The sequence below is a fragment of the Mus caroli genome, unplaced genomic scaffold (genome assembly GCF_978045245.1).
Source record: "Mus caroli unplaced genomic scaffold, Mus_caroli_1 scaffold_11, whole genome shotgun sequence".
NCBI classification, from domain to species: domain Eukaryota; kingdom Metazoa; phylum Chordata; class Mammalia; order Rodentia; family Muridae; genus Mus; species Mus caroli.
In genome coordinates this window covers 42961837-43032280 of record NW_028227266.1, presented here as the reverse complement: position 1 = coordinate 43032280, position 70444 = coordinate 42961837, and the positions used below count along the sequence as shown (strand labels likewise).

At 48.4% G+C, this 70444-nt stretch overlaps 3 protein-coding genes across 4 annotated transcripts in view; all 3 read right to left on the bottom strand.

Moving 5' to 3' along the window:
* The window catches only part of Scn4b (sodium voltage-gated channel beta subunit 4), a 16175-nt gene extending 6769 nt beyond the window's left edge, over nt 1–9406 (bottom strand). The window contains exons 1-2 of the mRNA XM_021173126.3: nt 8676–9406; nt 499–671 (exon numbers count right to left, since the gene is read on the bottom strand). Of these exons, the coding sequence (XP_021028785.1) occupies nt 499–671; nt 8676–8736 (234 nt within the window). The 5' untranslated portion in view covers nt 8737–9406. The remainder of the gene's footprint in view (nt 1–498; nt 672–8675) is intronic.
* Nucleotides 9407–20688: 11282 nt separating this feature from the next.
* Scn2b (sodium voltage-gated channel beta subunit 2) lies at nt 20689–30172 on the bottom strand. Of its 2 annotated transcripts, none has more exons than XM_021172702.3 (4): nt 29927–30172; nt 22911–23077; nt 22365–22575; nt 20689–21905 (listed from the first exon to the last, which is right to left on the bottom strand). In XM_021172702.3, the coding sequence occupies exons 1-4, from the start codon at nt 29994–29996 to the stop codon at nt 21706–21708; spliced, it is 648 nt and encodes a 215-aa protein (XP_021028361.1). In that variant the 5' UTR covers nt 29997–30172; the 3' UTR covers nt 20689–21705. The 2 variants fall into 2 exon arrangements, with proteins under 2 accessions (XP_021028361.1, XP_029337899.1); XM_029482039.2 differs by lacking the exon at nt 29927–30172 and adding an exon at nt 29726–29807.
* A 10680-nt stretch (nt 30173–40852) lies between these two features.
* On the bottom strand, nt 40853–69788 carry Jaml (junction adhesion molecule like). Its single transcript, XM_085828260.1, has 11 exons — nt 69703–69788; nt 66248–66345; nt 64884–64946; nt 61549–61712; nt 59891–60116; nt 54919–55031; nt 50549–50780; nt 47317–47467; nt 45329–45389; nt 44157–44240; nt 40853–40992 (listed from the first exon to the last, which is right to left on the bottom strand). The coding sequence occupies exons 3-11, from the start codon at nt 64924–64926 to the stop codon at nt 40927–40929; spliced, it is 1140 nt and encodes a 379-aa protein (XP_085684386.1). The 5' UTR covers nt 64927–64946; nt 66248–66345; nt 69703–69788; the 3' UTR covers nt 40853–40926.
* Between the last annotated feature and the right edge of the window lie 656 nt (nt 69789–70444).

Below are 70444 nucleotides of genomic sequence, written 5' to 3'. Positions count from 1 at the left end.
CCACCCAATCCTGCCCTTTAGTCGGCACCTGGATTAATACTATAGCTCTTCAGTATCCTCTAAAGCTAGTGTCTCTTGGGGCTTTCACAGTTACTCTGGGAGAAGAATTCCTGCCAGACAGAACCCCTGCCTCTGTGACCTGCTAACCCCACTGCTCCATTCTTGCCCTCTCTCCTCTCCTCCCATGCATCCCTAGGCCACTGTTTGTTCCCGTTCTCCAGGCCTTTGGACGGATTCTTTCTCATGATTGTTAAGCTATTAATTTTTCTGAAAATATCCAAGTTGCAGGGTTCCCTCAAGAAAAGACAACAGAGTTCAGTCAAAATTTTAACAGACCCTAAATTCTGGCATCACCATCAGAACCATCCTCCTGCCTGAACTCCAGAGAAAGAGTATCAAAAGGTGGGTTCTTGGGATCCTCAGAAGAGACCAAAGCTTGGGCTTGAAGGCACCCATGGGCAAGGGAAAGACAGTGGGAGACATGAGCACCCCACTTACAATCCTGGATGTTTCGCTGTTATTGTAGGACCATTTGAAGTAGAGGTTCTCAAAGCCATAACAGCTGGAGAAGGTGCAGGGCAGCAGGATCGATGAGCCGTTAATAGCGTAGATGGTGGTGGCCTTTCCCACAGATACCTCCAATGACAGGTACATGGGGAGCAGGAAGAGACCTGTACAGGGGACAAGGTCTCCTTTAATAAAATCCCTCGGGAAGCTCTGGAAGGGCACCCTCAGCCAAGGAAGGGGAGCTTTGTCAGATGAAAGGCCTTTGACATCCTCAGGACGGGAAGGTGGTTCTCTAATACAGAATCTACAAGGCCTGGAGCACGCATTTCAATACCCGCTTGGCCTGAATAGAACTGAATTCTGAGCCTTCGTGGCCCATGTGGTACTCAAAATGACCACGAGGGGACACCCTAACCCAAGAAAAGGAAGGACCTAGTAGTTTGTGGGGTGTTTTTTTTTCTTTTCTCCCCTCCTCCTCTCGCACACCCCACTCCTGAACTTGTAACTCCACCCCTCCACCTGGGTAGAGGGCAGCACCTGTAGGGGCCAGGAAGGTAGCAGAACTCCCCCTGTCACCTGCACCCAGGAGACTTTCCTAGGTCGGGGCTCACCCCTGGTGATGTTTGAGGGTTTCAAGTGGGAGTCAGAGCCTTGTCAGGTGGAAAGGCCCGATCGCCGCAGTCCCTATCATGGAGCTAGGGGCCAGAAACACTACAGGGCTGGACAGCGTCCCCGACTACACAAGGGGATCCGGAGGAGAGAAGGATGACTACCCAGCCCTCCAGAATGGAACCGTGACGGCGGCCGCGGGGGACACAGACTGCTAGCAGCGAGGACGCAGGAAAGCAATTGCACCCTATGGCCCAGCGCAGCTCTCTGCAGAGGCCATTTGTATCAAGTGAAGGCACTCTGCAGGATGCGGGACCTAGGGGTGGCCTGAACCCTCCGGATTCGGCGAAGCGCAGCCTTCCCATCACCCTGAATCCACACTCCGCACCCTTGCCTCAGAAATCACAGTGACACCCCCACGGTCGCCTCAGCCCCCTCCACAGGACATCCCTTTGGCCCCCCAGGACATCCCTCTGCCCCCCACACTCCTTCCACAGTACATCCCTCTGCCTCAGGAGGCGTTGCCTTCCTAAGTCCTCCTCCTAAGCGCTCTTAAAGAATCTAACCCTCCTCTTTCCTGCACATTCCTTAGGGAAACTGCATTGCCTCAAGGTCGTTCCACACTGAAGGAGAGCTACACTGAACTCATACCTTTCTTTGCCAGTAGGGGAAATGAGCACTCACCCCCATCTTAATTCTCAGGAAAGTCGTTTGTTGTCTAACTTAATTCCCTCGTGCTGCATCATAAATCAATTTCCTTTTGTTTTGCCCACAAGAGGCAATGACCAAGCTACTGAGTGACAGGAGAGACAGACAAGGCAATCAAAGGAGTGCTGGTGACCCAGCTCCTGTTCTCAAGGTCTCTTCACCTCCCTTGTGTCTCCTCTGCTTCTGGTTGCTACACACACACACACACACACACACACACACACACACACACCAGGTCAGAAATTGCACCCTATGGCCCAGTAACCCAGTCCTGACTCCTGCCATGTCTGTGATGCCAATAGGCAGATATTGATGAGGCATTTACTGTGTGCCTGGCGCCTTCCAGCCTCTGCCTCCCCCATTATATCTAAAATTATAGAACATACTGGAGAGGAAGCTACGCCTATGGAAGTCAGCGACTCCCTTAAGGTCAAAGAGGGAGACAGAAACCCCTCCTCACATGCTAAAATAGGTGCATTGGCTCACTGTGGTTCCAGCTCTTGCTAGATTACCTCAATTTGCAACTCGTGTGTGTGTGTGTGTGTGTGTGTGTGTGTGTGTGTGTGTGATATGTGGTGTGTGTGTGTTATGATGTGTGTGTGTGATATGTGGTGTGTGTGTATGTGTGTGTGTTTGTGTGTGTGTGTGTGTGTGAGAGAGAGAGAGAGAGATGTGGTGTGTGTGTGTGTGTGTGTGTGTGTGTGTGTGTGTGTGTGTGTGTGTAAAACTATTGCAGTGGATTTCCATGCTGAGGACAGGTTTTCAACTGGGAACAGGCATCGGCAAGTGTGGGTTGGCCCTGGAACTCTGTGAGTCTTCAGAACTGGCCTCTCCCTGTAGCTCCCAGGGAATAGTGTGGGTTCAGACCACAACTTAAGAATAACTGTGCTAAAGGGCTCCCACACAATCACCCCCACTTCTAATAGGATACTAAATGGCTGGTGCACTATTTATCCTTTTATAGATGATAAAGTTGAGGCTCAGAGAGGTTAAATGATTTTCCTGCATCCACACAGCAAATAGACCCTTTGGAGCTCAGTACTTACTATATATGATAGCATGGGTATATTTTATAGACTATGCTCATTTCATCTGTACCCCATTAGGTTGTTATTCCTTTTATTCCCAATAAGTGCCTCGAAGAAATAAAGATGTAAAGGCCACACATACCCAAGAAGTAAGGATGCAGCACTCAAAAATAGATCTCCTTTCCCCAAGAGCCATTCTGATGGGGGTCAGAGCTCCCTGGAGTTCCTGGTCCTTCTTTTATCTCTGCTGTCCTCTATCCCAACTCCCCTCTCCTCCTCCCCCACCCCGAGGTCTAGGAACAGGAACAGTCATAAGTGCCCACTGTCCAGCCTCAAGCCAACGGTAGAGAATAGGAGCCTGAAGCTTTGCTTTCATGCCTCCCAACAGTCCCCTAGGCCCAGAACCAGGATGCAGAGCAGAAATCAAGGACACACAGCCGGAACCAGGATGCAGAGAAGACACAAAAGAAAGGCAGCTTCTGGGGTGCAGAGTTGGCTTAATGAGTCACATAGATTGATATGTCAGTGCGAGGATCTGAGTTCAAATTCCCAGCACCCCTGTAAAAGCCAGTATGTAACATAAGGCATCAATAACTTCCAGTGCTAGCATAGAGAGGTGGGTGACAGAGACAGGAGGATTCCTGGAAGCTTGTGAGCTGGCAAGCCTGGTAGATACAACCAGGGAAACAACAGAGAGATACTGCCTCAAATGAGGTGGAAGGCAAGGATCAGGGGTGTACTCTGACCTCCATGGACAAACTGCTGCGTGTCCACATTCACACATGAAAACATAAACACACCTCTACCTTTACAAAGAAAAAGGAGGAGGAGGAGGAGGAGGAGGAGGAGGAGGAGGAGGAGGAGGAGGAGGAGGAGGAGGAGGAGGAGAAGGAGAAGGAGAAGGAGAAGGAGAAGGAGAAGGAGAAGGAGAAGGAGAAGGAGAAGGAGAAGGAGAAGGAGAAGGAGAAGGAGAAGGAGAAGGAGAAGGAGAAGGAGAAGGAGAAGGAGAAGGAGAAGGAGAAGGAGAAGGAGAAGGAGAAGGAGAAGGAGAAGGAGAAGAAGAAGAAGAAGAAGAAGAAGAAGAAGAAGAAGAAGAAGAAGAAGAAGAAGAAGAAGAAGAAGAAGAAGAAGAAGAAGAAGAAGAAGAAGAAAAGAAGAAGCTTTCTAAACTGGGTGTGGTGACTCACACCTGGAATCCCAGAACGCAGCTAGTCGGGAGGATAGCTGCAGCGCTGAGACCAGCTTCTGCTGCAGTGTGAGACTCTGTCTCAAAAAATCAAAGGGAGGGAGGAGGTTGCAAGCTCCCTGGTAATTCCTCTGACCTGGGAGCTAGGGTCCTGGTGAAGATGGGGGAGAGGGGGACTCTCCAAAGGCCAAATTCCTTCTTCCCAAGTCCAGCTTTTCCAGAGCACAGAAGCACTTCATGGGGAAGATGGCGATTTGTTTGCTTTTGAGATAGAGTCATATGGGCCAGACTAGAACCTGCTATGCAAGCAAGGATGACCTTGAATTTCTTGCCTTCCACCTCCACCTCCACCTCCTGGGATGCTGGGATTACAAGCCAGTGTCTCCCGCACCTGGTTTGAGAAAATGCCTTTGATTGCTTTAAATAGATAAAAGTGGAAAAGAGCAGGGGAAAATAAAGTTCAGAAGGAAGAATACTATTTCTTTAAGTTCTGGCTCACCGCACAGTGCGCATTTCTGCTTGATGCGGGTGACTTAACTCTATCTAATACAATGAGGACTCTGAGTGGTGCACTGCCACGTCCTCACTAGCCTGGAGGGGATAAAAGAAACCGCAGCCATGATTTTCACAGAGTCATCCCTGCCCAGGTGGAAACCTGGGAGACAGTAGGCAAGCCTGGATGCTTCTGCAGCACACAAGCCCACCCAGCCAGGCATGCTTGGCGCACAAGTTCCGGTGAGGCTGAGCCTGGGAGGGAGGAGCATGGGTCATGATCCACTAACAGGTCCCTGCAGGGCTACTTCAGCAGGTTGGCCAAAGCTGGAACGGACTGGTCAGCAGGTCCCAGTCTGCCTGCTGACCTTGACAAAGTCAGAGATGCCACATCCTACAGGCTCCTCCCCAGAGCAGTGCAGGGATAGCTATAAACTTTCCTACTTCCCAAGCTTGGTGGGAAGCCAAAACATGAGGCTGTATAAAACACATGAAGGACTTCGGTAAGGGAGCAGCCTTGAGGAGAGGATATTGTTTCAAAGAGGTGAGGGGGACAAGGCTGTCCACATACCAGCATTGGATATAACCAGGGCGCCACTAGTTTTTCTTAAAGACTACTGTGTCAGCCAAGACTTTCTCCCAGCTACTCACGCATTGATTTATTCCTTCACCCTCTACCACATCTTGGATTATTTCCATGTGGCTATTTCCCTATGTAAAGGACTTTCTTGCTTTGCCCTGAAGTCACCTCCTTAGAATGCTAGCATGGGCCTTAGGTCTGTCTGTGAGTTGGGCCTTCTTCTGGCACTGTGGGATCCATGAAGTCTCTGTCAGAGTCCTGTGAAGTTCCATCCCATTCTCACAGCTTGGCTTTTCCTAAGTCATTTACCCACCCTCAGCAGCCATCTTCAGAAATTCCTAGCTCCTGCCATCCTGCTGGGACTTTGTCCAGGGAGAAAGATAGACTCACAAGTTGTACTAAAGTTTTTGAAAAGCATTTGGGGCTGTGGACATGACTCAGTAAGGGAAGCGTTTACTAGCAAATGTGAGTTCAGTTCCCAGAAACCTTGTGGTGGGTATGGCTTTGTAACTCCAGAACTGAGAAGGCAGAGACTGGAGTTTGTCTTGGGCTCACGAGTCAGCCAGTCTCGTCTGCTCATGCAGAAGCTCTGGGTCAAATGATATCACTTGTCTCACCTGAGGGATGGCAACCAGGGTCAACTTCTGGCCTGCACACACATGTACACACACACACACACACACACACACACACAAAGCATTCTGAACATGGCTATACTATGAAATATTCACACCAGCAAGAATCCAATGGCTACTACCATCCATTTCAAGGTTGATCCCAGGTTGGAAGCATCCCACCATCTTTCCCATAACCGGAAAACAGCCACACCCAGGCAGGGCAGGGGGTAGAAGGAGAGCGGAATGGTGCTTGCTCTAAGTTTAGCTCCAAGGACTTGCGAGGCATGTGGAACAGAGGCTCAGCTGAGACTCTCTGGCCCCAGGGAGGAAGAATGGCTCAGAGTTGGAGCTCTGAAGAAAAAAGTGGGCCGAGGGCATGAGAGAAGGACCCCTCCTGGGAGAGAGGCCCCGGGGGCCTGGGGGAAAGGGGCTGGGCCAGGCAAGGCTCCTGGGTCCTATGGCAAAGGAAAGCTTTCTGCTCCCTCACCCTAGGCAACCTGCCTACCTGCTTCCTGCCCACCCCCATGAGCTTTGCCAGGATAGAAGCATACCCCTGAGACTGCACTGGATCAGAGAAACCAGCCTTACAAACAAGTCCAAACAGTGGGTCTGGTGCTCTTTTTAAAGGCCTCTGGGCAGCAGTGTTGGCCCACTGCAGGCATGGAGACCCCCAAGGAGCAGCCATAGGGCGAGGTGATCCCATTAGGAGGCAGCCAGTCATAGGGGCTTAGTTCCTGCAAGGCTGCCTTCTGCAGATCCAAGAGTTAATCATCTTTTCCAGATGCAGGCTGGCCCCTACCCCTCCTCCCCTCTTCTCCAGGATCTCCCGGTTTAGCCTTGCTGGTTTCTTCCTCTGAGTGGGACTCAACACCCTCTCCTTAATTGTGTGCTCATTAAACAAGCCCTTAATAAATACACACCAGGGGAGAGAGGGTTGTGCAACACAGCGCCCTCGCAAGTGATAATTAAACACAGATCATGGCAATTAAGCAAATCAGGGAGCAAGGAACGGGTGGGCAGAGCAGCACACTACCAGTTACAAACCCAGGAAAAGACTGGAACCTCAGTTGCAGTGCTGTGGCCTTGCGAACTGCTTCTTGGGTTCAGAAAAAGTTATAGTGTTTGTATTTTCAAAAACAAACCAAAACAAAAAACCACTGGGGTCTCAGTCTACGAAACTGAGTTGATACGGAGAGAGGACGTCAGGGACACCATGTTGCCAACTGTAGAGCAAAGCTCTGACCACTGCTCAGACCTACCCATAGCCATCATATCCCAGGGCCTCACTCATTCTCAGGCTCTAAGCACAAGCCCCACTGACCTTCCCTCTCACCAGAGGGCCTGGATTCTGTCCCACTTGACCATCAGCTGGGCACACACCCTTAGGCAGGTTACCATCCCTCTCTGGGCTATACATTACTCACTCTTTGCAACGCTCATCGCTCATCGATATGGTTTTCAAACTCCCTGCCCTATTCATACCAAAGCTCTGCCCTGCTCTCCACTTACCCAACCCCACCCCAGTACCTACAGCCCTCTTGGTTGTCCACAGAAGCCTGCTTCTATGGCTATTCTAGCATGGTAAGACCTAGCCCTCCCTTGGCCAACCAAACACTGGGGTAAGGCAACCCACGACATACAGTGACTGGTTTAATGACTGCAGCTTTGGTGCCTCTGAGACCTCTCACCCCTACAGTGACCACAGGAGAGCCCCAGGATGATCCAAGTGTGGACTCCAGTGGAATGACACTGTACCCATCCCATGAGGAAGAGCTTTGGGCTTTAAAAGAGTCACCATGAAACCTGTACGACATCTGTATGGTATGAAACAAAACATCAGTGCCCTGTATCTGATGGCCTCGGGGAGGTAAAGCAGAGCTCAGGAGCAAAAAGAACACAGTTCCCAACACCTGATGGGTACGCAATAGGACAGATCTGCACGTGAGTTCCAGGCGCAAGAGCAGCAGTGGCTTCCTAAAAGAGGCCTGTGCCCCCTGCTTCCAGCACAGATACCTCCACCATGTGCCTGACCCAATGGGGGGTGGGGTGGGGGCAGGTGGGTTATGCTGTCAAAAACCAAACTTGACTTATATAAACAGGAAGAGGCACAGGTGCCAGAGACGGAGTCAGCTTACATTGGAAGTCAGGCTGTGTAGAAGATTACATTCTGGTCTGGACTAATAAATACCATTGCCTAATCTCTTGGAGTTTGACACTCAAAACCATCATGTGAATATTAATAGCCATAAGAGTCTATACCCTCTGTGTCCTCTGGGCCTGACTCCTCTCTCTTCCCAGCCTTCCCCAAAATGAAGAGTCAGTAGCAAGCCAAACAGGTCTTCCCAAAAGAAAAAACCCTTTAAAGGAAGAGGGACAAGGGCCTTCTGAAAAGGTGGCCTTTGAGTGGTCCTCTGGGTTCTTCTACGTCCTTTCAGCATTTGAAAGAGTGGCAATGGACACCAGAAAGGAAGAAGTGGGGAGAACCTGGCGAAGAGTTGGGAGGGAGACCCTCGTCCCCCATTGGAGCATTCCCTGCTGCCAGGGAAGCAAGCAAGTCAAAAGCACTAGGCAAGAGCAGAGCGGCAGACACCGGTACACCTGCAAACTCCCTGGAGCCCCCACACTCAAGGCAGTAGACACCCCAGCCCCCACCCCACCAACATGCCTTAACTCCGGTCTCAGGAGGATTTCCCTGCTGCAGCTCCAACACCTAGCTCCAAAAGGCATCAAAGAAAGCAAGAAACTCACTGCCCGGGTGGCAGGGGGTGGGGAAAATGCACAAGGTTCCCAGAGAGCATAGTCTTAAAGCTAAGGGTCCGGAGGAAGACCGGCATCCCAATCATTTGGTGCCACCTTGTCTAAGGCACCTCTCTTCACCTCCTTCAGGATGGGGTGGGGTTAAGAAAGAGGCGAGAGAGAGAGAAATGACAAAGCTGGGGCTATCTTACCCAAAAGCCCAGTGCCCAGCCATCTCGCCTGAGTATTGCCTCGGTTCCCAGCCCGGGACATGGTCCTGTTCTCTCCGGAGAGCTCCGGAGGCTTGGGATGGAATAGTGGGGACAGCCGGGCTCTCCGCCCGAGGTCGTCTGTGGGCCCCCGCAGCTGCCAGGGGAGCTCCGAGCTCCCGGGTCGGGGCTCCGGAAAGTTAGCCGCGAGAGAGCGAGACGAGGGGGAGACCAAGGAGGGGGAGGCGCGCCCGCCTGCCTCTTGGAGCCGGCTGCAGGAGCCTGGGCTGGAAGGGGGAGGAGGAGCCGGAGCTGAAGGGAGGACGCCGGGGCGAGCGGCACTGCGATGCGCCTCTGCTCTGGAAGCGCTCCAGCCGCAGGAGGGGCGGCGTCCCCGTCGGTTTCGCACAGTGCCGGTTGCGCCGTGGATCACGACCGTAGGGTCCAGCCTGGGCAGCCCTCTCCCTCTCCAGCCGGACGGGGATGCTGCGGCTTGGCACTGCAGGGCCAGCCCGCAGACGCCCGCATCATCCCAAGCGCCGAGCTGCCAATTAGGAGAAGAGTTCACGGGGGAGTAGAGGTGGAGCTTTTAGGTTTGTTGGAAGGCTGTTCTTGTTCCGCTCAGAGAACACGAGTAAGGGCAGCGGCTGCCTCTCCGGGGACCGCCGGGAGGACATCCGCAGCGGGCGCTGCCGCAGCCGGTGGGCGTGTGCCGGCTTGCCCGCTGCGGACGACCGGTACAGCCCTGAACCAACACGCGTCGCCTCCAGCCGCGCCGCTCATTCGCTCTGCGGATGGCTTTTAGGCTGTGGCGAACCGAGTTTCCCCTGCAAAGTCTCCTGCACGCCGCCCACCAACCCATTTCTGCACAGACTCTTTGCTTCTTAGAGGGTTGGCAGACAGTCACTTGGAGACAGCATGCTTTGCCCCCAGCGCGGGGCGGCGGGGGTGGGGAGGCAACCGTAAACACCAAGAAGGTACCCCCTCAAGACCTCTAGTCAACTACCCAAGCTACCCTCCAGGACAAATCCTCCTCACTGTCCGGAGACCAGTTAAACCTTGGAAATACACCCTCCAACCTCGCCACACCCTCTACCCATCTTCCAACCTGGAGTTCCTGATAGGCTTCAGCGCCATAAGAGACCATTGAGGTTGCATACAGAATGTTAACTGTGGGGGGGCGGAGGGGGGGAGAACCTTGTTGTTTTCTTTTGCTTCGTTGGTTGTCATGGTAGTTGAACAGCTCGGATGCCCTGTGTTTGCTACTGGAGAACTCTGAACAAAGCACACAACTTTTCTGGAGAATTCTGCGGTCTGCTGGATGGTGACCCCATGATACTTACCTCCTATGCAAAATAGCATCATCCTCAACGCTAGGCAACAGGGAGGGCAGCCCTGGGCTCCTAGGGGACCTCATGCTAGCCCATGAGTCCAGGGAACCACAGCAGGGAACACACCTCCTCTGAGTTCTAAAGGGTTCTGGGGATCCAAGAATCTAGTGTTTCCCCTAGGGGTTGCTGAGTTGGATTCCTCTTCAGTCTTCCCTCTGAAATAAGGAGTGTGCCACAGACCCAAGAAGTGGTCTACTGGCAGCTGTGTGGATAAGTTTGATAAGCAGGTGGGTGGTTCCTGAGTGGAACCCCAGTCGCTGCAGGACCAGTCACAAAAGCAAGACGACTGGGGAAGAGTCTGAAAAAAATCCCATTTAGACCCCATCTTCTAGGCCACTATGGAAAAGCCGTCAGAGGCCGAGGATGGGAGATAAACTTTACTTAATGGTCCTGAGTTGCTGTTCCTGCTGTTATTGCTGTTGTGGTGGTGGTTTGGAGACAGGAGTTCTCTGTGTAGCCCTGTAGGCCAAGCTGTCCTGGAACTCAGAGATCGCCCTGCCTCTTCTTCCCCTTCCCAAGTGCTGGGATGAAAGGTGTTCTCCACCACGCCTCTCAGACTATCCTGATTTATTACCTACATTGAGACTTGTGTGCCCTTTTTTGCACCTGTATCTTGCACCAGGCCTTTCCAACATTAGAAACAGAACTGGATGCAAAGACTCAAAGAGATAAACACGTGTTAGCACGCTTGGCAGAGCCCTGGGCACACAGGCTGAACACACAACACATCTGAGTTCAAAGAAGCCTGGGGCCCCAGAGGGGAAGCCACGTCCAGGAGAGGTTTGACCTTTGGGAGGGCCTGCCACTGTGCAAGCAAGGCCAGGCATCCAGGCTGCCTGTGTTATTTTTACAGCAGGGTCATGTTTCTCCCAGCTCTAGGCTGAGGTGAGAGGAGGTGAACCAAAGGGAAAGAAAGTGACCCCTGCCCGGAAAACAAGGAGGGAGGGGGAAGAGAACTCCAGAGATATCTTTAGACCCCGGTGGCAGAGGGAAGTGACCAGTTCCCCCCGAGTGCCCTACCCCCACACACATCTCCTAATCTCTTGCTGTTCCCTGAATGCTTTAGCTGACAGGACCCTTACTGTGCCCTCACACCTCCCAAACACACATAGAGGAATATGTGGGCCAGGGATGGAGTGTGTGTGTGTGTGTGTGTGTGTGTGTGTGTGTGTGTGTGTAGGCCAAGGTCACAGACAGAGTCCTGGGTAAATCCAGGCTTGGTGCCTCTCTGAGGCTTGGTTTCACAACTCCAGCTCCTAGCTGTTCTCTGAACACTAGCAGGGCCCCCAGCTGGGCAGAACAAGGACTTGGGAAACACAAAGCAGGAGTGGGCTGAGAGGCGATTACATCCCTAGAGCACAGCCCCCTCAGAAAGCCACTGCAATACCAGAGCTAAGGGGGTCCTTCTGAGGAGGCCAAGGGACAGGGTGGGGAAGGTCCCACTCCTCCTCCTCCCCACCTTTGGGAAACTCTTAAGGAGCCCCACCAGATCGCCTTCTCTTTCCTCCCCAAGGCCTCTAGTCATGGGAGAGCAAGTGAAATGTGCATCTCCTTCCAAGGACCTGGGTATCTGGAGGCACAGCTCCCTGGGAATGGGTGCCACACACAGGTCTGGGTGGTTTGGCTCAGAAATCCCGTGAAGTTTGCAGAGACATTGAGCTGGGATGGACCAGAGCCAAAGGGCTGTCAGGCAATCATCCACTCCTCAAGCCGGCAGAAACAGCCCAGGTTTAAGTGCAAGGAGCTGCTTCTTTGGGAATTCAGGTAGCTTAGCCCCCAAACCCTATCTGACCAGACAATGGACTCAGCAGAAAGCCCACTTCCCTAAGCCTCCTAAGGGGCTAGAATAGAGTTAGGGAGAGGAGGGGGTCCCTATTTTTGGAACAGGGGAACATCTAGAGATGTCACCAAAAGGAGTCAGGATCATAGTAATGAAGGCCTCCCAGTGGTTCTGACACCAGAAGACACTCACTAGCTCCACAGGATCACCTTCTACAGGTGACCCTGCTGGCAGATAGAAGACCTCTCCTGTCAGTTCCCAGCCAGTAGGTCAGGACCCTGCATGAGAGAATAGGGAGCCAAGAGTAGGATAAGGTCCCAAAGCTGTTTTGGGAGGTATTCTTGCTAAGGTGCAGGAACCTGGCAGGGCATCTCCTTTCTATCTCGCTCCTCCATTGTCCTTGTCTTCCGCCTTCCCTCCCTCCCCCAGAAGCCCTCACACTCTTCCCAGGACGCTGCAGGTACTGCAGGCACTTAAACAGAGTGCCACTGACTCTGAGTTCTGCAGGGAGCTGGCCCTACACCCTCACCTTATGGCTTCCTTCAGACCTTGGATCCCTACCATGAGCTGCATCTGCGTCTTGCCTGCCCTGGGCCCCCCTCCACTTGTAAACAGGGTCCCCATCTCAGACAGAGCCACTACAAGCCAGGATTCTCTGCATTTTAAAGTTAAAAGCTTGTAAGTTCTTCTGCCATTTGGGTGGGGGCCTGAGCTGATGCTGTCCTGGCCAGTATTTGGGAGCCTCTTTCTATAGCATCTGAATGTGCTCACACCCCCTTCTCCCTGCCTCACTCAGCCACTGTCTTAGCATCCACAGAAGTTTGGCAGGTGCTGAGAGAGTTAACAAGACAGCATGCACCAAACCAACCCGCAGGCAGGCACGTGGCTGAGCAGTCCAGCAAAGGATGCTGCATGGCCACCCCGGTTGAACCGGGGCTCCCAGGACATTAGTGAGTTGGTACAACGCTAAACTCTCTCTAACCCTTCCTCTTGAGGAGACATCTCTCTTTCTTCCCACCTGGCCTCACTTCCTAGGAGCTCAGGGTATAGGCAGGTAAGCTGTCACTCCCTCCACCCCCGCCCCCTTTTCCCCCCTTTCTTCGGGTTCTGTCCAAACATCCTTTCAGGCAAAGGGGGATGGGGAGCCCCAGACAGATGAGCTCATTGGAAGGAGGAGAGTAGAGGGAGGAGGGAGCCAAACCATCCCGAGCAGAGACACACTGGCCGGACAGTCCCAAGCTGGAGAGGGGTGTGTGGCCACTCCTAGAAGCAGCTGAGAGATGGGTGAGTCTTGGGCGTCTTTCTTGGGGACCACACCGGGGTGGGGACTGAAGCCCCTAGGCAGCTACCCTAACCAGCAACCCAGAGCTATGTTTAACTGCTCTCTGGGTCACCAAGTGCCCTGCCCTCTTATCAGTGGAGGAAAGGGGCTCAAGAGGCATGAGATCTGGAGGCTTTGGGAAGTTTTGTAATACATTGCAGCTGCTGTTCATCATGAAACTGTCATACCAGCTAAATGGCCACATGTGCTCCTAGAAACCAGGGCACTATCCTGCCCCTCAAATGGGTACTTGATACAAAACTACAACATTGTGTCGAATCCCAGGCAGGATACTAAGTATCCTAATCTTGTTCTCTCCACAAGCATTTCAGTTGGGGCTTGGGGGCGGGGTGTTGGGGGCTGCTAGGAGAGGAGGCATGCGAGAGGAGGAGAGAGGATGGGATGAAGAGGAGGGGAAAGGAAGAGGGGAGGTGGAAAGGAAACATTGGGGGGGGGGCAGCATCTTTCCCGGGTAGAATACAGACAGCTTTAGGAAGTAAGAGTGTGACATACTGAAGAGTCAGAGATTGGGAGAGCTTAGGCCAAGTGAATAAGGACTTCAGTGGTGACAGGAGGAGCTAGAGGCCAAGAGGGAGAAAAGGTGGCCAGCAGAGGCCGCCACCTACTCACAGAAGCAGGGAGGCAGAGCGCCAGGTCCAAATGGGACATTAGAGGCCTCTGAGAAAGGTTTGCCTCTGCTCCTTTTGACCCCTACATCACCACAAGCATTTTGAAGTTGGCCCAATTCAACCTTTCCTCCACCTGCCCCTAAGTCTTTGCCCCTCAGGGAGCCGGTCCATTGTTCTTATGCTATAAAGTGATGGCTTTGGTTTCACAGGGCCCTGGCCTTTTAATCAACTCTGCAGTTTCCTAGCCACACCCCCTTGTTTGTACACATGCTGACTACAGCAGAAATAAGAAAGGAAGGAGTATTTGGGGCGTATCTTTATGATTAGCTGGACTGATATAGATTACCTAGCCAGTGCCAGACACAGCAGGTACTTAATAAATAGTGGCTGTTCTTATAGGTCTAGCCAGCTGTCATTCAAGCCCATTGAGGTGGGACATAAAAGCTATCCCTAGTCCTACAAACAGGGCAAGCTTCAGTGGAAAGCATACTATGTGACAGGCGAGGCAGGAATGTGGCAGAGATCAGAGAGGTAAGAAGGAAAGAACTGCCCATGGGGGATGGGTGAGGACTTTCATCTTTTATGTATAGTCTTATCTGTAAAGACAGGAGAATTCACAGCCCTGGCTGGCAGGCCAGAGAAGGCAAGTTAGACTTGGCTCGATCTTTGGAAAGAAACTCCACAGAAGCACCTGGCTTCAAATTTCTCACCTTCTTCCAGCTATTTTCTCATTATGTCTAGGGGTTTGACAACACTGTCACCCCCACCCTTCTAAATTATGTAAAGAAGATATGGGTAAGGGAGTGTAAATAGGACTGGTGAGATGGCTCAGTGGGTGCCCGTGGTAAGCCTGACGATCTGAGTTCAATCCCCAAAACTCATATGGTGGAAGGAGAGAAATGACTCTTGCAAGTTGTCCTCTGACCTACACACACACACACACACACACACACACACACACACACACACAGACACACACACACACTAAATAAATAAGTGTAAAACATGGGGTACACGGGTATGGAGAAGGCCTGGGGAAGATCATGGCTGAATAGACAGATGAAGGGATTATTGTTATTTATCTCCAAGCAAGCAAGGGGTTAATCCTGCTTCTATCATGTAAGTCCTAAAGCGAGGGCTGCAAGGGCTGTGAGGCTATCTAAAGGTATGATCCGATACTTGAATCTTCTTAACAACACCTCCAAAGCTATGCTTGAATACCTTCGGGAATGGAGATCCCATTACCTCGGGAAACTCACCGTCTGCACAGCTGACCTCCACTGGATCAATAGCTGCCTCTGCCAGCCAGTCCTAGTGTTTGAGACCAGTCTGATCTGTGTGACCACAGCCTTCCCCGCTAGGTTTGCCAACAGCTGGGATACACACTTCCCTTCCTGGCTAAGCATACCATCTTCCTCTGCCCTTGTGTCCATGTAGAGAGGGGGTGGGGAACCTCTCAGTCTACTGGGATAAATGCTGAGGAAGACCTGCTTCTGGGGTTGAGATAAATGGGACTTTGCTGGGACTATATATAAGGCCCAGCAAAACCCTTCCACAGAACACCAAGTAGCCAAGGACAGTGTCCAGGCTCTGTTTGGTTCCCTTCCCCATAACACCTCCTGGACTTCCAAGGTCATTATTGCCCAAGGAAGGAAATCTACATCGCCAGGTTACCCAGTCCCCACTTCTCAGGTTCTCTATTCTCCCTCCTCCAAGTGCAGCCTCCTCCCCCATCTTAATCTGGGGTCTTTTCTGTCCTATGGGAGAATGAGGCCCTTGGCTGACTCCTCTGTATGCCATGTTACAATTCAAGATATGAGTCCTAGCTGGACACCTTGCTTCTGGGCCCCTGGAACTCTCGCCCTCTGGCGGGAGCCTCTCTTGAGAGGTGGCTGGCACCTTGGCTATGAGAAATAACTTAAACCTGGGGTGATTCAGGGTGAGACTGTGAGGAGGAGAGCAAGCCACCAGGGCTCTCTGAAAGAGTTTCTGTAATGGTCCCAGCATCAAGGACCTTTCTGAGTCCTAAGGTGACAGTGACGAAGGCCAAGAGGCACAATGGGAACTTGTCCATCTGTCATACAGCCAGGTGCCCAGTGTGCACCCACCAGGCCCTGCCCTGGGTCCCTCTCACCTAAGTGTGTGGTGGCCATCCTTCCCCTGCAAGATGGGTGGGAGAGCCATAACCTACATAGAGTGGGCATACAAGCCCGTAAAAGGCAAGCCGGGCTAGTGAGCATGGATGCAGAGGCAGAAGTAAAGAAGAGTGGTCCTTGCCATTGGGCATTGGGTCAGCCTTGGGGAAGACAGACCAGGGCTCTGACCCTGCCGTCAGCCGACCCCATGACTTCCATCCTCTGAACGTCTGCCTTGAAAACTGACCTTTAAGGGGGCATGAACCTCTTCTGTATGAACACAGGTCAGAGAAAGGGGCGAGGCAGGAGTTGGACTGCCAAGGACTGCTGTGCTGAGGTGTTCTAGGCCCAGCACTAGATGGGGGTCGCAGGAAGGGAAGAAAGGCAGTTATTTTTGCCCACTACAAGACCCTCTCTATTCTTGATTCTACATTCAGCCATAAGCCAATTCTGGTCCTCTGTTTCCCCTTTGTGACAATGAAGAGATCTGGCTGTGGTTGTAAATATCCGCGTGCCTGCTGTGTTCCTGCGGTCCAGATTCCTGTCCCACACGTGGCTATCAGGATAGTGAAGGAACAGCTTGGTTTGGTCCTCTCAGCCTGGCTGAGGAACTCAGGAAGCCAGTGATCTGACCAATCAGAGCAGGAAGTAGGGCGAGGGAAGTCTTTGCCCCCATGGCAACTTGAGCTACAATCAAAACTCTCCCATCCAACCCCAAAGACATCAAGTTAGAATAAGTACCTGAATCCCCTCCCTGCTCCTAGAAGCAAGGCAAAATCTGAACCTTCCAAGTGTCCTTAGCTGGGGACAGGAGGGAGGAGACTATTGGTGACATGCCTGGGCATCAGGAGCCCGTGTCCACCCTGAAGGCACCAGGCAGGCTCCCTGGTGCTTCTACTCAGGCTCGTGGCTCAGTTCTTCCCTTAAGAACAAAGACACCATCTCTGACCTCCTGCCCTCAGGACTCAGGAGCTCCAGGGAATAGGCACCCTTCTAAATGAAGGTCTTCTGGCTCTGTTCATGCCGACCATCTTTGGTTAACACTGCTGCTTCCTTACTGTCTCCCTTAGGTAGCATCTGTGGTCATCACGAGCATCAGGGTTACTAATCCTGAGTTCTTCCTGGAATATTCCTGACCACGAACCACCAAGGTGGGTCTTCAGGTCACCAGAGGACAGACAGAAATATGAAAAATAACTTACTACTTATAAATTTTCCTGGACATTCAGAAAGTTTAAGCCCCTAGACAGTGGAGACCCCAAATAGAAGGTTGGCCTTGGTCTTGAACATTGTTTAAACATTAAGTGTGTGTGTGTGTGTGTGTGTGTGCATGTGCGTGTGTGTGTGCATGTGTGTGTGTATGTTTATATGTAGGAGTTGATTTTCTCCTATCATGAATCCCAGGGACCAAGTTGTCGGACTTTGTGGCAAAGGAATTTAGCCACTGAGCCACCTCCCTGATTGTTGAATGTCTTAAGGCTCATTCAGCACTAGGTAAATAGGATTCAGTGGTGCAAAGGCAGATGAGACAGGGGCAGCCTGACCTCTCACCAGCCACCCTCCCCACTGAAGCTGTACAGGGGCACTCTGACCAGCTGTCATCCTCTTTCCAGAATCCAGGCATGAGAGCTGCCTGCCTAGTCAGACACTGGTAAGAACCCAGGAGCAGGAAGGATGGCTCATGCCTTATCCTCAGAGCCGTCAGCCTTGGGTGCTAGAGGCTCATCTTCATCCCAGAGGTAACCCCAAGTCTTTCTGGAAGTGGGTGCTCAGCCACCTGTCTCACAGTGCTTACCATGGAGGGCAGAGTCCTCCAGGGGGCTCGGGGCAGGTAGACTTCATTCTTCCTTGCAAAACAAGTCTTTGGGGTCTTCACACCCAGTGGTATGCATAGCACCATAGAGGAGTATCGGAGCTTCCCATCAGCAAAGCCTTCACCTACCCCAGTCTGCACCCCGGGGAAGAAAACCACACTAGAGAGATGTTCCGGGGAGACAGTGTGTTTATTGCAGCCAATAGATCCAAGCAATCTGACAAACTGCTATAGAAATCCAGCCTGCTCCCGCAGCCGGGTCACAGAAGGCAATTTGTTTAAGCTTCTCTCCCCTCCCAACCAACAGACAGGAAGTAGTCCCTAGGCCTGCATAAGCAGTTGCTATGTATGCAGCTGGGTTCTCCCCTAAAAAGCATAAAGAACATTCCATAATGAACCTTTGGTACCTGGAAACACTGAGAAGTGATTTCACCCTCCACCCCACAGTGTAACTTTTGGGGTGGGCATAGTGAGATGTTTTATATGTATATATAATATATCTCTACCTATATAGAAAGGCTATGTACAATCGCATCAGCAAGCTTCAATAAAGGAAGACATCAGCAGGAGGCACAGCAAGGCTGTCTATTCTTAAGACATATGTAGGAAAAAAGTTCTCTTAATTTGTCACCCCTTCCAACTGCACCAAGCCATTCCTATGGCCTGGGATTAACTTCTTTGGACCTGGTTGGTATTTCCACCTATCTACCTGCTTAGCCTGATCTTGTAGGTATGTAGCACTCTAACTTTCCCAAGGAGACTCACGGGGAAACGAGGACCCAATCAGCTTCTCCCATTTGATAAAGTGGGACTAGCTGATGAGTCCGCCCACAGCTGGAGGGGCAGACAGCTATTTCCAAAGCCAGTTCCAAGGCACCGCAAGGCACTTTCAGTCCTGAAATATTGTGCTTTGTTCTCATGAGCTGAATCCCGCAGGTTGGCCAGCCAGCCTTTCTTTGCAGTGGCCCTTAATTAGCAGGCAGAGGCAGAGGGGATGTGAGGAGGGGCTTCTGGGAGAGCAGGAGAGGCAGGAGAGACAGAGGACACTGTAGTGGAAGCATTCAGCCAGGAGCAGCGCTCAGAGCCTACACTGCAGCAAGAGAGCAGTTTGCTGGCATAAGCTAAGAAGCAAGCTTGAGCAATGGCTCCTGTAGGAACATCTCACAGTTTCTCACCCCATCTCACAGAAGCCAAGTTTTGTTCCCAAGCACAAGCCCAGAGACCCCGGAGGAGGGTCTAAGTGGCTCCAAAAGAAAGTGCACATGAGGACAACTACCTGGGGCAGAAATGGCTCTTGACCCAGTCCATGAGGTCCAGAGGCAGGCATTGCTTTCCCTGGACCTCATTCCGTCAGGGCAGAAAAGAAAAAGACCCCAAGAAACTTTACTTCTTTAAGGGACAGCTTAGCTGGGCGGTGGTGGAGCACGCCTTTAATCCCAGCACTTGGGAGGCAGAGGCAGAGGCAGGTGGATTTCTGAGTTCAAGGCCAACCTGGTCTACAAAGTGAGTGCCAGGACAGCCAGGGTGACACAGAGAAACCATGTCTCAAAAAAAAAAAAAAAAAAAAAAAAAAAAAAAGAAAGAAAGAAAGAAAAACAAAACACCAAAAAACCCAACCAAACAAAAAAAGAGACAGCTTATTAGTACAACCCTGTAGGGGAATCTCACAAGCAAACACTACCCACCCAGCCACCCCCAAAAGATGTTAGAAGACCGACCGCAAAAGCCAAGTCCCTTGTCTGTGCACTGTGAAAGAAGAGGGCGCATGCTAGGTGATGATAACTGGCCACTCAAAGCTGCAGAACTACATATACACCACCACCCTTGGTTTCAGCCGGCTTGGGGAGCCCACAACTCATCTCTCTACTCCTGGTTGGCTTGCTTGAAGGATGGGCAGTATCCACCTGCTCCAAGCACCCCGGTGGTCTCTCCCACTCCCATTGGCAGTGTGTTGTTTGGCAGTTAGGTACTGAGCCAAAGAGATGAGAACTTCCAGAAGGGTTAGATTCCCCTTACCCAGGAGTTCTCTGGCTGGTTATCCATCATTCCTTACTCCGTGCCCAACCTACCCAACCCCTGCACCCTTCCCAGCAGTACCTTCCCCCTTCCCTTGCACCCTCACTTTCTGAAACCCCAAATTCAAGAGTCTCATCCTTCTGACTCTCTTGTGGAAGCAGTGGCTATGGAGGTGGAAGTAGATGCACCAAAATAATAATAATAATAATAATAATAATAATAATAAATAGTAATAATAATCTTGGTCCTATAGTACCGATTTGGCAGTCCCTGACTCTGTTATGGCTTTGTAGGCACCCCTGACACCCAGCACGGTGCCTGGCATACAGCATAAACTCAGTAAATGGTGGTTGAAGTGAATTAAGCTGAACTTTCCATCGGCCACCATTGTCTCTTCGAGTGGCGCTATCTGATAAGCAGAGGCAAGTATTGGTCCCTGAGACTGTCTTAGTCCTGTCTCCTACCACATTCTTTCCCTACCCTGAACAGCTAACTCCCTGAGCTTGTGGGGGCTGAGTTCCTGGAAGGGGAGCGGGACTAGATGAACCCCACCACTACTGTGGACAAAACACATCCAAGGCTTGAGGTTCTCCCACCAGGAAGCTCTATTTATTCTAACTGAGGACCAAGGAGCCAGAACATGGGCAATGCTTTCAGCTTTTGTTGGTCACTTGGAACTTCAGTCTCCCTCTCTGCAGGAGGCTCTGTGCCAGTTCTCTGAGCATGTCCCAACGGAATACTCTCCAATTAGCCATTTCTACCCTGCCTTTCTCCTATCTCTGGACTTATAACAAGTTTCTTATAATGATAGTAAAATGTTTCTGGACTTAAGTCCCTTATAATGATAGTAAAACGGCAGTGAATGTAGGCTTCCCACAGGAGTGACTTTCTCCCGTACAAAGGGAGTTGAGTTCCGGGGTGGGGGTGGAGGTGGGGGTGGGGTGGGGGCGGGGCAGGGTTCAGAGGCTCCTTCAGCATATGCTCTCATATTTCAAGCGTTCCAGCTTTCTCTTCCATCTTGCCAAAAGCCAGGCAGAGAAACCCTGCCAAGGGCAATTCGAAAATCCCCAAACTAAAGCCACACAGGAAGTTGCCCCTATACACAGCTCTGCCCCCCCAAAACACACCCCAGTTCTGAGGCTTGATGGCTGCTGCAGAGGCCAAGGTGATCATCTTGTTTGAGAAGGCAGCCATGTGTATGCAGTGAAGCCTGCACCAGGCAGTCCCTCACAGGTCTCTTAAGGGGCAGCCCTAGGGTAGGATAGGATCCTACCTCTCGCCAGCATCCCCCACGGAGCAGCAGCCTACAGTAACCAGAGCCTCTCTGGGAGTGGCTAGTGATAGAAACGAGGCCAGAACTGAATTCTCTGGGCCAAGGCTCGCATCCAGAAATGCCTCAGCCCTATCTTTCCTTGAGTACCCTAGAAATGCACAGTCATCCCTTTAAATAGTGCTTTCACAAATGGTAGGACCCCACCTTCATCTCCAGCTGACGGCTGTTCCCTAGCCATCTTCACAAGTCATTCCCATGGTGCCTCTGGTCAGCACAGAACCCCGCCAGCACACACTCTGCTACTCCCACAGTTTAAACCGCCATCAGACCAAGTCCTAGACAAGATGGTCAGCCAACCTCTTCTCCCACTGCCCTCCCTCCCTCATCCTGTCTTTGGGACCACACAAGTCTTTCTTCCTCAAAGACTGACAGGCTAGAGCCCTTCTCTCTTCTCCCTGGGACTCCCGAATCTCAGATACCAAGGCAGTTTTCAGATGAAAGGGAGGGCGATCACCCTTGGTATAGGGGTGGGGGCATGGGAAGTGAGGCCCCAGATTGATCCTGGGGTCCTTTTCAAGAGAAGCACACCAAGAGAGAGCAGGCGGGGTCACACTGTACAGGGCAGAGAGTGAGAGGAGATAGGGCACGGGGAGGGGCTTCAGGGCAGGCTTCCAGTTACTTGGTGCCATCTTCCGCGTTGCCCTCACCATCCATCTTGCCTTCCTCTTCAGTCTTCAGGTCATCCGTGCTCAGCTTCTGCTCTTTTTTCCTCCTCACACATTTGACCACCATCAGCACCAAGATGACCACAGCCAGGAAACCCCCCACTGAGGCACCCACGATGACCGCCACCGTGGAGTCCCGCTCTGGGGGTACTAAGGGAAAGGAAGCAGAATCATAGAGCTGGAAAGGAAATTTTCTCTCTCCCCTGCTCCCCATAATAGGAGGGGATATTATTTGATTCCTCTCCATGGACAGGGCATTAGTGAAAGTCAAAGCAAACTAGACCATTGCCCCCTTCAAAAGGCCCCTCTATCCGCAGAATGGAGTGTTTAACATCGTGGACAGTAAGATCAGACTCAATCTAATTATAGAAGTTAGGAATTATGTTATCTTAAGAAATGTATGCTCTTGAAGCTCAGTTTCCTCATCCATACAATGGGCATAATTAAGGTTTTAATCGTGACTGACTTGTTCCCTTTAGAAGGAAGGCGTGGATGTCTTCCACCAGGGCAAGCACCTGAAGATGAGATGGGAGTCACAGGCTCCTTGAAGTGCCCTGAGCTAAGCTGTGGAGAACAGTGAGTGTCTCACCGAAACCCAGTCACTCTTACCTTCTAGAAGGACCTGCAGGTAGATCTTGCCGTGGCCGCGGTGGCGGTCCGGAGGGTTGGTGATGTAGCAGTTGTAAATGCCTTCGTCTTCTAGCTGCACGTTCTTTAGAGTCACTGACACGTCGTACTTACTGGGGTTCCCTGAGAACTCCACGCGGTCTCCAAACCGCTCCAGCTTCAGGTTAATGATCTTCATTCGGAACTGGAGGAACTGGGAGGGGAGGGGCGAATAGTATGAGCGCTGTGTGAGCATGCGCAAGGGGCTATGAGGCTTGTGGGGACACACCCTCTTCCTGTGCATCTTCTTTCTTAACATGGGAAGGAAGGGCATTAGACCTGGAAGGGCATTAGACCTGGAAGGGCCATCCCGCTGTGGCGACATCATAACCTCTGTATCAGACGGCCCACACAGAGTCCTCTTGGGGCCCTGTTCCAGTGCAGGACTAGGGATGGGGGTGGCGGTGGGGGTGGGGATGCGATGGGGATGGTGGGCTTCGTGCTTTGGGGCTTTTGCTTCCCTCCACTCCCTCCTCCACCAGGACTTACCATCTCCTCTGTGCAATTGTTACACTCCTGGTAAGTCCAGTTAAGAGAGAACTGCTTGTGGTTCACGGTGTAGCAGGAGTTGAAGGTACAGGGCAGGCGGGTATCGGACCCATTGAGGACACTAAGAGTGGTGGGCGCTGTGACTTCCATGCTCCGCCCCGGGGGCACTGCAGATAGAACCACAACCTGATAAGAATGCTTGGTGACAGGTGGAGGGTTGCAACCCTTCTGTAGCCAATGGGGAACAGATGGAGAGAGACAGGAGTTAAGGGGCAATAGGCTGGGCTCTTTACAGCTGTTAGGGAGGTGAAGCACATGAGGGACACCAGATGTGGTCCTTAGGAGGAGAAGAGGAACAGAACAGGTGTAGAACAGATCCATCAAATTGTCTACCAGGCCATGGACAGCCAAATGGACTCCACTTGTTCTAAGTTCATTGTGGGCAGACCCTTCACTTGCCTCTACCCACCCTGAAGCCATTTCCCTGCCAGAGGCTTCACTGGGCTTGCCTCCATTTCTCATTCTCCATCCACTCCAGATTATTTTTGCTTCAGGTTATTATTTAAGCCCATCTAGGGGAAGCGTCGTTGTCCCCATGGGGCAGGGAGCTAAACCTGGGCGAGCCTGGGAAGGCCTCGCTCTCCCTTGGCCCAGCACGAGCCACTGACTATCCCCAGGCTCACACAGATGAGAAAGAGGGCAGATGGGAAAGAAGAGGTGTCCCATAAGAAGAGGTTCATTCTGAGGACTTGCTGATCGGCCTACATGGATGCTCTCCCCTTTGGGAAATGCTGACCTAGAAACGCTATGGCGCAGAGTTGGTTCAGGTTGGCAGGTGGCAGGGGGGGAACAGAAATCCCTCGGAAGTACTGGATGAGGCACCAGACGTAGGTCAGGGCCTGGTGCTGCAACTGAGAAAAGTGCCCCCACGATACTCTGTAGAGCAGAGCTGAGGGAGCACAGGTGAGCAGCCCAGGGCCCAGCCGTTACAGAGACACGCACTGCAAAGCCATGAAAGTACTCCATAGATACCTGCAGGACTGCCTCAGACTAGCCCAGACCATAATTCCACAATTGATCATCTGCCAAGGCTGTTAAAACTTCTTTCTTAAAATTCAGCTTAGTATTAGCAGGGCAGGGGCGTGGCTCAGGGCTAGAGCAATGGCTCACATCAAAACCCCCAGCAGCGACAGTGCCATTCCGTTTACATTGTTTTGTGATATGGGGCGAGGCTTTTTTGTTTGTTTGTCTGGTTGGTTCGGTTTGGTTTTTACAACATTTAGTCTTGGAGTGTGGTGAGGAGGGATGTATCTGGCTGCCCTCCTCTGGTAGCCCAGGCTATCTTGGAACTAGCTAGATTGCTAAGAATGACCTTGAACTTCTGACCTGCCTACTTCCACTTCCAGAGTGCTGGGATTACAAGGGAGCCCCACCCCCACCCAGTTTATTCACTGCTCAGAATCAAATGTAAGCCCTCAAGTTGGTAGAGGCAGGCACTCTACCAACAGAACCACATCTCTAGCCCTCATTCATTCATGACACTAAATACACGTAAATTACCTACTGTGTGACAGGTTGTGTTTAGTCCTAGATCCTAGGACTTGTCACTAGTATGAGGCATAACCACTGTGTGGTGGGGCTTGTATTCTGGTGAGGGGGCATAAAGGGACAAGAATGAAAATAGGAACATGGCCGTCTGGAACGTTATATGACATTGGATATAAGGATAAAATATGGCAGAGGGGAGTTTAAGGGTGGCCAGGAAACAAGGCTCTGGAGAATGACATCCAGACAGCATTGAACTTGAGAAGGAGTGAGCCATCATGGAACATCAAGGGCCACATTTCTAAGGCTGGATTTGACCTTCATACATCTGAGAAAGAACAAGGCAGGATATGGGAAGACCTGAGATTAGAGCTGGGCAATGACCAGGCCAAGGGGCAGAACATGGGATCTGGGATGATTTAGGGGGAGTTTAAGGATGGGGTGCAGTCAATGGGGTGCCAGCTGAGTGAAGATTATAGCTACTGATGTGGGCAGACACATGCCCCCCAATTCCACTTATGTTCCGTCCCAGCTGTAGCCCCAGTCAACTATGAGAAATGTAAGCAGACTTCTCCACTCCCACCCCCCAAACTCCCACCCCCACCCCCTTGCCTCAGCCTCTTCCTCCAGCAAACCTAGTTCATGACACTGTCACTGGGTGCTTATAGTGACTAAAGTAAATGCTGAGAGCTCAGCAAATGACAGCTGCTATTAACTGCATTCTCCTAACGTTCTGCTTTGGGGACAGAAAGAGCTAAGAGGTGAGGTGGGGCGGTCTCTAGGACTGAGGGTACTTCAGGACTGGATTTACCCCAGATCTAGCTAAGGAGCCAGGCTGCAAGGATCCTGGGTTTTCCCACAAACCAACTGGCCCTCCCTTCAGAAGCAGAGGTACAACAGCCTGCAAGCAGAGAAGCTAAACCTGCCGGAGCACCCTTCTGCACTGCACACCCACCCTTTCGAAGGGCCTGCAGAGCTCGCAACCTAAGATCAGGAGGGTCTCTGGACTGCTGGCCTTGGAATCCCCACCAAAGCCCTGGCTGGGGGCGGGTCTAGAGGCCACACCTGCTCACCAATGACTCTGGTTGAGCACAGAGCTGCTCACAGGGGGAACGCCAGCTGGGAAGCTGATGGGGCTCCTCCCAAGAGGAACAAAGCCTGGCTCTCAGCTCTTGCACTTTCATATCGAGTCTAAAAGTACCTGGCCCGGTGCCAGACGAGGGGGAGGTGTGCAGAAAATATTAACACCACCCCCACACTGCAGAGACTGAGGAATCTGAGGGAAAGAACTGATGGAGGCTTGTCCTCAGTTTACCTTCTATGCTGGGCATTCCGACCTCTCCAGCCCCTTCCCCGGAAAGGGCTTCCACCTTCCCAGGGCCACCCCTCCCCACACAAGTGCTCTGTGAAACTAGTTGGCTCGGTAAAGTCCACCCTTCTCCTCCTTGTTCCTCCCCAGTTTGAATATCAGATCACATCTCCCTCCTGCCCCATCTCATCTAGGATTCAGCTACGTCAGGTGGCAGAGTTGCAGGGGAGCCAGAGGCATTTTCAGGCTAATGGCAGGGGACAGAGAAAGGTGCAATGCGGGTTCCCCCTGCATGTGCTCTGCAAGAGGAGCGAGATGGGATTCGTGTGCCCTCTAGTGGCCACAGATGTCAATGAACCAGTTCCAGCAGCAGGGAAGAAAGTGAGGAGAAACTAGAACATGAATCCATGCCGCCTGGCTCCAGACAGGGCTGAGGTGAGGACACAGAGCTGGGGATGGGTTGGGTTGGGGGGCTGGTTACTGTCCGTTCAAGGTGTCCTAAGATGTACATAGTGGCTCCAGTCCCTGACTCCAGCAGGATCCCCAGCAGACAGTGGTCCGCCTTGGGTTCCACCAAAGTCCTATCTGGTACCAGGTCTGAGGTCTACGTTTCCTGACTCCCAACTTACAGGAAGGCGATAGTGGGGTGCATCAACCCAGCATTTGACACAGCTGGGTCCTTTAGGCCCTGGCCATCCAATGTTCTCCCAGGTCAATCATGCAGAGACCCTGAAACATGGATTATCTGCCAAACACTCTCTTCAGAAGACTTGGAAGTAAATTCCCTTTTCTCCTCCTTCCAGGCCTAAAGCAATCTATACACTTGTCTTATTCTTAAGGGGGAAAAAAAAAGATTTTTTTAAAAGGGAGGGAGGGGTTAGAGGAGGTTGGGGAGAATTGTCCTCTAACACCTCCTGCCTCCAAGGGACATGTGATGTCTAGCCCCACCTCTCCACTCAGTTTCTCTTGCCCAGATCTCCTCCCCAGGCAGCCAGAACCAAGCTGTACTCCCATTCCCTACCTCCGAGATGCCAGTGGCTTCCTGCTGCTTCTAGGGCAGAGTTCTGGCACCTGGGTGCACCTCCTGGGTGGCCTTTCCCATCTGGGGCACAGCTATACATCACAGCCTCATCTCCTGCCAGACCCCACCCCTTGTGTGGGACTCTAGGGACACTGAAGCTCCCAGTCTCCTCTTCCCTCCCCTCCACCTGGCCTTGTTCAGGCTTTTGCTTTAGGTTGGAAGGTTTGCTCGCCGTCCTCCCTGGAGGTCTTCCACATAAACCCCAAACCCCACTCATAGGACACAGCTTGGGTGACATCTTCCCTAGTGTCTGGTCCTCTCCCACCCAGGCTCCTATTATTTCCAGTGACTCAGGGGCCAAGTGGTAGGGTGTTCAAGCCTGGGACTCTAGAGATCTTGATATGACCTTGGGCAAGCACATTAGGGTTCCGGTGCTGCAATGTCCTCATCTGTAATACAGGGGACATTAACCTCTCTAAGGTCAATGGGGCAATGAAGTGACGTGCTCTATGTGGGAAGCTCAGCCTGGCGCCCAGCTGTTAGCAAAAGGTGACCTCCAGCATTAGCATGCCCAACGTTCTTATAGCACACACAATGCTGAGGCGCTGTTGCTTATGTACCTGCGTCTCTCCAGAGGCTCTGGTGAGCTCCTTATTCGTGTTGCTATCCCTGAGTCCAGAACGGCAAATAACACATACTGAGTGCTCAATACAAGTTTGTTGCCAGGGGTATGGGTAGGCAGGGAGGAGGCATTCTCCTCCAAATCTAGGTCCTGCCCTTAGCAGCAAATGTGTAGGGTTGAACGGAAGCCCACACTCTACTCTCTAAGCCCCCCTCAAATACAACCCAGACCTTGATGACCAGGGCAGTGGCTGAAGAATGCACGGTCTTGAGAAACACCCTGGAGCTTGTCGTGAGAATAGCTGTTTGCCATCTTTACAGTTATCCGCATGTAACCTGCCTCTGATATACTCTCCCTCCTAATCTGTGGTATCCCTGCATCCCAGTGACCACTGCTACTGCAAGCATCCAAGTTCCGTTGCCGAGGGAATGGACTGCCAGAGGCGTGCCTCCTTACAGCTTCCGGAAGCTCCAGGTCTCCACTCTCACAGACCTGCTGAAACATGCACTTCTTCCCATTGCCTCCTTGCAGCCCTGATGCACAGGCGTCTGCATCCAAGGCACCATCTCCCTCAAAGCCAGGCCGGCTGGTCCTCTTGCCAGAGCCCTGGCCTTGTTCACTTAAATATGGTTGCCATAGGCAGCCTCCATCTGACACGAGGCTGTGGCCAGTGCCTGAGAGGAGATCTGTTCTCCACCTCTGGCTTTTTTTTTAATTCAGACCCACCTCCTACTCCCCCTTTTAGCCTGCACTTGAGACTCTTCACTAATTAATACCAGCAGAGTAATACCACTTCCTGAACATTGGGGGCAGTAGAACCCAATATTAAAAGAATGTGCTAAGCCAGATACAAATCTCAGTTCTGAGTTCAAATCTCAGATCTCTCATGCTAGTCACATGACCTGATTGGAGGAGTTACTTAACCTCACGGTGCCTCTGTTTCCACCCTAGAACATGAATAGATTCACAGTATCTACCACAAGTAACTGCTGTGCGTGAGGGCTTAGCCAAATATGCCGTGCCAGGGTTCACGGGAAGCATTCTCACGGGAAGCATGTTGGCCCCTGCTGTGTGTTAGGTCACAAGCTCACCAAGCAAGAGACAGTCTCCAGTCTCCCATGGGAGCAGTGATGCTGAAGTGGCGCTCGGGGTAGGTAGGGTCTCGCCCATGGTTATAGAGTAAAACACAAAGCTAGCTTTAAACTTAGGTCCAGTTCCGAAAGACGCAAGACGTTAGATCTTTATCTTGCAGGATATCAGGATTGCTTCATGTCTCTGTTATCCCTGTGGGCCCTATACCCAGCATGAGAGGGAGGGAGGGGGATATACCACCCAGCACAGTGAGAAAGGACACAGAAGGTGGGACAGAGGGACAGAGACCAGCATAGAGACAGAAAGAGAGACAACAGAGAGACAGACAGATTGAGAGAGCTTATAGTGGGACCTAATCTCACCCAAGATCCTTAAACTTGACCCTCAGGCACTACAGAGAGAATTTTAAGAGCGAGAGTAAAACTGTCCACAAGGCAGGTTTAGAGCCCAGCATGGTGGCACTTGTCTGTAATCCTATCACCCAGGAAGAGAAAGAGACAGGAGAATCACTGAAAGTTCGAGATCAGCCAAGACTACAAAGTGAGACCTTATGGGTTGTGGGTGGGGTGGGGTCGGGAAACAGGCCTACAAATAGCCTCCTAACATACCTACCTAGTATGAGGTCTCTAGGTGTTCAGCTATGAAATTGGCTTTGGGACCTTATGACAGGGTGGTCTGCAAGGTTGGGCTGGACCACTGAGACTGGTTTTAAAGGAACTCTCCTTAGGTTCCACTTACAGTTTGCTCCTTTTCCCAGGATCCTGGGCACCTGACCTCATCCATTCCATCTGGTTCACACCAGGGGTGCCTGCCTCAGCAGCAGCTACTCTGGTGCCTCTCCTGCCAACCCAGAGCCGGTCCTCAAGCCTGATACCCACCTCCTCCCACACGCATCCCAACAAATTGGTGGGATAGACTCAACTCTCTGCCCCCAACTCTCGAGAACACGATCTCCTTTAAATCCACCAGATCCCAGGGAACGGGGGCTCACAAAAGAGACTTTTAAATAAGCCAGCAACTCCTATGAGCTCTCTTGGGAAGTAGCTGAAAATGAAAACATGATGATGATGATGATGGTGGTGGTGATGGTGAAGAGAAAAATCCCCGAAGAGACCGCAGAGCAGCCTAGATCTGCCCCACCCCCACATGGGTCCACTTCAGGGAAATCTACAGGACGAACCACCTCTTGATAAATCTGGTCATTTTCATCCCCGAGCAACACTCACCCTCTAGTCAACATTTCTGGGAAGGAGAAGCCCAGCATCCAGCAGTCCCAGCTGTCCCAGATCCCCAGCGCGCCCCTTCCCAAGGACACAGAGGGAAGCGGCTCACACTCCTTCCCTCTTGCCCCCTCCCCCGCCCCCTCCTCTTTCCGCTGCAGCTGCACTTCTGACCCTTAGGAGCATGCAGATGTGGTTCTAACTTACCCAAAGAGAAAAACAGACTGAGCCCCGTGAGACTGAAGGCAGGGCGAGGTAGCCAGGCATCCCTGTGCATTTTCAGAGACTGTGACGTTAGGCGGGTGGGCTGTGGGAAAGGGTGATTGAGGGACCAAGGACCACAAGGTAGGAATGGTTAAATGCTAAAAAAGAAAATGCACGGATGTACTTCAAAGACATATGCAACATTGAGGAAGCTTTATTTCCATCTCTCTAATATGGCCGACTTGTATGTGGCTGCTAAAAAGAGAGGGGGGTGGTGTGTAAGGGAAAGGAAGAAAAAAAAAGGGGATGGAGTAAATATTGTGGTTGGTGGATTTCAGAAAGCAGGTGGGAGGGCATAAAAAAGATATTCCTGGAAGAAATTAAGTTGCCAGAAAATTTAGCCTCTAAACTCAGAGCTCAATCAAATTTTGCCTTCCTACTGCATTTGAAATGATTTTTGGACTTTGAAAATTGTTAGAGAATTCTAGGTGAGGTGGCACGTGCCTGCAATCCTAGCACTAGGGAAACAGAGACAGGACTGCCTTGAACTCATAGCAGTCCAAAGCTAGCCTAGGCTCCAAAGCAAGACCCTTGCAAGAGAGGGGAGGGAGGAGGGGAGAGAAGGAGAGAGGGAGGGAAGGAGGGAGAGAAAGAAAAAAGGAAAAAGAGAAATACTGTTAGAGCCATCTGTTTATATCAAAGGGCTGTAAGGAAGTCCTTTTTATCATTTGAATATGCCCCAAAGGTCTGTGAGTTGATTCAGTGGGGAAAGTGCTCGTGGCCACTGCCAAGCACAATGACCTGAGTTTGAGCCCCTGGAACACACCTGGTCACCCAGCAGAAGGAGAGAACTGATCCTGCAAGTTATGGTCTAACCTCAACACATTAGTGGCACCTGTATACTCACATGCTACATGCTCTGTCTCTGTCTCTCTGTCTCTCTCTCTCTGTCTCTGTCTCTCTCTCTCTCTGTCTCTCTGTCCCCAACACACACACACACACACACACACACACACACACACACACACACACACACGGGGAGGGGCAGGAGAATAGAGGAGAATAGATAGTAGATAGATCATACATACATACATACATACATACATACATACATACGTACATACGTACATAGATGTAAACACCCAGGAAAGAGTTGCCTTTTGTTGTTTGGGTTCAGCGAAGTGGGCAGGAGGCTCTTGGGAAGTAATGACTTCCTCATTGCTCTAGCATTTCCACGGAATACAGAACTTGTCAGAGAAGGCCGATGCACAAATGCCTAAGAGACTTTTACAAGAGAATAGAACATGGACCTCTGAGGGACCCCGATTCAAACAAATCAACAAGGAAAGGAACAGGTTTTGAGACAAGGGGAGCAGGTTGCGAATGTAAACTGGACGTTGATTATATCAGCAAATAACGTCTAATGCTGCGGGGCATCATAAAGATAGTGTCTGTGTTTTTAACACCCGTGGGTAACGTAGCTGATGGTTCCAGATGATTGGTGGTGCCTGGGGCACACTTCCCTTGGCTTTGGTGTACGTTTGAAACTTGTTATTTCAAAGGAGGGGAAAATACAGGTTGTCACAAGTAGAGTTAGGAGAGAAGAGGCCCTAAGCAAAAAGGAGAACAGAGCCAAGTGTATCACAGGTCCTTAAACAGCAATCATTTATTTAGCTGTGCACATTTATCTGTCCACAGTGAGGAATCACAATTTGATCCTAATGTTAGGTCCAATGTACAGGTGATAGATCAGAGCCAGGATTCAAACCCAGCTCTTTGGAAGAGGCTGACCTCCCCCCAACCCGGCTCCCCTTATTCCACATGGCTGTGACGGAGCCTCCGCACAGGGAAGAGCGAGAATTCTGCACAGCACCTGGTTGAGACCTGAAATTCACTAACCGGGAGGTAATTGACCACCCGGGGATGCTGCTGACGGATGAATGAATGTATTTGGAAGTCCAGCTTGATCTCTGAATGTATTTGGAAGTCCAGCTTGGTCTCTGAAAGCTGTTCCCGGGGCACAAGACCCAAAGCCAACTGGAGCTTCAAGGCAGGGCTGTGAGAAGTCAGAGGTGACAGGTCCTGATGTTGCACTGACCCTGTCCCCAGTGCCTCTGTCACTCCACCGTAGGGCTCCCATGGCCCCTGCACAGAGCCACGGTGTAGGAGTCCGAATTTCAGGAGAGTCTCTCCCGGTGCCCATCCCTACCACCCTAGGTCCCCGAGGCCTCTTTATAAGTGTGTGTCCAGGGTCTAGACCAGCAAGCACTACTCGGACCTCCCGCTCTGCTCAGGCTTTTCCAGCCAAGTCTGCAACACCACCAACCAGGTGGCCCCTGGCCCGCAGACACTTTTCAGCCTAGACCGCTCGCAGAGATTTTTAGTTTGACGTGGCCGGCCTCCTCCTTTTTTCTTGATGCCGCCTATGGTGCCTTGTGAGGCCCAGAAACTAAAGGAAACTTGCTTTGCTGTCTCACTTGACCTCATGCTATGTCTGGAAGCTTCTATTTAATTGTCATGGGAAGCAAGAAACAATCCTACATTCTTCTGCTTCTCCCTAGAATTTGGCTAAGAGTCACTGAAGTATTCAGACTTCAAAGAGCCTTGGGCCAGCTCAGACTTCCAGGATCAAGGAACAAACAGTAGTAGCCAGATCAGATCAGGGACCAGGAGATAGGGGCTTTGTCAGACCCTCCCATAGCCCACTGGGGCCCCAGTAGTCATCTGTTACAAGGGGACAAGCCTCCCCTAGGAGCCAATAGGAGTCCAGGAAGCAGAAACTCAGAGGTATTTTGCAGACAGATGACACTATAATCAAAGATGGGCTTTTTGGGGGGGGAAGTGAAGCCCTGTGGTTTTGGCATTTCTGCCAGGTGTCATTTATCACTGAAGATTTTATTGGACAGCAATTCAATTACCTACCCTGCTGGGAGAAGTAAACTTAGAAATAATCCAAACGAAGGCAATTTCCCTTTGCCTACAAGTGCATAGTTCAGGCTACAGGCTTTCACTGAGAAACTAGGTTTTCAAAGCATGATCCCTGGCTGGTCTCTATGATGCCACTTGGGAACTGGTTAGGAACATAGAGTCGTGCCCCTCATGCCAAGTTCAAGAAGTCAAAAGCAGAATGTTTTACAAGACCCCTCTAGGAGACTCTTCAGTGTGTTAAAGTTTTCAGCTTGATGAGTTTGCAAGCAGCAATGAGAAGCCATGTTTGGGGGCTTGGCAGAAAGAGAATGACACACAGGACCAAGCGTCCATTCTCTGCCATCCTCGGCGGACCTATAGAGTCACACAAGCTTCCGGTCAACAGCATCCGCAGTGGATCTTTAGAGTGCATGGCAACTTGTGGGGTACAAGGTAGGGATCCATTTCCTGAACCTCTCTTTTGCCCTAGCCCTTGTCAAGCCAGTCCATAGTAGGTGAGAGGGTTATTTCGGACCCAGCACAGCACATACATCTCTGCCTTGGCAGTTCCTTAGAAATACCCTTCTTCTCCTGGATACTCTGTAAGCTCATAGACTCACAAATCTACTCTAAAGATGGAGACATGGCTCAGCGGCAGAGCTTTCCAAAGCCATCTACTCCTGACCTCTTAATTGCCTCTTCCTTCTGTGCTTTTGTGACTCTGAGCACATTCACTCGTTCAGCCCACTCAGGTACTCTAATCCTCCATTCTCCACAGAAGATGCAGTCTAGGAGTCCCAGGGGATCCCCGAGACGGTGGATAGCACCAAGCACTTCTGTTCCTAGACAGAAAAGTCTGACAACAGAGCTGGTAAGTGACAAATGAGGGGATGGCTAGTAAGATGAGTCTTGGTGCATGCCTAGCCTGGGAAGAATCAGAAAGGCACGTGATTTCATCTTGCAACTCAGCTTAAAATGTATTGCATGGAAGTAAACAACTTTTGCCTTCAGACCACAGCTGACCATCCCTAACTAAAACCATGGAAAATAAGCAAGGATCCTGTGGGACTATAGAATCTATGTAACAGCCCTATGTGCTAGAGGCTGGCTGAAACTGGAGACCCAGAAATAAATAAGATACACCTGCCTTTGAGAAAGCAAATCACAATTCTAGACAGGAAGATAAAGGTGCAAAGCCAAAGTTGAGCAGGAGTGCAGACTGGTCTGGGGGTAGGGGTGTTGGGTACAATAGCAACATTGTCACTAATATTGTTGCAGTCTCTGGGCTAACAGGAATATGGCTAGTATGTATCCACACAACTGACCTCCAGTTGTGCTGGGTCCAAAATAACCCTCTCACCTACTACGGACTGGCTTGACAAGGGATAGGGCAAAAGAGAGGTTCAGGAAATGGGTCCCTACACAGTTAGACTGTAGCGCTTTGAGTATGCCTTGGGCTTCTGCAGATCCCTGAGAAGATGAGATTTAGTGGATATCTATGAATATATTTGGGGAAATGGTCGAGATTTCACCAGAGTGACTAACCAGCTAGGTTCCTGTGCAGGCTCCTCTATTTCCTAGGCATTCTGTCAGACTTGATCCATATAGTATTAGAGACAAAAGGTTCATAGGAAAAGACCTAACCATGATGTCTAAGAGCTTCAGATCTCTGAGAGAAGATGACACATCACATGACAGAGAGGGCAAGATAAGAATCTGATTAGCCCCAGCACTCGGGAGGCAGAGGCAGGCGGATTTCTGAGTTCGAGGCCAGCCTGGTCTACAAAGTGAGCTCCAGGACAGCCAGAGCTATAAAGAGAAACCCTGTCTCGAGAAAAAAAAAAAAAAAAGAATCTGATTAGTGTAAAGACATCTTGGAAGATTCGAGAACCAGATGAGACTCAAGCAGAGCCTGAAAGGAATATGGATTTGGGCAGCAGAGATGGCAGCAAATACAGCAGGCAGGAATGTAGAAGGAGAAAGGCTTGGAAGCAGAAGGGCAGACGAACACAGCACATGCATCCCTGTTTGCTTGTTTGATGAGAGAGAGATTGAGAGAGAGAGAGAGAGAGAGAGAGAGAGAGATGACGTTTCAGCACAGATGAAAAGGCAAGAGAGGGCCAGAACCCAGGACCACAAACACTCATTCTGACTGGTCTTTGAAAGTTCCAGAACCTTCTGTTCCTATTTAGGAACAGGTTACATAACCATTATTCTGAGCATTATGGCTTTGCGGGAAAACATTAAGTTCCCTTAATTTTATTTCTCTGTTTGAAGAAGAAAAGTACTGTGACTCTGGTCTTACAGAAGTGGTCACGGATTGCCTGACAGCTCCAACCACATCTGCAAAGCAGCTGACCAGCTCAGCAGTCCTGAGAAATGGGTTCTCGATACTAGGAAGAAGGCTACTGTTCTGGGTTAGAAAGCAAGGTACGTGGAATCTAAGGCTCTTTGGCTCTAAGAAACTAGGTGTCAATGTCAGCACAACAACAACAACACACATCACTAGCATTGTGGAAAAGATAACAGCCCATGTAGATGCATGTTCTTATTGACTAGCCTTGGGGAGGTCAGGATCCATTGAGGAGGAACAAAGGAGCAGAAGGCTAGAGCCTTTAAAGGAAGCCCAGCAACTGCCTTCAGTTCCAAGACTAGTTTCTAGAATCACTAGAGTCTCCATTATTCATGGGCAGCCCTACATCCTCAACCCTTGGGACTGCTTTCTCTTGGATGCTTCTGGAAACCAATAAGTATGGAAGCCCTGGTGTTTTAGGGACCAAAGCTACTAAAAATTCAAACAGAAAAACTGCTTGTTGTAGGATAAAGAAATCCAGTTTACATGGTCTCCAGCAGCCTCGTGTCTTTCAGGACTGTCTCCTCTCTATTCCCCCAATTCCCCTTATAGTGGCTTCCTTACAGGTTCTTTCTTTAGATGGAAAGAGGAATTTAGGTGTCTGGTTGAATGACTTTGTACTCACAGAAATCAAAATTAACAAGGGACTGGGGCAGAATCACCAGATGACACTATCATTTATATCACTTGATTTTGCTATTCAGACTGAAGAGCAGGGGGCTGGAGAGATGGCTCGGAAGATAAGAACACTGGTTGTTTTACCAAAGGACCTGGGTTCGATTCCCTGCACCCACACGGCAGATCACAATTGTACTCCAGTTCCACGGGATCCAATGCTCTCTTCTGACTTCCATGGGTACTACACATATGTGGTATGCAAGCAAAACATCCATACAAGTGTGCACAAATACATACACCCACACACACAAAGGGTTATTTATTAAAAAAAAAAAAAGACTAAAAAGCCACAGAACCAGTTATTAAATGGTAAAAAAAAAAAAAAAAAATGAAGCAATGAATCAAATTGGGCAAACAAATGTGAAAGGGTTAGAAGGCTCAACCCAGGCACAATTGCCTAAGCTACTTCATTTAGTCACTGAGGGGGTGGGGGAGGGGATTCCTGGACTAGAGAGATGACTCGCTGGGTAAAGTTATTTGTTGCTAAGCCTGACAACCTGAGTCTCCCGGTTACCTTTCTGTCAACTTGATACAACTGGAGTCACCTAGGAAAAGATGACTCCATTGAGGAATTACCACCATCAGATTGGCTTGTGGACCCATCTGTGGGACATTTTCTAGATTAATGATTGATATGGGAGGCCCCAGCCCCCTGTGGGTAGTGCCACCCCAGGGCAGGTAGTCCTGGGTTGTACAGAAAAGCAAGCAGAGCAAGCCAGTAAGCAGAGCTCCTCCATGGTCTCGATTTCAGTTCCTGCTTCGAGGTTCCTGCACTGATTTCCCTGTATGACGGACTGTGACTTGGGAATATAAGCCAAATAAACCCTTTCTTCCCCCAAGCTGTTTTTGGTCACAGTGTTTATCATAGCAACAGGAAGCAAAGCAGGACACCCAAGGACCCATGGGAACCAATGGCTGCAAACTGTCCTCTGACCACTACAGACTCATGATTTTTTAAAAATAAAAATAAAACAAGCCCCACAAATATCCACTTCTACATAAGTAAGCCTCAATTTAACATGGTTTGACATACAAAATTTTTCTACTTGGTGCTAATGTGAAAGCCATATGCATTCACTAGAAGCTGTGCTATGAGTTCCCAAGTTTGATCTTTTCCCAGGCTACTAACAAGAAATAACATCCTCTCTCTCAGTGCAAAGCAACAGCAAGACACCACAATCAGCTGCGAGATCACAACCAACTAGGGAGCTGCCAAACCTCTATAGTGTGGTGTGGATAAGCTGTGATGTAGTACGGGTTAATGTGTTTGATGAAGTTTAAACTTATGGTATTTTTACTTCATGATTTTTACAATCCTTTCTAAGCCAAGAGCATTTATATGGGAAAAATAGGCCCCAAAGCATACACATAATCTTTTTGGTATGAAGAAATAAGAGGTTGGGCCAGGGCTTGAAAGAGCCACTTAACTTCAAAGCCTTTTCCTTATACTGTCTACCTGCATATTATTAGATTCATTCTCTCTCTCTCTCTCTCTCTCTCTCTCTCTCTCTCTCTCTCTCTCTCTCAGGCCATGGGATAGCAAGCAAGCAGGTTTTCCCTGTAGTCTCCTGAAGTATTAGTATTTGATAGCTCTGGATCTACCTCAATTTCGAAATATAAAAGGAAGGTTTCGGGGAGCTAGGGACAGGAGAGAGGTGCGGGTTTGCCCTTCCTCCTCAGTTCTAGCTGCCGAGACCAGAATGGGAACCAAAAGAAACAAATCAAAGTTGGACATATCAAAGCTTCCGCACTATGCCCTCAGAGGACCAAGCTGCCCCACCCATTCTTAAGCTTCTACTCCAATTAGTTTCAAACCCAGAACAATGGATGTGAAATCACCGTCCATCCACCTGACTCTGTATCCTGAAGGCCATGCAGAAGAAGGCCATTCTCCAACACACACACTGTTTAAGGAAGTAGAAATGGGCTCCTTAGCCCAAGAAAGAATTTAACTCAATAAGCCACACATGAAGGTTCTTCCTCTATGACTACCTCAGTTGTGGATAGCCTAAGACTCTGCTCTGTCCAGAGAAGGATGCTGCCTCCAGCGTAAGCTTTGTTTAGCATCAACAGATATTTTCTGTGGCTCCCAAAGAGCACAAAGAGAGATCTAGTGACTCTTTTCCATGGTTCACCAGAAGCAAACAGAATGAATGAATAACAATCATGTCATGTTTGGATGGCTTGGGGAATCATTTAAAAATGTATCCCTACTTGAGAAAAAAAAAATCAGATGTCAGAAATTCAAGCTACTGTAGTGGGTTTAATCCCAGCACTGCAGGGGCTGATACAGAAAGATCTAAGGTAGCCTGGGCTACAAAGCAATACCCTGTCTCCTTCATGTCCTCTTTTTTTAATCTTAATTTTTAATTGTTTTAATTTTTTAAATTTTGTGTGTATGGGTGCTTTGTTTTTATGTGTGTGTGTGTGTGTGTGTGTGTGTGTGTGTGTGTGTGTGTGTAGGTGTGTCAATGCATGCCTGGTGCTCACAGAGGCCAAACGAATCTCCTAGTGCTAGAATTACATATGGGTGGGAGCTGCCATGTGTGTAATGTGAATTGAATCCAGGTCCTCTGTAAGAACAGCAAGTGTTCTTAACCACTGAACTGTCTCTCAGCCTGAATCTTTTTTTTTTTTTTAAATAACTCACTGAGCCCAACTAGTGCTGTTCACACTTGGTGTCCAGTCATCCCCTGGAGGAATGAGTGGCCCATCAATCACCACAGTCTCTCAATAGCTCCTCAGCTAGGAGTGGGACCTCCTGGACTCATCACCCAGTGCTGCTGGAATGTCCATTAACCCGATCTCCTGCAGGTACCCACAGCTGCTGTCAAGTCCAGAGGACAGTTTACAACACTGCTCTGCTCCCTTCAGCTCTTCCTGCCCCCTCCAGCAATGTCCCATGAGCCTTGATGGCCTGGATACAGACATCCTATCTAGGGCTTAACACTCAAAAAAATCACTTATTTCCAGTATTTTGACCACTTAAGGATCTCTGCATTAACTGTTGCACACTGCAAAAAGAAGCCTCTCTGACCATAGCTGACAGCATCCCTCGTCTATTAGTATAGACATAAATATTTAGAAAGCAGTTTCACAATACAAACATTTACCAAAAAAATAGTAGTCACCCCCAACTCCAGAACCTAGGACCTCCCCAGCTATAGACTTTTGGCCAGGTTTCCAGTATCAGGCATGAACTCCCTCCTGTGGAGCAGGTCTCAAATCGCATCAGAGAGTGGTTGACTTTCCCCATAAAGGTCATGTAACAATAGTCCAGGAGGTTCCGCCGTGTGTATCAGTGCATGGTCCAGCACTAGGTAAGACCATTTATGCCTCCCCCTCAGTGGTCTTCATAGCACCCTCTGGCACCATGGAAGCTAGCCAACAAGGAAGATTTCCAGTTGGCTCCAGGCTGACTTCTCTGTGTTTACCCAAGTGTGTGGTGACATCAGCCACAGATCTTACCACTGAGTTATGGGCAACACTCTGTCTCAGACAAGCAAAGAAATCAGTGGCCCAGGGACTAGGCCAGTGTAGCTCAATAATAGAGTGCTTGCGTTGGTATAAACAAGACCCCAAATCAAGTCCCCAGTAGTTAAAAGGGAGGGAAGGACTTAGAGAAGACTTTTATTGCCCCTGAATGGGCAATGAGGAGAAAGATACAGAGATGAGGTAAGGTCTGTGACAGTTGAGGAAAGGTGACCATAATGAGTCCCAGCTGATCCCTAGGAGCCATAAGTCAAGATTTAAAAAACCAAAAATTTTGGCCGGGCGGTGGTAGCGCATGCCTTTAATCCCAGCACTTGGGAGGCAGAGGCAGGCGGATTTCTGAGTTCGAGGCCAGCCTGGTCTACAAAGTGAGTTCCAAGACAGCCAGGGCTATACAGAGAAACCCTGTCTCGAAAAACCAAAATAAATAAATTAATTAATTAAATTAAATTAAATAATTAAAAACCAAAAATTTTAAGATCAACTCTTTTATTTAGTTTTTATTGACCATTTTAAAAAACTTTTATATATATGTATGTATGTCTATGTACCTTGCACATGCAGGGACCACAGAGGCCAGAAGAAGGTGTCAGCTCCCTTGGAATTGGCGTTACAGTTATGATTCACCATGTGGATGCTGGGCATCAAATCCCAGTCTTCTGCAAGAGCAGTCAGTTCTCTTAACCGATGGGCTATCTCTCCAGCACCACTCCCATTTTTAAAAAAAAAAAAATTTTTTTTTAAATAAGATCAACCCGTTTAAGTCTCACGATAACAATGAAAAGTATAGGAATCTCATATTTCAGACCAAGAATTCAATCGTTGGCTGTTTGCTTTGGCAAGCCTGTTCAATGCATTTGGAAAAAATGGATGCCCAAACTCCACAGGCCTAGCTTCAGCCGTCAATGCAGATTCCCAGCCCGAGGAGATCCCACAGCTGTTCTCATATCCTGCTTCCAGTGGGTTACCCCTAAGTCTCCCCCCCAGATCCAAACCAGTCCCCAGATGCTGAGTCCATTGTGGCTCTCCTCAAAGGACACTCTCTCAGGAGTTCCATGCTTCAAATTTCCCCACTTGTCTTTCATCCAGGACATAAAAAAAGATGATTCCCACAAATCACACCTATTTGGGGATAATTCATCAAAATAATTTTTTTTCATTTTGGTTTATATCTCTGTGCGTCTCTTAGTAGCTCATCCACAAAAACAAACAACAAACAAACAAGCAAACCACTGTTTGCATTACAGATCCGGTCCAATGGAGAGCTTGAAAGCCCAAGGCAGATCAGGCAGTTCCCCATCCTCACCAGCCCGCACACCACTTCTGGGAGAAGTCTGAGGTCTCCCTCCCCTCATCAGTGCCTGGTTATCTGGAGCAGTTCAGCCTTCCTGCCAGACTCCAAACCCTCCATCTTCAGCCTTTTGATGGAGGCCAAGACCAGATGGAATGCACAAGTCTAAAATAGCTGGCACAGTAGTCCCAGGGACCATCAAAAAGAGTCTCTCTTCCTTCTCAGAAAGTTTGCTCGGTTTTGGAAATTCCCCAAGGTGACTTTTTTTTTTTTTTAACCATATTACTTGGATCTGACTGAAGAGCGGACCAAACTGGATGCTTTGGGAGAAGAAGGCCAAACTGGATTCTGTGGAGGAAGAGAAGAATAAAAAACAAACACATTTGTACACAGTTAGGGACTGGGGATGAGGCTTAGCAGTGGAGTCTAGCATGTGGAAAGCCCTGGGTTCAAGCCCCATCACTGGAAAAAAAAAGTTAAAAAATAATAGTAGCAGCCTTTCACTGTGATTTTCCTTATATGTTGGGTAAAATACTAAATTCTACATATGTTGCCTCATTTGTTCCTCACCCCCATAAAACACGGTCCCATGTGGCCCAAACTTACTATATAGCAGAGAATGATCTTGAGCTCTAAGATGGAAAACAAGCTCACAGAGACTAAGTTACCTGCCTCTAACCATCGCCTGCTAAGTTAGAGGCAGGATCTGGATCCAACCATCTAGCTCTAAAGGCCATGTAATTCGGTGTTGTCCTGTGATATCTAAAAAGAAAAGTCTGCTATTTATAGATACTTCCCAGATACTTTCAATATGTGATTGGCTGAATCCACAGATTCTGGAAACAAAGAAACAGACTACATTGAAGCAATTTAATCAGGTCAACAGTAACAAAATGACAGGCTCCGTATCAGCATTGTATACCAGAGAACACCTCTGCTGTTACAGTTTCTAACAAGAGCCTGTAACCCAGAGTTTGGCCACAGGGAGAGAGAGAGAGAGAGAGAGAGAGAGAGAGAGAGAGAGAGAGAGAGAGAGAGAGAGAGAGAGAGAGAGAGAGAGAGAGAGAGAGAGAGAGAGAGAGAACACATACCTATATACAGGGACCAGTAAAAGATATGAGATGAGCCCTTGGAGCTGGAGACAAAGGCATTTGCTGGACTCCCACCTTGTTATGAGTTGCTAGGATCTGAACTCTGGTCCTAATGATTGCAGAGCAAGAACTCCTAATTGCTTAGCCATCTGCCAGTCCGTGGGTTTATTTATTTTGTGGCCTGGAACCCAAAGATCCTCCTGACTATTAATTGGGATTAAAGTTGTGCGTCACCACACCTGGCATGTGTTTCTTTCTTTAAAAGATTTACTTTTTTTTAATTATGTATATGTAGGGGAGGAGTGAAGTTGCCCACAGAGTCCAAAGGTGTCAGGTCCCCATGGAACTGGAGTTACAGACACTTACGAACTGCTTAACGTGACCTTTGAGATCCAAACTTGGGTCGTCTGCATGGACTCTTACCTGCTGAGCCAGTTCTCCAGCTCAGCACATAGTGTTTCTAAGTGACTTGGCCAGCCCTGAAGGCCTCTGTGTTTGTAGCCTAGGCCTCACTTCACTCCTACTTTAGCAGACCTGAGGCATCAAGGGGCAAGGACATCAAGGGACAGAGGTACTGTTTTCCTTGCACAGCATGTGAGTAGCTGTGGGCTCTGATATATCTCCACTCCTACAGACTGTGTTTGTAGGTGACACTCCTACCAATAGCCATGCTAGCTGGTCTCTAACAGCCAGGATGAGATCTGGCCTGTTGCTGGAGTATCACATGGCAATAATGGGAGAGGGATGTTGAAGAAAATGAATCTATTCATCGGTGACTTCAGAAGGGCTAATGTTTTACTTAGTGGAACAGGGCCAGACCTCTCTTCTCACAATGCCTTGGCAGAACTCTCTCCACTGTCATCAGCTGGGAATCATGTGTCTTCTGTGCAGTATGACAGGAGCAAACACAAGCCCATCATTCCACATGCTTAGGAGGCCAGCCTTCCTGAACTGAACAGAGCATGGCTCCATCACAGGATGGGGATCACTGATAAGTCTACAAATTAACATGGTGCCACTGTGAGCCACTTCCTTTGTCCCTCCCCCTACACACTGCACAGCAGGGAGCCTTTCTGGGTGCTTTTCTTCTCTGAGTCTCCTGAGTTGAAGAAGACTCAGACTCCATCCTATCTACTGAAATGTAGCCGGCAGCCTGCATGGCAGTTAGATTGTGAGAAGCTAATAGTAAAGTTCAAAATAAATAAAGCCAATGGCCAAAAGGGATCCTATTTTACCTTATAAAATACCTGTGTTTGTGTGTATGTATGTGTACAGCTGCCTCTGTGTGTGCATGTATGTATCTGTGCATGTGCATTTGTGTGTGTGTGCATGTATGTATACATGTGCATTTATGTGTCTGCATGTATGTATTTGTGCATATGCATTTGTGTGTGTGCATGCATGTATGTGTGCATATACATTTGTGTGTGTGCATGCATGTATGTGTGCATATGCATTTGTGTGTGTATGCATGTATGCATGTGCATTTGTGTGTATGCATGTATATATGTGTGCATATGCATTTGTATGTGTATGCATGTATATATGTGTGCATGTGCATTGGTGTATGCATGTATGTATGTGTGCATGTGCATTTGTGTGCATGAGCACAGACACATCATATAGTGGTGTGCATCCGGAGATCAGAAGACCACCTTGGGTATCAGTCCTTCCACCTTGTTTGAGACAGGGTCTCTTTCTTGTTTGTTGTCACCTATATTGGGCTGTGTTTCCAACTCTCATCTTGCCATAAGAACGCTGGGATTACAGATAGACGTGCTGAAAGCTTTTTATGGGTTCTGAAGACTTAAAACAAGCTCCTCATGATTGAACAGCAAGCACTTTACCAAGCAGTTTCCCTAGCCCCCGCCACACACACACACACACACACACACACACACACATCGTCCTTTAAGATAGGGTCTCATGCGGACCAGGTTGACTTAAACTAGGTATGCAGCCAAGAATGGCCCTGCACTCTGTGTCCCGCTGCCTCCACTTCCTTAGTTGGAATTATAGGTACGTACTACCACAACTGACTTACACAGTGCTGGGAATCAAGTCCAGGGCTTCATGCCTGGGAGACAAGCACTCTATAACCTGAACTACATCCCTACCCACTACTTTTCCCCTTCAGTCTCCTGCCAGTCTTGTCCAATGACCTAACATACTTTATTACTTCTAGTTTAGCCAGAGCTGGGCACAGCGGAAGGCTCCTACCTATGGTGCTGGTGCTCTTGACTGGCAACTTTAGTCCTAAGCAGGGTTTGTTCTCCCTGTTTCCTACCACTTGGGGAAAAACCCTGCCCTCTACAAACAACCTCTTCAGGAGGCCTCACCACTCTTGCCTCCCTCCTGGAGCCACAAAACCTCCTCCCATTCCAGAAACCTGGCCCAGGTAGGACCCAGAACAGTTCTCACCATGGTCATATAGGTGCCCTCTGACTCTCCACTTGGTCTTCTCTCTGTCGTCTCCCATGTAGTTATGGAGGAGTAGATATGCTTCTGGGGTGGAGAGAATACAAAAGTTCCTAAGCGACATCCAGGAAGGAGAGCCGCTACTCCTGCTCATCAGGCCTCAGCTACCAAAGCAAAACAAAGCAAAACAAAACAAAACAAAAACAAACAAACAAAAACCAACAAAGCCAAAACCAGAAGAGCTACAGAATTATCAACGATTATCATTCAGGCTCCAGACTTCTTGAACTAATTCACCAGGAAAGGGCACCAACTTAAAAAACAACAACAACAACAACATCTCTGCATCTCTAAGCATTGGCTTGGCTGCAGGGAGCCCACTCTTATCCTGCAGAATCGCTTGCAGGCCTTGGTCACTTCCTTCTGATTAGTTACGGCAAGTTGATATTCATTATCAGCTGGCTGTTATCGTCTCTCAGAGAGTTGATATGGCAAGAACAGCCCTCCTTGAGCCTCACAGCTGTGAGGGCTAAGGACTGTGATTCCCCATCCTGTTGCTCTTAGGGGGAAAAGACCCAATCTCAGGCTTCTAAGGGTTGAACCTTGTTAAAGAAGACTCCTACTTTTGGGACAAAGGCAACCCAAAACTCAAGAAGCCAACGGACCAAAGAGAAGTGTCTAAAAGTTAAAATGTGAAGAAGGGGAAGGAGAAAAAGAGGGGGGAGGGAGGGGGAAGCTATTGGAGCTCAGGGAAATTAAATAATCTCTCAGCTCCTATTTATAACTCCACTTCAAAGCCCTGTGAAGGGGAAGTCCATCTTGCTCTCCTCTAAAGGTTCCTGAACACCTGCTCTTAATCAGTAAACCCTAGCTCATGAAGGTAGCGGAGCTTTCTCATCTCAAGGTCAGGGCTCTTTCCTGTACCTACACCCAGGATCTGCCGCCCACGGCTGATCTGACCCAGGCTACCCTGCCCCAGCCCATTCCTCAGAGGCAGTGGTAAAGGCTTCCCAAGTCACTGTTGTGCACAAGGCCATGGCCTATGAGCTGAGAGCTGAGACTAATGGGTAAGACACAGTTCCCGAGTGGCAGTCTCCACCCTACACCTCCCCAGGGTCTCCTGCTAAAGTGTGTGTGCATCCGTGTCCCCCTCAGAGGGCAGGCCCTTCTCTCACCTCTGGTTTAATCTTCTCTTTGTTCTCCAGGCTCTTCACAGAAGCCATAGAACTTACTGAACTGTAAGGCATAAGAGGCACACAGAGTTAACTTCTGAACCTTGAACGGTATGCTGATTCAAGCGCACCTAGAAGGAACGCTACATACACTAAATGGGACTTTCGCATCCAGCAAGGCACCTACATCACACTGGACCCTTGCATCTCTTTACAGAGAGATTCTTGGGAGGAACTAAATACGCAAGAGCAGCTCTTCTGGTGAGAAATGGGAACCATTCTTGGGATGGTTTGGCTGCAATGTGACTTCACTTTTCTGTTTTCACACTAGCACGGCTGGGCACAATGGTTTTGGAAGTCCTAGCTACTCCTGAAGCTCCGCCTCCCCCCACCCCACCAGGCTGTGTGCTCTGACCTTCCCTGATCAGGCCCTTCATCTTTAATCTCTTGGCCAGTTCCCTCATGTGTTTGTCATTAAATTTATGGTTGGATTTTTTTTCCTGTTTTGATCTAAGGAAGAATATTTTTTTCATTAAGTATAAGTGTGAAAATAAACCATGATTGTAAAGTTGTATATTCTCACTGTTAAATGAATCAAATACTACAGGTTTCCAAGTGGTTCCCTTACCAGACAGGATCTTATCTTTATTGCCTAATAACTCCTCAGAACTATCCTTCAGATCCTCTGTCAATGACAGTCTAAGTGACTCTCAGACAAAACATGTCCGGCCCACAGGCTTCTGACATGAACATCGTATTGTTTCCTTCCTGTAATTGAGATCATGCTGCGAACTTCCCCTTACAACCTTCTTGATTTATAACCGTCCCATGCCATTATATGCTGGCTTGTAATGTAATGGTATTTTAAATAGAATACCCACTCACCCAGTCATTGCCTCTCTGGAAGCTGCTCTAGCCACAGATTTTTATTAGTAGCTAAGTTACAGTGGCCGTCTTTATGTGGGAATCTCATGACAGCAGTGTTTCTTTAGAAGGCTGGCTTTCCTTAATGCCGAGAACCACGGTATGGACATAAACTGTGAGTGGAAACTACACAGTCTCTTGGTCTTTTGCTCAAATGCATCATGACTAGAGAGATGACCCTTAGAGGGGCCAAGCAAGTTCAAAGCTACATCAGATAGCTCTGGGAGTGTCCCTTAGCAGGCACAGTTGCTTTCTTTAGAATGCACACTCCCCTGGGACAAGCCACTCAGGCAGCAGTTCTGTGACTCGGTAGAAGAAAGCTTGTCTAGAATGTGCAAGACACAGACAGGGTTCAATCCCCAGCACAGGAGGGAAAAAAAAGGTAGTAATCCTTGGTCTTTACAGGATGGGATCTTTCCCACTGCTGGGATTTCAACTGGTACATTAGCTTAAGCTGTCAACATATTTAATTAATATTCTATAAACTGAAGAGCTGCCAGTAATCAGTAAAATTCTATAATCTGTGCCCTGGCATCTGCACATCACTTGGGAGAGCAAGCGATGACGTTCAGTTAAATATCACATTTCAAGCCAGGCATGGTAGCACACACCTGCAATTCCAGTAAATGAGAGAGTGAAGTAGGAGGTAAGTTTGAAGCCAGCCTGGGGTACACAGGGATTTCCTGTCTCATTCTCCCTCCCAATTAATAACTTCTCCTATGCAGTCTTTGAGTACTGCCACACCTTGTGCATGAGGTCTATATATGAACTGCATTCCACTTAAGCCTCCATTTGTGAGGGAGCTGATAAACTGTATAACAGCAAGGAGAATGAGCATGGTATGGCAATGTCCAAGCCTTTCTGAAGGGTGGTACAAAGGGCACAGAGCCACCTACAATGGCATCAAATATAACAAGCAATGTCACACCACAGGGCGCTGGCCCTCTCTTCCACTTTGGATTAGATAAGACCAGGCTCAGTTGGGGTGATGTGGCTTTTCTTCCACTATAGTTTTAGAGGCAGTGTACACACTCAGCCTCCTAACTGGAGTGGGGACGGTCATGTACCTCTTATTCCACTTGGTTTTCTTCACAATTAATATCAAAACCGGAAGCAGCAGGAAAGTGGCACAGACGATCCCCACAATGATCACCAGCTGGTTTCCATTCAGGATCCCCTGCTGACCCCTATCAGTTGGAGGAGTTGGTGAAATTGTCCCTAGGGAAAGGGAGAGAGCATTGAGAGGGTCTTAGTATTCTAGAAGGGAGCCTTATGCTAACTAAACAGCAGCATCCAGGTCAGGAAACAGAGGGAGAAAGCCAGGCTGCATCCCGTATCAGGACACTGAGACACCATCCCCATTAGACCAAGAACAAGTCCAACCCCTTTTGCTTAGCCCTAACGTGTGGTTAAAGATGGCGGGAGAAATGGCTGCCTTTTCCTATGCTAGAGCAGCCTTTACATCACTCAACTTTATGTTAAAATTTGGCTTAACAAATGACTAGAAATAACAGGCATTTTCAAGGCTACTGACATTTTTATGGGCAAATAATTATTTTAGAAAGAATATACGCTATAATACCCAGCTCTATAGTGAGAATGCTATATGAGGCTTCAGACTATGCTACCAGCACAGTGTCCTTCACTCATCTCATCTGTTTATTCTAAGGCCATATATCAGCATTTCTTTGGGACCAGAGATCTCTAGGCAGAGAAGATGCCCACAAAGACAACTGGTGTCCAGTTCCTGTCTTCAAGGAGGGAGACAAACACAAAACCAGAGATTCACAAGCTTCTACATGCATAACTACAGATGTCTGTATCAGAAACAGAAGGTCACAGAGAAAGGGGTGCTTGCTTCTGTGCAGAGCATGGGAAGAGATCTTTGCCAGCAAGTGTTAGATGTTAACGTGAATTTTAAAGGCAACATTCAGTTTGTTGGGCTGTTGATAATATGGCGGAAGGAAAGGCTGGGAGGGCATGATGCTTAGCACTTGGTGGCCTGTTCTGAGGGAGCAGAAGCAGCTCCACAGCTGCCTTCAGAGCCTGAAGCTGAGGATGTGGTAGGAGCTGGAAAAGCAATGGGGTCCAAGTCTGGAAGGAGCTTCACCTCCTCTGCAAAGAGTGTGTCCTCTTTTTGCTACAGGTCACGGAGAAGTCAGTTAGAGTTGTATCTATAAGTGGTGCAATGCAGTGCTCCACGGTGACTTCGATGGATGGCCCCGGGGGCTAAGAGTGACAGCAGGACCCGGTTAAAGGCTTGTCTAATAGAGGAGAAGACAGCCAGGACTAAGGTTGGAGAAGGCCTGGAAGGAAGGCGGCCTCCAAATCAGCAACAGAAATGACAGAACACACTCATCTGTTAGATTGGGAAAGCAACAGATCAAGGGCCACTTCCTGGCATCCAGTTACATAATCACACCCATGATGGTGGCCTTAACCAATGCTGGGGAGACAGGATGAGGGAGAGGCATGCGGATGTGAAGGATCCATGGAAATTGGTGAAGATGAAATATATTACATGCATACAACCCCTACCGTCCCCCAAACCAGCTTTTCTCTCCCTCATCTCTATGCCCTCATCTTTGGATTCAGCCAACTGTGGATTGAAGATAATCATGGGGAAGAACTGTCTGTCATCTGCCCCAGGATGGTGTGTGGAGACAAGGATGGGGTGTAGCCCTGTCTACGGGTGAAGTGGCCTCAAAAGGAGGTAAGCCCCCATGCCCCACCTTGGTGTGCTTTCTCTGTGGAGCAGAAGGCAGGCTTGTGAGAACAGAACACACATAAGAATGAAGAAATTAGCAGCAATCTAGAGGTGATCTTTAGTATACAGAAGGCTTTATATCTGTTATAAACAATTGCCATTTTTTAATATGGCATTTTTATATAAGGAGCTTAGGCAGCCACAGATTTTTGGCATTTTCAATGGAGGAGAAAGTCCTGGAACCAAATCTCTTCAGATATCAGGAGACCCATACGGCTGCTTATAAACATCTGTGCCCATCTAACCGTTTCCAATACAGAGTGTAGATTAAACACAGTGTCTAATATCACTGTGGTGAGGAAGACTGGGGACCGATGGTCTGCACGCCACTGGTGATATAGACTAGAGTGGGCCCAATAATCTGAGTGAAAACAGAACTGTAGGGTGAGAGTTGATGTGGGGCGCTGGCAGGAGAAAGAACTGAGTTGAGCAAGACTGAACAAGAAAGGGAGAAAGTACAAGGTCAAAGAGCCAAGCTTTTAGGATCCCCAGACGGGTGGATGATGTCAGAGCGCAGGGATTAGCAGCACCCAGGGCAGGAAGGAACTCATCAGCCCCAGGAGGGTGTGTGGAGACAAGAATGGGGTACAGAGGTGTCTACGGGTGGGGTGGCCTCAGAAGGAGGTGAGCACCCCCCCACCCTACCCCGCACCCCCCGCCCCATCTTGGTGTGCTTTCTCTGCGGAGTGGAAGGAAGGCAGGCTTGTAGAGAACAAAACACACATAGGAATGAAGAAATGTCTTGAAGAAACCCATCTGTCCTGCTTCCCGCTTCAGCTAGGACCATTTGGCTCTGGCAAGAAGGTATCTCTGGCCTGAAGCCCTGAAGCCCCTCCCTTTCTAGTCGTCTCCCCCACTCTGAGCCGACCACAGACAGCTCCTTCAGGCCTGGGTGAGGGAAAGTCTGTAGCCCACATCCTGACTGCTAACAGAGTTAAGATTTAACTTTAGCCTCTCACAACCTGCCTCAGTCAGTATGATTAGGTCTCCCTTCTCCTGGTGCACACTGTTTGCCAGAATGTAAACCCTTTCATCAGAAACCCCTCTGCTTCTCCTTCTGGAACATTCCTATTTTCTCTCCATCACTTGCTGTCTCTCACTGTTTAGGATTAGTCTCCCTTCACGTGGATGTGCAACTCCCTCAAAGCCAAGCAAACTTGACTTGGGATCTCCACTCTACTTCACTCCAAGCTCCCATGTCCTTACAGCAGTGGACTACGCTGGCCATGAGTGGGGTTTGGCAAAGCCTTGGGCCTCATTATACATTAGCTCATTGTATGTTAGGCCTCCTTTCCAGGCCTAACAGCATGCAGAAACAGCAAGGAGAGTCCAGGCATCTGGTGAGCCAGGTTGATGGCAGCTCACTTTCTCAAGGTTGTACCAGTCCAAGGTCAGCCCCTAGAAGCAGTGCCTCCTTCCACTGTGCATGCCTGGGGGCCTCCTTCCACTGCGCATGCCTGGGACCTCCCCTACAGCTATAGCCCTGTTGTCATGTGTAACCCCTTAGCTCTCTTTACCCAAATATTAATTACTTTGAAAGTCGTCCTGGACCACATGCAGCACAATGGTTTTCCTGGACTCCAGCTTTCCCAGGTAGATGCTGCAAGTGTACGTTCCTTGGTCAGACTCCTTCACTGTTTGAAGTTTGATTGAACCATCATTGCGGGAGATGTCACCTGTCAGGTCTACACGGTTGCGGAAGCGGCCCAGGCTCTGGAAGTTTCCACTATGCATGTTGGAGTCATAGCTCAAGACTGTCTCCTCCTACAAGGAAGGGTCAAAAGCATGAGGCTGTGGATGGACTGTGGGGGACATCTCGCAGCTGACAAGGCTCTGCCATGCAAGGGCAAGAAGAGTGTTAGATAACACAAAGTCGTGTTTGTTGATGTTTGGCCCTGGTTCTTTTCTCCCAGCCTTCTCCTCCCAGAAATAAGACTCAAAACTCAAAAATAATATTTACAAATACCTTGGCCATAGAGCTAAGTCATCTTCTCTGACTAGATATAACTTAAAATATTCCATCCTATAACTTAAAATATTCTAGCCTACATTCTGCCGCATGGCCAGTTACCTATGTGCAGGTACCAGGCGTCCATCTCATCACATCTTCCTGGCGAATCTCCCGCCTGGCTCTATCCCAGAATTCTTTCTCTTTCAAGATGCTCCCCCTCCCATTTCCTGCCTAAGCCATAGGCCATCCGCCTTTTAACTGACTGGTGATGCGTCCATACAATACAGAAGATACTCTCACTACACTTGTTCATACGCACTTGTACAACAGGCGTGTACTGGTGAAGCACAACTCAAACCATAAACAAGTGTTTCATCAGAAGAGGTAGGTTTTAAAGGGGTCCGTGGCTCCAGCCTGCAAGCCTAGCTACTCAGGAGGCTGAGGCATTTCAAGTGAGTAGTTTAACCAGACTCTGTCTCAGAAGAAGGAGTGAAAAGAGGGCTAGGGTTATGATTGTGAAGTAGAGTGCTTGCCAGGGACATGTGAAATCCTGAGTTCACTCCCCTACACCAAAGCTAAGGACAAGAGAGGGACAGAGGAAGAGAAAGAGAAAGAAACAGACAGACAGTGTCAGAGACAGAGAGAGAGAGAGAAAATGAGAATATAAAGTAAAGTTAATTTACTCTTTACTCTTCCAAAAAGAAAAAGAAAAAGGAGAAGAAAAAGAAAAAGAAAAAGAAAAAGAAAAAGAAAAAGAAAAAGAAAAGGCTTTTTACTTTATTGTGTAGCGCTTCCTGTTAGATTTCCCGCAGGCAGCTAAAGCATGTCTAAAATTGACTGTTACCCCCAAACCAGTTCCTTCCCGTCCATCCCACTTTCCGTAAATGGCAATGTCTTCTTCCAGATGCTCAAGCTAAAGATCCTGGAGTCATCATTAACCCCTCTCTTGTGCAGCTTGTATCTAACTCCCCAGATCATCTGTGCCCTCTGCCTTCAACATACACCCCCAGCCCAGCTGCCCTGTCTTGGCTCCCTACTGCTGCCCTGCCAGGCCCACGCTAGACCTCATCTCCACCAGAAGCATCTCAGCAGCACCAGCTTTCTCACCTGCCTCCCTGCTCGCCCTTCCCCAGCAGACGACAAGCCTAAGATCCAGCAGGCAGCTCCTCTGCTCTAAACCCTCCCCGGCCCCTCATCTCTCCTAGAGCCCATCCCTGACTCCTTTCCTCTCTCACGTCTCTCTTCAATTCCATCACTGAATTCAGTTACCCAGAGGCCCAGCTACTTCCTGAGAGCTGGTCTCCAGGCTGCTGCTCTTGCCTCTTCTGTAACTAGAACCCCCCAGGCCCCCCTCTTCACCTTGCTCAGACCACTATATAAATGTCACCTTCATGAGGCTTCCCTGACTATCTACAGAGACTGCGAGCTTAATGGTTCTTCAGAGCTCTGCATCATTTATTGTTTTAGATGCCCACCTCATGGTTGATTTGCTGTGAATAACCCTCCACCTCTGCCGTTACTGTCCCATCAAAACAGGGTCCTTACGTAAATGGAGGTCGGAATGTTTTACAAAGGCATGTGGATATTTAGTGGTGGTGGTTGTGGTAGGGAGTGGTAGGGATTGAAACCAGGGCCTCAAGCATACAAGGCAAATGCCCTTTCTACCAATGAGCTACTGCTCTCACCCTAGTTGTTGTTGTTTGTTTGTGTTTGTTTTGTTTTTATTCCAAAGGGAAGAGAAGTCTTTGGGCAAAGGTAATGAGTTAGAGGCAGAAACACAAATGTAAAGATTCGGCCCCAACTCCTCTTTCCGTTGTGACCCCTTTGATGGGTGACATACAAATGCATGCCCATGGGGGCTGGAGAGATGGATTCAGTGTAGAGGTCTGGGCTAATCCGAGGCTTTCCCTGAGGTCCTGATGTGTGGAGAAGGAACATGGCTCCTTCTATAAAACCAGGAGCATGCTTGCCAGAGCCTTTAATGGTCTGGGGCTAAGGCACAGGGGGAACTGTGGCTTCAGATCATGAGAACAGAATTCTTCCCACCGTAAGGAGCTATGGTTATTAGACTCAAGACTAAGTGTATCCAGACTTAGTGCTCTTGAGACGCCCTGGGTTCCCATTGTGCAACACTGCGTGATTAGCTTCCTGCTGACTGCATCCCATTGTACGATCATTTCTGCTGACTCTGTCCCATTTCTCCCCTAAAAACACAGGGTACAGTGAGTGCTGTTTTGGTTTGGTTTTTTGCTATTTTGGTGTTTGCTTGCTTGCTTGCTTGCTTGGATGGACTTTTGAGACAGGATTTCTCTGTGTCGCTCTGGCTGTCCTGTAACTAGCTCTGTAAGCCAGACTAGCCTCAAACTCACAGAGATCCGCCTGCCCATGCCTCCCAAGTGCTGGGATTAAAGGCGTGTGCCACCACCGCCCGACTTGGTGCGATACTTCTTTAAAAGCTTGCTTGCGTGAGCCATCAGCTTGTGCAAGACTTCCTGATGCCAAGCTTTCAGTTTCTTTACCTTCTCATCTCAAGGCCAACTCCCACTTAGGACCCTGCCAAGAAAGATCTCCCTGCTAGTCCAGGTCAGCTCAGCAGTGAACAGTACTTGTTTGTACAGAGGACCCAGGGCCAGTTCCCAGCATTCACATGGTAGCTCATGGTTTGTATTCCAGTACCAGGCAATGTGATGTCCTCTCTCCACCTCCATAGACACCAGGGATGCATGTGGTGCATATACATATGTGAATGTAAATAAATAAAGATGTAAAGATGGGACAAGCTCTTAGAAGTGAACTTGGGGCTACCCATCATTCCCTATCCGCTGCCACAGTGCTGCCCTTTCTGATCCCCACAGATAGCATACTAGAGTCAGGTATGTGCCAATGTCTTTGTTATTGAGTTTACCTGGAATACATTTTAATTCATAAACTTTGCACTTTAACTTTTATCATCTATATGTCACTCATAAGACATGCTTGTTATATTTATTTACTGAGGGGCAGTTGCATGGTGTGAATGTAAAGAATCAGAGAACAACCTGTAGACTCTGTTCTTGCCTTCTACCATATGGAACCCAGGGACTGAACTCAGGTTATCAGTCTTGGCAACGAATAGCATTACCTATTGGGCCATCTCACCAGCCTTCATTGTACATTTCGAGCCCTAAATACATCACCATGTCATGGTTGAGATCTGTTAGTCCAGTGAACTAACTTGCTATTTATTGCTTTATAATTCCTGTGAATTATCCCTCGCTCTGGCTCCCGAGGAGCTACCAATCCCAAGCCCTGGAAAGTTCAAACAGGTGAAGAAAATCCTCTCCATCACACAAAGTGAGCAATGGAGCACCAGGCAAAGCTTACACAAATGCACATATTAGGCTCATTAGGATAAGAATGTGATTGTACTCTTACACCTAGCCTATTACTTTCCTGAATAGTTCACAAAAATAGCCCCTCTTCCCTTTGACAAGGATTGCACAGAGGGAAGGAGGTGAAAGTTATCTCAAATGCATTAGTCTCACCTCGTACAAAGCACTTACTATGTCCAACTACACATCGAGACTTGGAAATGTTAAAAGTTAAGCAACTATCTATCTCCTCTTCCCTCTCCTCCTTCCCTCTCCTTCCCATGTCTCCTCCTCCTCTCTTCATTTTTCCTTTCCCCTCTCCTTATTCCTCCTCCCCTCCTCTTCCTTATTCTCCTCCCTCACTTCTCCTCTTTCTCTTCAATCATATTTCCTACCAAGAAGTCAAAGTTGCCTAGCCAGACAGCTAAAGCAGGAAGCCAGATCTGACGAACTCCAAGGCACGGGCTTTTACAATGTCACACACACACACACACACACACACACACACACACACACGGACTGAAAGCTGACCTTCCTCTCCCCGCTCTGCTTCCAGCCAGGGACTTCGAGTACAATTACAATCATGCTTCCTTCTCCTTACCTCAGTATGCCTTTCTGAAGAAAACATCCAGTTTACTTTGGTCACCCGTTTCTCTTCTGTGCTCTGGATAAAACATCTCATCTGAGTTGTATCACCTACTCGGACTCTGAGCTCTGGGAATAGAATGGTAAACTGAGTCAGGCATAGAGTATAATCAAATAGGCTTTCTAGACAATAAAGTCTGGGGGCGGGCGAAATGACTCAGTGGGTAAGAATGCTTATTCTGAAAGCCAAAGAACCTGGGTTCCAATCCCTGGTCAGGCATGACTGCTCATGGCCTTGGAACCCAGCATTCAGGAGCCGAGACAGATGGACCTGAGAGCTCACTGGTCAGCCATTCTAGCCAAAATGGTGGTGCTTCCTTTAGTGAGAGATCCTATCTCAAAGCAAAGTGGTGGGAAACGATGGAAGACAGCAAATACAACCGTGCCTTGTGTATAGGCAGCACACAAACACAAATAAATAATAAATAAAGTGTAGCTAAGGATTCTCAACAACAAAATGTCCCTGTCACCAAACATGTGAATAAAACATCCAAGAATCTTTTTCTTCTCTCAAAGCAACATGGTGTCCCAGCATAAGAGACTGGCTCACACCTGCCACAGCCACCACGTCTGAGGTTCCTGATGCTTTTACACGCCAGTCAACTCTTTCTGCTTCCCTTTAGCTCCTTTATCTCTCCCCCTTTCCAGAATCCCTCTCATATTTGAAGTCCACAGGAAGCACAGAAAAAGCCCCCACTTTCTGCTCACAGACATGGAGACCCACCCCAGGTATAGCACAAACAGGAAACACCAAGTCCGAAAACTGATTCTCATCTTTAACTTGCTCATTCTTCTAGCTGGGGGGAAAAGATGAATCATGGACAACTTTCTTTAACCTCTTGTACTCGTTTTTACAAGTTATTTTGGGACTGGCTTGAGATTTAGTTCTGGCTTCAACACAGATCATGAGACTCCTTGCAAATTAGACCAAGGAAATAGCCAGCTTTCCCCTTTGACTTCTCTCTGTTTCCTCAGCCCGCTCCAGAGCCCTACCTCCCCATCTGACCCCAGCCACCCCTTCCACTGGGTTATGCAAGCAGCTGACCCTGCCATAGTCCCTCTGAACAAGCCATTCTAAGAGGTCCCTGAAAGGAAAGCAAGCAAAAACTATTGCTAACTTTTCCACACTGCCTTACACAAAGCAACTATGGAGTCACCTAAGCAAAGGCGGGATGGCATGCAAGGAGGCACGAGCTTGTGTCTTAAGTAGACAGAGTTCTTTCCAAAGAATGCTAAACCAAGGTCGTGAGTGAACAAGCGCAGTGCATAAGCAGACTTCTCATCCAGGCTGCCTCCCTGGGAGAACACGAACTTCCTGCCCAGCAAGAGAAGAGGCTACACAGTGGGAAGAAAGCAAAAGAAAATAATGTGAACTTAAACTCAGTGGAGGGAATTCTTCTACAGGAAGTGAAAAGCCACTCTAAAGGCTTGGGGAGAGAAGGAACTCCCTCTCCATTTAACGAGCACATTAGGACCTGAACCCTCATGCTTTAAATCAATAACGACAGCTAAACATTCTGAGTCTTTCTGACACCCTGAACATGTGCAGACACCGTACAGGCTGCATAGCAATTAGTCATGATAGCATGCATGTTCAGTCCCTATGATCGGAGCCCATCCAGTGCTCCATATCTGTTAAGGACATGCTCGGCCATAGAACATACCCCCACACACACACTGAAGAAATTACAATGTTTCTAGGTTCTTGCCATATTGCTCTCAGTTTTACAGGGAAGCAGAGAGAAGGGGACCCAAAGCCCCACGGACAGTGAAAAGAAAAGTCAGAACTCAAACCTGAATCCAAGCTTTCTGGCACTATGTACTCTATCACATCACATGAGTAGGAGGAGGCCTGGGGCTAAAGCAAAAGGACTGGAAGCTATTGTCGGGGTTGTTTGTTTGTTTGTTTGTGTTTGTTTGTTGGTTTGTTTTTTTTACCTAAAATATCTGCGAACTATGGAAAGGCATTGAAGTAAGAGGAAGATTGTAAACTGGAGAGGACACCTTGCAAAATAAAATCACAGATGACTATACACACGGGCTTTCCACATGAACGGAGTCACCTTTATAAACAAGTGGACCACCATTCACCAGGCAACGAGGCAAACCCACTAGGGCTTAGATCTATCTGTTCCTGTTTTGACTGAAGGGGGAAAAAATATGGGTTGCCAAATCAGCGATTAAGGAAACACCTGACCACCCCAATGTGCTCCTAGCCTGTTTCCTGGACTACTTCAGTTCTTGACAGCGGCCCCTATTAGTCCTTCTTTATATCCACTAAACTGGAAAGGGCAGCCATGTTGTGGGCTACACTTTGAGGAGGGTGTAGGTATGGCATCGGAGAACAAAGGTAGGGAAGGGATGCACAAGGAGAATCTTGGGGAAAAGCTAACATTGGCTTCCTCCCTTCTCCTGGAGGACCACAGCTCTGGAATTACAGGGAAAGAATGTAGGAAAAATGATAGGGGGGCACAAACTGGATTCCCACGAGGGGCGCTAGTTTGAGAATTTCCCCCACTACCCTAATGTGTACTGATTGCCTACACTCTACCAAGTTCTATGCCAAAGGCTTGTCAGAGACAGACGAGCAAGGAAGACAGGGCTGTGACTAGCAGCATGAGAGAGAAAGGCTAGGTGCTAGTGGGCTTGTTAGGGTTCTGTAGCTAAGGACGGAAGCCAGCAGGGGACAGTAGAGGCCCTCTACTCTCAGCCGAGGATCCCTGAGGCTATTCACTATTCCTCTATGCCATGCTTATTAAAGATTCATTTTTACTTGTTAAATTATGAGTATATGTAGTAGAGGTGGTATTTGCATGTGACTGCAGGTGTCCAAAGGTTGCCAGAGGAACTGGATGCCCTCGGAGCTAGAGTTATAGGCCACTGCAAGCAGGGAACCACACTCTGGCTCTCTGCAAGAACAGTCTGTGATCTCAACCACTGAGCCATCCACCCCTATCCCACACTCATTTGCTTTTAATTGGAATTTTTTTCATGAATTTTCCGCTCTATCGTTTCCTGTCAGGTCCACCTCACATATGTACACACCCCACTCTGTGTTCTCTTTCCCCCTCTCTAAAAAGAAAAAAAAAAGACAAAGACAAGGCAACAAAAATAATAAACACAACACAGAGGGGGGAACCCACAAAAGCACAAAAATGAAAGTCAAAATCAACAAGCAAAAGATGGATAAAACTAAAAAAATATCAAATAAAAAGTCTACAAAAATACCATTGGGGTGTGTGTGTGTGTGTGTGTGTGTGTGTGTGTGTATGTGTGTGTGTGTTGATCTAATAGGCACAGCATGGGGTCTGCCCTGAGCAGTGGCTGATACATCCAGTGAGATGCCATTGAAGAAATCTGACTTTTCCTTTGCCAGTGGCTATCAATTGAAACAGGCTCTTGGTTACGAGTGGGAGCCATGACCACTTTCCCCTCTCAGAGCCAGGACCCTTTCTGTCTTGAACCTGTACAGGTCCCATATATGCTGCCCCAGTCTCTGTGAGTTCATACATGTGTCAGTTCTGTTGTGTCTGGAAGGTACTGTTTGCATAGTGTCATGCATCCCCTCTGGCTCTTACTAATCAGTCTTCCACAGGGTTTCCTGAGCCTTGAGAGAGGGGGTGTCAGTTCTGTTGTGTCTGGAAGGTACTGTTTGCATAGTGTCATGCATCCCCTCTGGCTCTTACTAATCAGTCTTCCACAGGGTTTCCTGAGCCTTGAGAGAGGGGCTCGGACAATAACATCCTCTCAAGAACCCAGGGCTCCAAAGTCTCTCACTCTCTGAACATTCTCCAGCTGTGAATTTCTGTGTTGGTTCCCACTCTCCCACACTTCTAAAGAAAGCAGTGTATTATTTTCCTTTTGGTTTGTGAGAGGCTGGGGATGGTCTCCGACTCCTGAATGCTTCCATCTCTCAAGTGCTGAGATCACAAGCGTGTTCCACCACACTTGGCTAAGAATGAGATTGATAGCTGTGGGTTTCTAAAAGTCTGTATTTACATATTTTATTTGGAAATGTTTCTATGAATTCAGCAAACAAATTTTAGATGCCCTGGGTATGGTTAATTTGGATATCATTAGTCTATTAGAAAAGAGAGGAGTGGAAATTGTTCCCACAATGAAAGAGTTCAGAACACCTGTGGAGTGTGCTGCTTCATGCGCTGCTGTCTTCAGTTCAGTGAGCATGAACTAAGAGGTCTAAGAGAGTCACCATCTCAGGGCTGGAAAGTTGGCTCAGTGGTTAAGAGCACTTGTCGTCCTTTAGAAGGACTGGGGTTCGATTCCCAGCACCCACATGGAGGAGCACTACTTCCTCAGGCACCAAGCATGCATGGAGTGCACACATAAAGCACTCATGTGAATAAAATAATGTTAAAAAGAAGAACAAAGAGGAAGAGGAGGAAGAAAGGAAGGAAGGACAGAGAGAGAGAGACAGAGACAGAGAATCTCTAAGTAAGGAACCATCTTTACAATTCAAAATTACTTTGGTGCCTTCTGTTCCTGGGGAACTTCCTTTCCAGCAGCTGGTTGACCCTCACACCTTTAGAGACCAATCCAACAGCTACCAGTGGTTGCCTGTGAGACTTATTCTTGAGATTTCTCTGTTGTATAATGCCTCTTTGGGTTACAGTCTTGGCTGAGATTCTTGGTCAGAAAGAAGAAAAAAACTTTCCAATGCTCATCCTACAACAATTACAGTCACCTCAGTCCAAACTGTCATTTTCAGACTGTCTGGAAGGATAATACAAGCTTCCCAGGGTTTCTGTGAAGAAGGAGTATGCTCAAACTAATAGCTACGGCTATAGTACTGAAGACTCGCCCTAAGGGGAGTACTTAGCCTAAAGGCTGGTAGTCGGTCAGTCCCCATCGCTCTTCCACGAGCAATCAGTTCCCCCTCTGGCCCCTCTTTGAGGTAAGTGACCCTGTACCTTTAGGCTCCTCTGGTAGCACCCACAGTTCCACGGTCTTTTTTATCACCATGCTCTCATTTTTGAGGCGGATTTCACAGGTGTAGATTCCCTTATCGGCCTTCTGAACATCTTGGAGCAGGAGAGAACCATCATTATGGAAGATGTCCCCCACCAAATGTGACCGGTTCTGGAAGCGCCCCGTAGGCACGCTAAGGTTGGAATAGTAGAACAGCACATATTCACTCTGCAAGTAACAGACATTGGAGAAAAATCAAGAAGGGAACAAGACCTAGGAGTCTGGATTGAAAAGACCATTATGTGGACATATCAAAGTTATCACCATAAAACTGACCAAAAAGTACTTAGCCAATAATAATATTCATAATGAAAATGCAACAGGTACCTGTCTAGCTTGCACAAGGCCCCATGACTAATTTTCTATACAGACAAATGAAACGTGATATCCACATTTTCATTTCTTACAACATAAGGAAAGATACAACACATTCTCCAACCTGGGTATTAGAACTTTGTATAACCATTTCCTGCCTTATGACAGAGCAGGTAAAATGCCACTCAAATGGATGACCTAATTCCTCTGGTATTGTGGCTGGTGTTCCCAGCAGAATGGCTGCCACTCCCCTCAACCCTACCCTCTCCAGCCAGCAATATCACAAAAGAAGGAGTCATTAGTAGGGATGGTTGCAGGCTGGGAGGTAGAGACCTGGGGAATTCTTAATTCTGCATCTACCATAGATCTGTTTCTACCTCAGATCTGCTTCTTTTAATAGAAGTAATTCTGAAATAGAAATGTAATTCTGAGTGAAGGAGCATTGCAGGGATAGCAGAGGCTATGCTCTGAGCTACAATACCTGTCACTGACTAACAAACATCGGTATTTCATTGCCAGCAGCAAACTCCTTGGGCCATGTCTCACAGGCAGTCCTGATACCCATACATTTCCATAGATCTTGTGACAGTTTTCCAGTCAGACAGCTCATGAAAGTACATCCCCTGCCTGGCTACTAATCCCAACACTGCAAGCAGATGCAAAGAAGCAAAGTATTGTCCCCCAGAAGAGAAGAATGCTCAAAGAATCTATCCCACCACAGGGAAAGATACCTGTACTCTCCTGCACATACCTGGCTCAGAGCTCTTCTGTCTAGACTACAGGAATTGCCTCTCATGTCCACCTCTATGAATGCAACTGAGAGAGCTCCCATTGGCCCCCCAAACAAGTTAAGCACTGGTGCCATTATGGCCTCCCCCTCCTCTCCCTTGCCCCTCCCCTCTCCTCTTCCTCTTCCCCTTCCCCTCCCCTTCCCTCCTCCTCCTCCTCCTTCTCCTCCTCCTCTTCTTCCTCCCTCTTCTTCTTCTTCTTCTTCTTCTTCTTCTTCTTCTTCTTCTTCTTCTTCTTCTTCTTCTTCTTCTTCTTCTTCTTCTTCTTCTTCTTCTTCTTCTTCTTCTTCATAGCCGGGGGCAGGGTTAAAGCGCAAGTGAGGTTAGATAATCTACCTTGCGAATGGCTCATATACAAGCTAAAAGGAGGCTCAGTGATCGCTCCTTCCAAAGCAATACTACCTTGAAGACTCAAGAGACTGATTCTCCCACACCCATCCCATCCTGACACCATCAGCCTGAGGCTTGTCTAAGGGATCAGGCTGCCTCTTCCTTACCGCATTATCTTTATCTCTCGAGAAGAGCCAATCCACTCTGTCCACGTGTTTCTCTTCTGGCCGCTGGACAACACATCCCATCAAGACTGATTCACCCACATGGACTCTTAGCTGAGGGGAGGAAACAGTCGAGCCTGGCAGGCCCTGTGGATAACCTACAGGGGCTAAAGGCAAGAAGACCTGTTATCTAGACAAGCAGCTTCAACAACAAAACTCAGTGTCTATGTCTAGGTACTCTCCATTTCCCCTCCGTCCAGGACCCAGCATAGTGCAAGCACTTAGAGCCCCCTCGGTGAGACCAGCACAACAAAGGAGACCCATCTCTGTTCTGAAGGATTTTGCACCCTTCTAACTGCGAGGTGAGCTTGTTGGTCCCCTTGGCCTCGCTAATCCCTTTCCCTTTTCTAATATTCCTTCTCCCTTCCTTTCTTATGAAGGGAGATGCTGAAGTCCACGCCCTCTGGCTCACTTCTCTTAGCTCTGCATGTAGTGTTCTTTTTTTTTTTTTTAAGTTTTTTTTTAAGTTTTTTTTTGAAGTTCAACATATTTTTTTTTATTACATCTTTTCCTCAATTACATTTCCAATGCTATCCCAAAAGTCCCCCATACCCTCCCCCCTACTTCCCTACCCACCCATTCCCATTTTTTTGGCCCTGGCGTTCCCCTGTACTGGGGCATATAAAGTTTGCATGTCCAATGGGCCTCTCTTTCCAGTGATGGCCGACTAGGCCATCTTTTGATACATATGCAGCTAGAGTCAAGAGCTCCGGGGTGTTCTTAAGGTCCAATGAAACAGGAAGTGAGCTCTTACTCACTCAGGAACTCACCGGTTCCCTAGCTGGATAACCCGCTTACTAGAGGCTTTGTTTTCTTCCTCGGTTCCCTTTATTTAATCCCTTCACAGAAGCTTCTCTCTGCATTAGCTGGCTGTGTCTTTCTACAGTGGAGTGGGCCAAAGCAGAACATAATGCTCTCTTTGAGTCTTCACCTTTGTGCTCTCCCAGCCTTGATATCAACTCTGGCTTTTAAGGGGTATCCCCAAGGACCACTCCCTCTTCCCATCATCTCCATCATCTCCATTATCCCCATCATCTGCTTGTAGCTCATGGAATTTTAAGAGGTCACTAAGAGAGAAAGCCACAGCGAGGACATGTCTGTTTTCACAAGCTATCCTCTGGCCAAAAGAACAAAACCTGAGAGACAAATTTAAATGCTGCCCAGTTCGTATTAAAGAGTCAACTGAACACATATGGGAATGAACAGGAAAGGTGCCAGGCTTTTCATTCAAGCTCATTCTCCTGAGAGAAGAGAAGAGGAGCTTCCTGCCCAACAGCAGGGCTCACACAGTGGGGAGGATGGAAGAGAACACAGGGACTCTCAACCCTTCGGATGATATTTTTGAAAGAGCTCCAGCAACTACTTGGAATTTTCCAGTGAGAAACATTTTGAGTGTGTGTGTGTGTGTGTGTGTGTGTGTGTGTGTGTGTGTGTGTGTTCTATATCACCTGGAATTGAGCAAAGGCAGCGCTTTTGTTTATTTTGCTGAGTCAAGGTTCACTGTCTAGAGAGCCAGCGAGATGCTACCAAGCCTGGTGACCTCAGTTCGATCCCTCAGACCCACATGGTAAAACACCAGTTCCTGCAAGGTGTTCTCTGACCTCCATACTCTTGCCCCCACATAAATAAAATAATAAAGAGTTGGGTGAGGTGGTGCATGTCTGTGATCCAACACTGGAGGCAGAGAAAAGAAGATACTTAGTTCAAAACCAGCCTGGTCTAGGGAGTATCAGAACCCAAAGAAACCCTGAACAAATAGCTAACTGTGGTGCCTATTTAACATATGCACACACACACACACACACACACACACACACACACACACACACACAGAGTTGCTCTCTCAGCATGCATAGCAACTATCTGTTACAGAGTCCTGGCTCCTCTCAGCACTTCTCACACCTCCCTAACCTAAACCTCTGCACTATCTGAGCTTCACTTCCCTTCCCCCAGCTTCTGATTCCTATATAACCCAGCCATTTTGGCCACACACTTTCTTTGTCCTCTCTTCTGTCCCTCAGTCTCTTGGCTCCCCCCTCTCTCTCTTGGTCTCTGCTAGTGGTTCCTGACCCTGCCTCTTGCCCTTCTCTCTTCTCTTTCCTCTCATGGTCTGGTCTAATCTGCTGGACTCTTCCTGGCCTGGTTGTACGCTCCCTCGAATTTACAATAAACACCTCCCCAGCCACACCTAGGAGTGGTCCTGTCCTCATCATAAAGAAGATAGCAAAGCGCCAAGAAGACTTCTTCCCATAGCTCTATTTCTGTGGAATAAGAAAGAAGAAATGGACCAAAAAGAAAAAGAGAAAAGAAAGAGGCCGAAGTGAGCAGCAGAAACTGCCCTGGCCACCTGGGCAAGGTCTGGGCTGGAAACTCTCGCCTGGTCTACTGAGCCAAAGCAGGCTTCCCAGGAGGAAGTAAAACTTGGGGGAAGCTTGACGAATCCGGAAGGCTTGAGCAAGCTTGCTGGAGTGAGATGCTGGGGGAGCCAGCAACAATGGGTGAAAACAGACTTCCAGGCAAGAACACAACTGCAGATTGGGAAAGAGTTCCGTGTTTAGAAACCACACAAATAAGCCGGGCGTGGTGGCGCACGCCTTTAATCCCAGCACTCGGGAGGCAGAGGCAGGCGGATTTCTGAGTTCAAGGCCAGCCTGGTCTACAAAGTGAGTGCCGGGACAGCCAGGGCTACACAGAGAAACCCTGTCTTGAAAAACCAAAAAAAAAAAAAAAAAGAAAAGAAACCACACAAATAAAAGGCCCCTCCATTTCTCTTTAGTAATTTCCCTTCCACATCTGACGCTAGCTGTAACTGACAGGCCCAGTGTCAACTGTGGGGATGCCAGAGTGGAACTCTAGAACACCCAGAAAGGACCCAAAGACAGTCTGAGCCCAGCAAAAGCAGACAAAGGCAAGAAGACTCAACCACCTGCTTCAAAAACAGTGGTTTTACCAGAACCAAGACATTCCAGCTCAGGGTTTCCGTATCTCACAAACCAACGGGTATGAAGCATACATAAGATTGACTTTTTAAGATGTCTGAGACTAGGGCCAGCAAGTTGGCTCAGTGAGTAAGTTGGCACTTGCCGCCAAGCCTGAAGACCTGAGTTCAGTTCCAGGAAACCACACGGGAGATGGAAAGGAGCAGCACCTGCACTGCATCCCTGCCATCTACATGTTCTTCCCCACAACACTAAATAAATATAAATAAATGAGAAAAGATGCAGATATGAGACAAAGGAGAATTCAAATATTTCCCTTAGTCTCTGGCTTCCACTTACCCAGGATCACTGGAATCACAATCAGTTTCAGGAGGCAAAGCATTATCCTTTCAAGTTTTCAATCTTAAGATTAAAAAAAAAATCAGAAAATTATATCCAGAGAGCACTGTTAACTGAACAAACTAACAGTGAGTGCCAATGTGAGCCAGGTTCTGTCTGGGTCACCGGCACGGCACTGACCATGGGAGATGAAGGCCTGGCGCAGCTATGGGTTATATAGGAGGAAGGGTGGGAAAGAGAAAAGCAAGGCTACGCATAAACAAGACAACATCAGACTCTGAGAAGGGCTACAGCAAAACAAAAACCACGTGATGTTTGCAGAGACACGTGAGGTCTGCTTCAGGTTGGCCAGAGGGGATAGTCAGATGAAAGTTGCTTTTCCAAACAGAAAAAGGCAAATGAGTCAACCCGAGATGTTCCTGGATGCTTCACACAGATCAAACACTGCGGGATCTAGGATCTGTAGCCTCTTTTTACCTGTCCCTCCAGCGGAATTGGAATTGCACCTTGAAACATGCAAAGACTGTTCAGTCCGTGTGGGAGAAGAAATAGCCAAAGGATGGAAGTTGGTTGATTGATTGGCGGTTTGTATTTACTGTGGAGCTAGAATTTAAACCTAGGGCATTACACATGCTAAGCAGTAATCCACTAACAGAGTTGTAGCCTCAGTTCACAAAGGGGAAATTTTAAGCCTTAAAGGTATCACTTATCAAATTTAAAATACAAAGATACCACATGAAAGACTTTTTTCAACCTTTTTAGAACAGTGTGGGTAGAACTAAGAATTGCGCTGTACACATAACAACCATTTCTACTGTCTTTGCTATGTCTGTGCTATTAATTTTGTGACATCTACCAGTTCTTGGAAAATGAGTCACCGTTTTATACAAAGTTTCCCCAAATGTTCTTAGCCAAACTGAAGAACCCTAAGAAATTACAACTCAATCCATCTTGGGGGTCAGACCTACTGCCATAACCATCTCAGTTGACCCCAAACTCTAACTGCTTGGCCATTAGTATTCCTCTCAGAACTGCTAACAGGGGCCCTTATTGTACCAACAGCAGGGGTGCCAGCTGGCTCTGCTAGAACATCTAGCACTGGCCATTTCCTGGGGTTGGTGCCATCGATGGCTCCGCAGTTAAGTGCATGTATGGTCTTGCAGAGACTGAGTTTGCCTCTCAACCTCATGTCTGCTGGCTCATGACAGCCTGTAATGCTAGTCCAGAGACATCTGACAACTCTGACCTCCAGTGGCACCTGTACTCATGTGCACACGCCCCACACAAGCATACCCACAGATATATGATTCTAAAAGTAAAATGAAAAATACACATTTTAACCGATCGTCAAAAAGATGCCTTACCTGTATTCCAATCAACAAAATCCACTTCGAAAATGAAAACAGCCCAAGGAGATTCCTTCCCAGGCAGTCCTTGACTCACTCTCCCTTAGCTTCCTCACCTAGAGCACAGGATAGCAACGTAAGGATCAGATATGGTCATACAGATAACAGGGCTTTGAAAAACAGAGGAAGAATCACTAGACAAGATCCCATTTTCTAGAACCCAAGAGCCAGACGGAGAGCAGCCTGTGACTTTAGAGCTGTCAGGCTCTGAGCATCTACCTTTATAGGGACAGTAAACTATCAGAATAAACTAGAAGTTTTGAATAATTACATTGCTCCAGTTACACCAGGAGTCAAATACAAGTCCCTCTACCGAAAATACAGATCTGCTTTGTGCCGACCACCTTCCCTGACACATGCACAGTTGGTGGCCATCGTGGGCTTCCCTTGTGGCATCTTAACTCCAGTGCATCATATTCAGACATCCAAGATGCCTGTCACCTTCCCAAGGATCTACTGAATGCTCTTCTCTGCTCAGCAAACAGCGCCTGGCTCTCAAAGGATTTCCTCAAGAGAGCATGTATGCTCAGAAGAACCATGGCTAATTTGCATGTCTGACACCAACGCCAGTTAAAGTCTGTACACTCTCAAGGACAGATCCGTGTGTGTCTTGCTTGTATTTGTGCTCCACCACTGTGCTAAGGGATCGACAAATTGCTGAGAGCACACCAGATAAATGTTTGGCACTAACAATGTGACCATCACCTTGAAATCAGCTTCAAGGCATCCTGTAACCCCTTGACACCATTCTACAAGGAAACCAGAAACTTGAAAAGGGACTCGCTCGGCCACACCCAACCTTCTTCAAACCAATTCTAAGAAATGTATAGTGTGCTGAATGAGAAATACACACTTTCAGCCCTAAATACTCAAATGCACTGATAGAGTTCTGTGTGAACTGGAGAGAGAAGCCATGATTTTTTAGCAGAAAGAGCATTGAATTTGAAGGTGTTTGTTTGTTTGTTTGTTTGTTTGTTTGTTTTAATGTTATTTCCCAGGCTCAACCTCCTGGAACTCAACTTTAACAGTATAGACTCAGATATTTTTTTTCCTTTCTAGTTGACAGGCAACTACACTAGCAAGAGTCGAAATGAAATAAACAGAGAAAGCTGTACTATCAGGGACTGTCTGAGCAGTTTACACACGAATTCACTCAGTCTTTACCACAACCACGAGACTTTTTGCAGACAGGGAAACTGAGGTCCAGGAGAGTGGTGCCGTTTGCCTAAGAACTCATAGCAGATTGGCACGGTCTGAATTCACGCCCAGGAGATCTGAATGTGTGGATCTTTCAAGCCCAGCCTAGATCATCACATCACACAAAGTGGTGATTTCTCCATATCCATCAGAGTCGCTGATGTTTTAGTGTGCAGACTCCCTAGGCTTTATTTGGAGGAGCAAGGTTAATATGCTCTCCCTGACTGAGTGTTCTTCCAAACGTCTGTGCATACCTTCACGCCCTGAATTCCTGTTGGTTCCTCTTTCAGGTGTCAAGTTGAATGTCATTTCAGGGAAACCTCTTCTCAGCCCTCCATCCTAGGACAGGCCACCTAGCCACACGCCTTCACGGTGCTACTTACCTTTCTTTCTGGTATCTGCCACAGCTTGTAATCATCTATTTGCTGGGGTGCCCATCTGATTAAATATTTGCTCTTCCCCTCACTCTCCAAGATGATAAGCTCCAAGAGGCTAAAAATGTGTTTATGTATCACTACAGCTCAGGTGCTGGCATAGTGTCAGAGTCGGGGGGCCAGGAAATCCTCAGTTTACAGATTCTCAAACAAGCTCATAATGACACCTTGAGAATTTACCAAGAAACCTCTAGTTAAGTTTCAATTTCCTGAGTTGGTGGCAAATATTCAGAATTTGTATATATATGTGTGTGTGTGTGTGTGTGTGTGTGTGTGTGTGCGTGCGTGTGTGTGTGTGTGTGTGAGTGTGTGTGTATACACACACATTTAGTAAGGGGGAATATGTCATCAGGAAATTCCATTCTGTGACCATCCCAGAGTACACCTACACAAACTAAGATGGTTAAAATGCTGCTAGGTTATATAATCGTATAGGACTCCTGTCTGTGCATTGTCGACTAAAATGTTACTTAGCACATGACTACATACATACACACACACATACACACACACACACACACACACACACATGTATATTTTAAAATATATATGATTCCCCAAAATTCTGAATTCTAAACACACACAAATGAAATCTTGGCTTTTAAAATTCCAGCAGACATACTCAGAGTCGCCTTGCCTGTTAAGCTATCCTCCCTACCCTGCTCCCTTTCTGGGTACTGACTTAGCTCAGCAGACAACCTTCAGGTGATACCACATAGTCAGTCATTTCCCTTGCTGGCTGGGCATCAGACCCAAGCTCAAGGCTCCTCCACAGTGATTCCTGGCAAATATCTCCTATCAGTCCTAGGGTGTGTGCAACCAGGAACTCTTTCCTTCAATTAACAATGAATAGAAACTTTCCCCCTGGGTATAATTATGGCAGGGGAGGGAAGCTTCCAAAAAGAGACTTGTGACAATGAGAATGCCACACAGAATGTGAAAATGGCCCTCAGATATGACAATATTGCAAGACAATGGGAGAGTGGGGTGTGTCTCCTAGTCATTTGCCCCAGTAATAACAAAGACTATAAAATCAGACAACTGTGTGACATTAAGCATGCCTCTCTCCACTGCGATGCTAAGTCCCCTGCTCATTCCTGTGCACTTTGGGGCTCTTAGAAATTTGTAAGTTCACAGGTCCTCATGAGCACTCTGCGTGATACAAACCTCTTGAAATATGCCCTTGACTTTCCCTCTGAGACCAAGTAATACAGATTGGGTAGAGGGGTGCTTCGTGGCTTCTGAAACACAACCTAGGTTACATGTACTCAGATGGGACCTTGGGAACATCCCTCCCTGTTCCCTCCAGCCCAGCATGCATCTGGTCACCATCCAGCCTGCATCTGCCTTTCTGGAGGCTATGTCAGGGTGTGATGAGTAAAGACAATAAATAGTCCAACTCTCTTGGGAAACTGCCTCAGTGACGTATCCAGAACAGGGAAAAAACAGTGAGGTAGGAGTCCTGCCATGAGCTCAAAAGCAGTCACGATTCTGTCTCAAGGCAACAGGAAAGCTAGACCTTCTAAACAACCCCGTCTGTGCTTACCACAAGCAAGGCTTACTTCTTTCTCTGAGAACCTTCACACAAAGCACACTACAGACACTAAAGCTGCGCCTACTGGTCTACCTCATGGCAGCCCGCCTGCAGAGACCGGGAATTCCATGCCTGGCCTCCTCATCCTACAGCAATGCCCATCTAACCACCCTTCCTTTGAATGACAACTGGACATCTCCTCAGAACAGCTCAAAGAATGGCTCACAGCACACAAAGTCACTGCTTACCCAAGATGACAGTGCCCAGGAAGAACAGTCCACCGCGATCTCCTGCCACAGCATCGCCCACACCAACTGAGAGACTTCTGCCAGCACAGGAGATCAGGCTCAAAGCAACGCAGATGTGCATGCCTTCTGTGGTGGCTGCGGAAACAGAAACAGGAACCTCCCAATCAAGGTTCTCCATTCAATCATCTAGGTCACTGCTCAATTTGCATTTATATTTCCATTACTTTTAAATTATGGGGTTTTTTTTCAATTTTACAAAGGGTATTCAATGTATTGTGATGATCATATTCTCCTTCATCACCCTCTCTTATTGCCAGCTCATCCCTGCTGATCCTCTTCACAGCTAGTCCTATGCTTGCTTTTGTGTGTGTGTGTGTGTGTGTGTGTGTGTGTGTGTGTGTGTGTGTGTGTGTGGTGTATGCATGTATACATGTGTGTGCCTGTGTGTACAGTATGTGGGCATGCTACTGTGTGGTGTATGTACATGCATGTGTGCTGATGTGTATGTGGGGGTGATGCCTGTGTGCATGTGTACATCTGTGCCTATGTGTGGTATGTGTGTGTGCATGTATGTGTGTACATCTGTATATGTGGTATGAGTGTGTGTGTACATCTGTATATGTGGTATGAGTGTGTGCCTGTGTGTGGTATGTATGTGAGCTTGAGTGTGCCTATGTGCCTGCAGGGTGTGTGTGTGTGTGCCAGTGTGTGTCGATGTGCATTGTTCATGTGTGTGTGTGTC

Coding starts and splice junctions, on each gene's coding strand:
- Scn2b (XM_021172702.3), bottom strand. CDS start 29,996: ATGCACAGGGATGCCTGGCTACCTCGCCCTGCCTTCAGTCTCACGGGG. Junction 23,078..29,926: donor CAGTCTGTTTTTCTCTTTGG/GTAAGTTAGAAC, acceptor TTCTATCTGCAG/TGCCCCCGGGGCGGAGCATG. Junction 22,576..22,910: donor ACAATTGCACAGAGGAGATG/GTAAGTCCTGGT, acceptor CTCCCCTCCCAG/TTCCTCCAGTTCCGAATGAA.
- Jaml (XM_085828260.1), bottom strand. CDS start 64,926: ATGCTTTGCCTCCTGAAACTGATTGTGATTCCAGTGATCCTGG. Junction 45,390..47,316: donor AAAACCAAGTGGAATAAGAG/GTACATGACCGT, acceptor TATGCCTTACAG/TTCAGTAAGTTCTATGGCTT. Junction 40,993..44,156: donor AGGGCACCTATATGACCATG/GTGAGAACTGTT, acceptor CTTCCTCCACAG/AATCCAGTTTGGCCTTCTTC.